The sequence below is a fragment of the Camelus ferus genome, chromosome 4 (assembly GCF_009834535.1).
Source record: "Camelus ferus isolate YT-003-E chromosome 4, BCGSAC_Cfer_1.0, whole genome shotgun sequence".
NCBI classification, from domain to species: domain Eukaryota; kingdom Metazoa; phylum Chordata; class Mammalia; order Artiodactyla; family Camelidae; genus Camelus; species Camelus ferus.
In genome coordinates, this window is record NC_045699.1 from 7,138,820 (window position 1) to 7,210,908 (window position 72,089).

General features: G+C 43.6%; 1 long non-coding RNA gene across 1 annotated transcript; it reads right to left on the reverse strand.

Moving 5' to 3' along the window:
• Positions 1–16,379: 16,379 nt before the first annotated feature.
• On the reverse strand, positions 16,380–28,009 carry LOC116663040. Its single transcript, XR_004319059.1, has 3 exons — positions 27,300–28,009; positions 17,017–25,779; positions 16,380–16,842 (listed from the first exon to the last, which is right to left on the reverse strand). It is a non-coding gene; the product is annotated as an uncharacterized LOC116663040 (long non-coding RNA).
• Between the last annotated feature and the right edge of the window lie 44,080 nt (positions 28,010–72,089).

The following is a 72,089-nucleotide window of genomic DNA, read 5'->3' on the forward strand; positions in this document are numbered from 1 at the left end:
AAGAAGCAAGAATGAAATGCCACATAATTGGCTTCACTGGCTCTGTTGTGATTTGGCCAGGATGGATGGACTCTTGCATGCTCCATCTCCAGGCCCCAGGAGGGGTACCTTGTGAACAGGATTGTCTGGCCAGTGCTGGCCTCTCCCGGCCTAGAGACAGAGGCACTCAGGAGGCGGTTGGCAGATGCCCACTTCAACCCGACCAAGATGGCAGCCTGGCTCAGACAGGCATCCCACCATCCACTTACCTGAGAGTGCCTTGGCTCATAACACGCCACAAAGGAAGGTGCACTTTCATCACCTTTTATTATAGATACGCACACGCTCGGGCAGAGAGCCAAAACCGACTACATTTTTCCGCTAAATTACCAAAGGAAATGGGACCAGACCAAGGACTGTTTGACTTTGGATCCCACCCCCTTATACAGAGCCTGGCATATTAACAGATGCTGGCCAACGTTTCTGCGTGCTAGGGTGAGCAGCTTGTCCTGGTTTGCCAAAACTTCCTTGGTTTTAGCGGTGAAATTCCAACGTCCAGGACACACGCAGATGGTTGGTCACTGTGTTCAGAATGCCAGAGGGCTGCTCACCGACTTGCAGAATTGGTGAATTAAGGTCCTGTCTACCTCTTTCAAATCTGTGTACCATCAGCTTCATCAACCTAGGGGCACAGGGTTTGCAAAAAGCAAACAAACAAAGGGTTTTCTATTAAAAAAGTCAATATATTTGGGTGACTGTTTGGAAAATTCTTTGTTTCATTTTTCAAATACCTGTCAGAAAAATCAGTTAGCATGAAAAACTAAAAGGCTGTGAGTAGAAAAGAACAAACTCAAATAAGAAGCATGACAAATGATTTTGGTTACAAGGCTCATATATTCCTTGCCCTCCCCCAAATTATTTGCCAAGGGACTTACTGCAGACATACTGTTCAGTACAAAGGAGTCAGGGTTGTAGGTTGGATAGCTGGATATGAAAAGAAAATTTTAAAAGAAATAAATGTCAGGAAAAAAAGATCATCAAAAATTTTCTCATACTTCCTTTCAAAAATAAGAATCAAATAGAGATTTGACAAAAGAAATATCCCACCGTGTAGTGGTTCTGTTTAAAATACATTTTGCATTTTCAGAATTTCCCCAGATGGAATACCGCAGAGAAGAATGCACATTTTACAGTCCTAAACATATTTAATATACTGTTTTTACAACAGCTGTTGCTTTCACAGAACTTTAACCCTGCTGTGTAAATGCATCACCAGGAAAATCCTCAGGTTGTCATGGAGACAACCTTAACCAGGGCCCTTTGCTCTGCTGAACTGGTGTCAGCTTTCAGCCTCCCTGCATTCCAGTCTGACATCAACCCGGGGCTACAACTCAGACTTCATTAGAGGCCCTGATGAAGGACAGCGCAGGAATCCGAGGCAATTACTAGAACTGTATGACCGCTTTCCATCAACACACCTGATGGTAGACCTGAAAATTAATTCCAGAGGGAACGATGGTATTAATCAAGATTCTCCGGCATCTTCCTTGAAGAACGCCTGCTCGACCCAGCTGTCTTTTGCCAGCTAATTTTAGGCCCATCCATTGTCTTAGCAGGGAGAGATAACATTACAGCTGACATTTGGAAGATTATTTAAAGTATCATGTGACAAGTGATGCAAGTGTGAGGCCAAATTGTCAGCGATGCTCAGAGTTGGTGAAATTTCTATCACCCCTTGAAGAAAATATAGACCCAGAGTTGCACTAAATTCTGCTTGCTGATTACCCATGATGGCATCTTCTAAAACACGCCCAATACTGTGTTAGACTTGAAACAAAACTGAGCTCCAAGGGGTCATGCAAAAAAAAAAAAAAAAAAAACTGAATGAAAAAGCAAAATGGATGGTCATGTGGTCCTTCTCTCGAAGCGTTGCAAAAGAGAAGAAAAGGAAGTTGTAGCTTGGCTAAACACTTCAGAGAGCAAATTAAAACAAATTTTTTCTCAAACAGCTAGGGTTCATCATCTTGCAGGCATGCATATATACGTGCACACCCACCCCCACGTTACATTATGTTTCTGTTGTCCCTGAAAAGTCCCAAATGGGTTTATTTTATAAAACTTTTACATGTATGTGATTTAAGCAAATCAAAGCACCTCATTGGCCATAAAGGACGCTTCCCAAAATTGTTGTCAGTCAACTGACCCAAAACTAAAACACAAAATGAATTTAGTGTTTTGCTCAATCTAACATCAAAACGGCCTTATGTGGTGGTGATTCCAGCAGACTAAGGGGACAAACAGTGGACACGTGCAAAGCGAAGTTCACGAGGGATCATCTTTAGAAATCTGACCTAATCGGGCTCCTATTTTGATTGCAGACACGTGTGCATAAATAAACCGGAAACGTGTGACAATTGCCGTGTTTAATAAACTCATGAAGGGGTGAGGAAGAGATGGAGTCAACTTTGATCTGTTTTCTTATCCCTTCTTGAAAGATCAGCTGGAATCCACACTCTTATAAGAAACTCACTGGGGAGTCCAGCCAGAAGTGCCCTCCCCTGCCACTCACATCCTCAAGGTCCTCACGGATGTGTTCACTGGACAGCAGTTCAGGGAGCACATCCCTTGTGCTGGCCACTGCGCCTGGCGGGGTAACGGTGAGCCGGCAGGTGTGACACTGCCCTCAGGGAGCTTCCATTCTTCTGAGCTGTTCCTCTGTCACTGTACTATTTGCTCATATTGTGGTACGTTTGCCTCTGTGTTGCTGTATTTACAAATGTCTCAAAGGGCAGAAGGTATGCGGCAAAAATAAGCTGTTTTTTAGTAAAGTGTTTTTTTTTTTTTTAATGAACTCGTCATCGTAAGGAATTCACCGAGCATTCAAGAAATACGACTTTTTCCTATTTTGATTCATTTTTTAACTGGTAGCTTTCTGTCCCATCAGAGTCACTCCCTTTTTTCACTTAATTTAGCCTGAGAAGGTCAGCATTGGAAGGACTTATTGACAAAAATCAATGTCAAAGGAGAGCGGCGTGTCACAATGAAGGCTGCCTTATGTAATGGGCCATAGGTGTAATTCCAAACAAGAAGTTTCAGAAGTCAGCGGCGGCGTCATAACTGTGACATAGTTAGCAAGGCGCTATCTGTCCTCTGCTCAAATAGCTCAGTTACAGCTGTGTGCTCACGGCCTCCAGGAAGACACGTGTCCGCACTGAAGCAGAGAACAAAGGTTGTTTTCCTGGCTTTGGCTTCCAAAATCCTGATCCCTGAGGGAAATACGGAGGACTCCAGTGAAGAGAAGTTGCTCGGGGAAAACACGACTATGAGCAGAGCTTCCTGCCTCACCTGAGACTTCTAAGAGTTTCCCAGGTTGAAGCAGGGAGCGGGCACGTGGGTAGGTGATGAGGGCAGAGAGGTGGGTTGGGCTTTAATGGGGACTGAGAGGAGAGGGACAGGGACCGTCTCAACAAAAGGTCACCATGAGAGGCTTGGTTTAGTGTCCATGCACAGGCTGGGACTCAGAGACCTGGGAACCAGATTATTACCCCAGCATCACTTAGCAGAAGAAGCAGCTTGGTGAGTACCCCAATTTTCCCTCCCCTGGTCCAACATCCCGGTCGGCATAGCCTTAGTCACGCCACCCAAAACCCACGGGAGCTTTGCGTCTTGCTGATAGTGCTCGCCGTGGGCACTGGCTGAGCTCTCTGCCCGCCCCCGACCTCTGTCCCCTCTAAGAGAACCCGGGGCCACATACCAGTCACTACCTGGGCCCAGGGCAGAGGCAAACAGACTGTGACAAGGCTTGCAATGACCCACAAAACTTCTCTCCTGATACGACACATGTAACTTGCACTCACACGTCTTTGGCCAACACAAATCACGTGCTAAGCCTGCTTTCAACGGTGTACCCAGGCGAAGGAAGCGGAGAGCAAGGACTGATCACATCGCCTACCGCATGCGCTCTGTGCGGCCAGCAAGCCCTCTGCAGTGTGGTAAGACGCAGCGTGTGCTGGGGCTCGGACACCTGGCAGCTATACCTGTACAGGTGAGTTTGTGTGATGGGTGGGATGGTGGCAGGTGCATCCATGTCTGCAGGTGAACAGGGCCAGCCTGAGATGCAACCAGAACCCGACCAGGGCTTCCCTGGCTCCTGGTACCAACACGCGATGATGGCCTCGTTAGGAACAAGCAGACATGCTTCCTGGAGCGAAGACACAATCATTTTGGTTTTTCTTTTCCTGTTCACTCAGTTGAATTGGTTCAAATAAGCCAGAGAATATAATTAAGGTTCTTATCCAAGAAGTGACAAAAATCAAAGTTGCCTTAAATGGACATATTGCCTTGAACTAATTATTATTTATCACAATGCCTGCTTCTTTATTAATGAATGCGTTTACTAGAAACATAGTTTTGAGAAACATCTAAACAAGTGTATTATTCTTAGTCATAAAGCATTTAATTAATTACTTAATTAATTTTTTACTTAGAAAGATTGAGAAATACGAATTTAATCAATATGACTTTTGGGATAATGGCCCCTGTTGCAGACTCTCACCGATACTGTTTTGAACATGGACTACATTGATTTCAGCATTTGTATTTTTAGGGGGGAATAATAAAAGCCAGAAGATAAGTATTTTCCACTTGTTTAAATTTGAGGTTTACCCGTTGAATCTAGGAAGACACCTTCGGCAGCTCACCTAGCCTCACTCATTTCTGCCACCCAGTCCGGCTGATTGTTTTTCTGAACCATCCATCTGCCCCGTCCTTTTTTAAAATGCTGCTCTCATCGCTCCTGAGGCAAGTTACAGGAGTACGGAGAACACTATGGATTCCTACTGCAAACAGTGATGGTTGAAAGGAAACAGTCTGCTCAAATCTTAAGATGGTTGTTCTCACATTGCGGACTGCATCAGACTGTCCTGTTGTTGTTTTCTTTTTGAATGGAGGTACTGGGGATTGAACCCAGGACCTCGCCCATGCTAAGCACATGCTCTGCCACTGAGCTACACACTCCCCACACTCCCTTCCCTGAGATTGTCCTGCTTTTGAATCATCCCTCGTCATTGGCTTGAAATGCATTCTATCCTCCCCTGGAGTCTTGCTCTATGAACCACTCATCCTTTCCAAGTGAGCTGTTTCTTTTCCTCTAGAAGTGTTTCCCAACCACCCTCTCCACCCGTTAGGCTGCGCTCTTTTTTTTTTTTTTTTTAAGTAATTACCTAATAAAGGCAGAGTAGAGGTGCCACGTAATTTAAAAAAATCAAGATTGATCATGCTGTTCCTATTATTCTGTTATTTTTTTCTTCTCTTAATAAAATAAGATGAAAAGATTTTTAAGCTATTAAGCATTTTTATATGACTTTATCTGTTGTGACATTAATTAGTTTTATTGGATTATGATTACTGAACATTCGAGGTTCCAAGTTTTTAAAATTCTAAACAATGCTATAATGAACAATTTTATTTATATACCTTTGAGCCTCATCCCTGATAATTTGATAGGCATAAATTCTCAAAAGTGACGCTTGGGATCAAAAGGCATTCTCACTGTCACATATTGATAAATTGTCTTCCAGAGAGATAAATCAGTTTACAGTCCCCTCATGCCCCTCAGTAATGCTTTGAGGCTCATCTTCCCACACCCTAACTAGCACTACTTTCTTCTAAGGGTCTCTGGAGCTAGGCTGCTGTGTTTCAGTCCTGGGTCCTCTGTTGGTTGGGGATGTGACCCAGGCATGTGACCTCGGGTACATCACTCAAACTCGCCAGCTTCCAGTGCCCTCCTCGGTGAAGTGGGGATGAAGTACTCCTATCACATCCTCCTCTTCACTATGTACCAAGCCTTCAGATGCTTTCCATAACCTACCCGGCTGCCCCATCAGAACATAATGCAGCGTGCAACGTGCCTTCCGCCTTTGGTCCATTATGTATCCGACGGCTACTTACTCAGTGTTACTTGAGAGCCTTTGCAGAACAACTGGCCAAAAATCTCTCCTGCTGAAATTTCATGCAACTTAAAACTCTAAGGTTACAAATGATGGTGAACATTGTCCTTTGTTAAAACACACAGCACAGTATTCCAAGGCTCATAAAGAGCTTCAGGAGCAGAATTTTCACAGGGAAGACGAAAAGTTTAAAGTAGAACTCATTTAAAGTTTTGTAACCAGGTATTGGAGATCAGATAATTGTGAAACATCAGTTCTGATATGGTAAACTGAGTAAATCAAATTCAGGTTAATATTTAAAAAAAAATCTTAAGTATTCAAGATTCAAGCATTTCTAGACACATAGAGTGGTCCAAAAGGTGAGTATTTTCCATCATTCTGAGTCTTAAATCAGACAAACTGTGGACATTTGGGTGGAGGGACACACTGAAAAAACTAAAGTGCCTCTTACCAAACATTTTTATCTGCAAAAAAATAAAATAAAAATTTTAAAATATGCTTAAAACTGTAGAGGATTGAGATCTTGAAAATCTTCTGTCTTCCTTGTTTTATTTTAGTAAACACAGGCATATTATAAAGCTTTGTGTATGTTTATTCATAACTTTAGTAATCTTAACCTTATTTGCCCCCTAGAGAGTCTTCAGATTTTGAGTATAAAATTCTCCTATTCTAGAGCTTTCAAAACCCATGGTTTCCCCAGTTGGAAAATGCCAGACAATCATTCTCCTAGCCTCTCTTGCTGGCAGAGCATGCTCCAGTATCCAGGGCTTGGTGACAATGACAGCAGTGTCCCTGTCGAAACCTGCTCTCCTTTGGGAAGTAGAGTCTTCTTTGTTCAGACAGGCTGAGCCTTGTTCTCCAGCCCTCATGGAGCATCTGATTTCTGTTTCGCTTTAACATTTTATTATAGAGGATTTTAAGCACACATGCGTGTGCATGTGTACACACACACACACACACTTACACTGAGAACAGTAAAATAAATCCCTCATGTGTTCATAGCAATAGCTAACATTTTGTCCAATTCTGTTTCTTCTACATTCCTCTGCTTCCTCTCTACCCCATGACTTCTTTCCCTGGAGTTTTTTTCCAATGCAAATCTCAGATATTACGTTATTTCACTTGTAAATACCTTAGAATATCAACCTTTGTTAAGACTTCTGGAAGAATCATAACCTTCAGGACAACAGCACACCTAACAAAATTCGCTGTTAACTCCTTCCTGTCCTCTCATAACCCAGCTGTAGTGTAATTTCCCCAGTTGCCTTTTTAAGGCCGGTTTGCTTGAGCCAGGATCCAAACAAAGCCCACCAGGTGCATTTGGTTGTTACGCCTCTTATGTCTTCTCTTTCATTCAACAGCAGCATTCTTACACTTTTTTTCATAACATTGATTGGTTGGTGGAACAGTTCATTTTTGCTCCAACACCCAATATCCTGGTAATAATGCCTTTTCTGTTCCATTCAGCCAGGATGGACTTCAGTTGAATAGAACTAAGAATTGTGACTGCCATTTGCAGCAACATGGATGGACCTAGAGATGGTCATACTAAGTGAAGTTAGCCAGACAGAGAAAGACAAATGTCATGTGCTATCACTTCTATGTGGAATCTAAAAAATGATACAAATGAACGTATTTATAAAACAGAAACAGACTCACAGACATAGAAAACAAACTGATGGTTACGAAAGGGGGCAGGGCGTAGGGAAGGATAAATTGGGAGCATGGGATTAGCAGATACAAACCACTGTATATAAAATAGATAAACAGCAAGATCCTACTGTACAGCACAGGGAGCTATACTCAATGTCTTGTAATAACCTATAATGAAGAAGAATACATATGCGTATAACTGAATCATTATGCTGTACACCAGAAACTAACACAACATTGTAAATCAACTGTACTTCAATTTAAAAAATTAAACTAAGTTAAAAAAAAAAAAAAAAGAACTATGACTGAAACACAAGTCCCGTAAGAATCTCAGCTGGACAGGGGAGGAAACTGAGATTCACCCGGTTTAAGTGAACTTGCTAAGTTTTCAAAGTAGTGAGTGTCGCAGCGGTAACTGGAATTCAAAGCCCTCACTCAGTGTCTATGTGAGATCGTCAAGCTTTCTCCCAGCTCCCTTCCGCACTAGCAGTCTGTCTGAATCTCTCGTGCTGCTGTCCTCAATGCCACGTTCATTTCAGCCAGCAGCACGCCCCGGGAATCTAGAACACATGGGTTCTCACCGCCAGCATCGATCTCTGCTCAGCTCAACGAGACCATCCCACTTCCTGCCAGAACACAGGCACAGACGTGGGTAAATATACATGTATTCGATGTACGTATCTTGATTCTAAGTGCATGCAGCCAGTAGTTCCCAAAGCGCAGTCCTGGGACCAGCAGTAGCACCGTCAACCGGGAACTCTTTAGAAGCCCCTCTGTAGGACTTCTGACTGAATCAGCAAGTCTGGAGCTGGAGCCCAGGTATCTGTGTTTTAGCAAGTCTTCTAGGTGCTTCTGATGCCTGTTCAGGTTGAAAACCCTACATCAAGCTTTCCCATCTGTGTACTCCCAGAACATCACGTTAATGTAAAAAGGTCCAAAATGGCTTCACTTGTAGCACCTCTGAGACTGCATGTAGAATGCCCTGTCTTCGGTGACCACGCATTTTTATTTACCACTAAGTTTGCCAGTGAACTCCTCAGTATTTAGGGAAATGTTAACTGCTTTTTAAATATCATAATTTAATCTCTTATTCATATGAATGAAATCACAGTATGAAATGAAACCTCACATTTCAGATGCTACACCCTTGTTCTTACCAGTGTGAGAACCGCAGCTAAACAGCTTGCTTCTGGGCAAATGACTTAAAACTACCTTCAAACCTGCACAAGCCCCCAGAGGCTGAGTGGCTTCAAAAGCCCCTGGCTGGGCTGGTGGGCTGCCTGCGCCTGGCGTGGTCTCTGGTTCCGTTTGTCTCTACAGGTTGATGAACGGTTCAGAAAACTTGAAGAGACAATGAGGACAGTAGAGAGAAGCCTTTAAACTTGAGCCAGTCCTTGGAAATCATTCATGAAAAATTTCGGGTCCTATTCTTGGCGCTCTGTGCTGAGCCCTGCTTGCCCTGTCTGGTTCTATCCCTATTTCCTTACACTTAATCATTCAGCTAAAATTCCTATCCTTGGGTTCTGGCCATCTCACTTGCGATGGATAAGAGCAGGCATTTGGCTGACCATCCCCACCAGCCTCTGATGCGTGTTCCTGGCAGGGCAGCATCTGATCCCCAACCTGCCCCCTGGCATCACCGGGCATCAGCCTCCAGGGCTCCTGACACGCCCCGGCCATCAGCTGTCGCTCACTCCCTGCTCAGCCTGAACCCCACATCCACAGTTTAAGCCCTACTGGGAGACAAAGAGGTGCCAGACCAATCTTAGCAAGGCGCCATCTGTTTTTTCTCTCCTGTACTGGCTTTTTTTTCTCTCCTAATCTTCATTCTTTCTAAGACAGAGTGATACTTCAAGAATTATTTACATATAATGGAAAAGAATCTGAAAAGAAAAAATATATATGGATGTATACATATAACTGAATCACTTTGCTGTACACCTGGAACTAACACTGTAAATCAATTGCACTTCAATAAAACCTTTAAAAAAATATATTAATTCTTCCCCCCAAAATAATTATTTAGCACTTTCTTTCTCAATCTATTTATTCACAGAGTCACCCCTCCCCCTCAACTTTCTGGGACAGACTGAATTTTCCACCAGTGAAAAATAGGCTGATTCTACGAGATTATGTCAAATTACAGCTGTGCTGTACACAAAACACACACACACACACACACACACACACACACTCATGCAGGGGTTTGCCTCTCTATTCCATAGTGTTTTCCCTTCAGAAATTTAACGAAATATCCCCACAGCAACCAAAACCACCAACACTGGTTTTACACAGTAACAAATTGGAAATTTTTGGAAAGAGTTTGCCCTGTGATGTTTGGTCTTCGTATTTCTAGTTTGTGTCAGGTCGCGTCTTATCCAAGACATCACTCCCCTTCGTTAAGTGAAAAGTAAATACGTCTCTAGTGTTACCAAAACAAGCTGCTGTTTACCCAGAGCCGGGTGTCTGAACCCAGCCCCTCTCTCTCGGAGCCTGCAGAGGGGGACTGGCCTGAGACCACAGTCTTTACAAAGTGAACAGGCGGTGAGTCACGGGCCAGCGTGCCTGGCCTCAGACAGCAATCAAAGAAAACTCTTTTACCCGCCACCCTCCCGGGGTTTCTCTGTTTCTCTAGGGCTGCCATGGGCTCTTCACATGATATAAGAAGGTGCCTGAGATCACTTACTTCTCTTGGCATGGGAATATTTCAGGGCTTTACGCTCTCCCATCAATCTCTCCTTCCTCTTGGCTTTTTCTCACCAGGCTCCAGATGAAAACCGAGAAGGCTCCAATCTCGCATATTAAACCATAACTAATGATTATTAGATCAGTTTTCACTTTTTCCCAGCCCAAATGTCAAAGGCAAAGGTCTTAATTTACTGGCTCCAAGAGACCTGAAGCTGGGGTACAAAGGAGGGTGGGAGGTTCCGGGGATTGACTAACTTCAACTGGCTTAAAAGCTTTGTAAGTCAAAACGCTTTTAGGCCATTGGAAGTTGTGGACTTCAGTCTTCTCACGGGAATCGCCCCTCAGATGCAGTATATGTGGCTGATGTTGTCTGAACCAAGGGAAAAAAATGCCCGTGGGGTGGCTGGAGTCTCTCTAAATTCAGATACGAGGCCACGTAAAAGCCAGGCACCAAGAGGGTGGAGCACCCGATGTCACATCTGGAAGAGACCCTGAGGTCACCTGTGAGCGCCACAAACTTCAAATCCTGGGTGAGGAAACCAACTCGGTAATGTGCAAGGCCACGCCGCCGCCACCGCGGCCCCCTCTCCCCTCCGCGATCTGGTGATGGTGGCCACCACTTTGTCATCCCGGGGCAGGAAGAGGACAAGCGAAGGATGGACTCCAGAGAGCCGAACCCCCACTTCCGTGTCTGGGGGCTCAGAAAAAAATCCAAGATGACCCAAATCAGTATATTAAGTTCTTCCAAGAAGCATGGAAAGTCTCAGAGTCAGAGCAGATTCCCAGACACTGGGGGTTTTGAGCCTGGGGTCTGAGATGGGACCGCCCAGGACTGAGGGGGTCCCCACCTTACCCTTCACAAATGTTAACCTTGGGAAACCACGCTACCTCCACGGGCTGCTTCCCAGAGATCACAGCACCTCACTTGTGGAATTTCTGTGAGAACTGAAAATGTCTGAAATAGTTCCTTAGTTCCTAGCATGTAACAAGCCTCATAAACTGTAGATAGTGTTATTATTATTATTACTTCAAGGGAGTGAAGAATTAGAATTTCCTGGAGGACAACAGCAGTAATCCTATCATAGTGGCATTCTGTCATCCTGAAAGCAAAAAAAGCAAACAGTACCACTGTCCTATCTAAACGGGCTCATAATTCCAAGACATTAGCTGTTCTTCGTGGTCTGTCCACCTTACCCCTAGGTTTTTGGACCCTTTCTTCTTAATTCCATGACACAACATGCCTTAATCATCCTTTACCTAAGATTTTGTTAAGCTGCAACTGTTGGACAATGCTTTCTGAGTTATGACTTCAGAGAACATACTTTCCCCCCGCTTTATTATAATTCTTTATTCTTTAGGAACATAATTATTTAAAATAGATGCCAAAGACTATTAGTTAGTAAAAGAACAGCTCACTTCTCCAGATGCCGTTTTCTTTGCAGCTCAACTATTTGAGAATCTTGAAAGAATTGGTAATAATCAGGCCATGAGCAGTTTAAATAATGTCACAGAATATATTTACTGTTACCTGTCCTGTAATTATAATAAACTTCATAGAGTTACTCAGGCACATGTCAAACCTAGGATTGAAAGTGAATTCCCACCTCACTACATAACAGCAATGAAGACGACAAGAAAGCAGAAGTGAGCCCAAGGATTTGGAAAACACGGCAGTCTTGAGTTCTGATCTCATCCACCACCATGTCTTTAAAGGGCAACGCAACACAGTGAGACTGTAGTTTACAATGAAGCTCTCCAACAGTTACATTCCATAATTTTTAAAATGTTACCCCGTGGAAGAACAGCAAAAATGTGCAAAGTACCTAGGATAGAGTTTAACGAAAGATGTGCAAGCCTTAAAGGAGAAAATGATGCAACTATGCTGAAAGGCATTAAACAAAGTCTACTCTTTGGGAAGCGTTGAGGCTCCAGTCTGGGAGGGGCACACAGGGGGCTTCAGAGGAACTGGTAGCATGCTGTTTCTTAAGCTTAGTCGTATATCTATGAGTTTTCATTTTATTATTGTATAGCTTTTATGCAGTATATATATATATATATATATATATATATATATATATATTACTTTCTTTGTGTATGTAAGAAATATTTCATAGTAAGTATCTTTGCCAATTTCCAGGGATTATTTCGCATAAGGATCACCGTAAATTGGTTGAATAATAATAACTTTTAGAGCAGGTGAGTAAGACAGACAAGATTTGTTGTTACCAACCGGGAATCTCCAAAATGAATGGACTATTCACAGAGAGGACTGGGTTGAGAGCATCACTTCTGGAGATTACAAAAATATTCCTCACCCCTTTTTAAAAAATGTGTATTTGTTCTATTAATTAAAAAAATGCATATTCCCTAGCACCGCACTTAGAAGTCACTCAATAAATATTTGTTGAACGAGTGAGCAAATGGATGGAAATAAGCAAATTCTCCCATGTTTTAAAGTTATTTTTGTACATGTTGTCTGTTACCACCCAGCCCAGGCCAACTCATAGATCTGCTATAAAATCCTGCTACCCGGGTGCTGAATCCTACCCAATTCCTGAGTCAATGGCAGCCTGGATGTTTGGGTGGAATGGAAAATTGCCTCTCCACGGATGACTCAGTGTCTAGCCGATGTCTGATGTCTTGAGCTGGTGTCCGGTGTGCCTGGGGTGAACTTAGCTTCAGGACACAGCACCCGATATGCCCAGCATTTCCTCCTGCAGAACACACTCCCTTTGTGGAGACCCAGGGTTGCCCAGAGGTGTGAAAGGGGTAGACCTATGGGCCAGGCGACGTCATCTATTACAGGGGTCCTGTATATCCATTGCAGGTCAGGGTGGTGGGCCCCCGACCCAACTGGGCACGACTGCGACTGCAGGGCACTGTGGGGGGCTGGCCGAGCAGAGGATGTGGGCTGGGGAGGAGAGATTGGATTTCCATTTTAAGGCATCTGTGATGGGCCATTTGCATAATAAAATGAGATAGACCTACAGAGAGAGAAGAATGAACAAGGAACAGAGTTAAAAATATAGAGAGAATTTTTCTAATGACTCTTGCCTTATGTGAAGCTAGATGATTCAGTAAGCCCTGTGACAACCATAACAGAAAGGAATAGTAACAAGAGAAAATTAATGCTAGCGGCAATACTCACGTAGTGTTTCCCCTGTGTCAGCACTTTAAACATAATTCATCAAATTCTTGCCTGTGAGTTAGATATCCCCATTCTACAGCTGAGACAACTGAGGCATCAATGTTTTAGCTGACTTGCTCAAGCCAAGTGTGGAGCAATGACCTGAATCCAGGCAGTTTTGCTCCAGGGGTCATGCCCTTAGTCTTGGAAGTCTCCTCTCTTTACAAGGGTCTTCAGGTGAGTTTGGGAACTTGCAGACACTCCCTGACTAGCAGGAATAAAACAAATCCTTTAGAGAAAGCTGTTCTGTTGCCCTGCTCTGTGAGCTCCACCCATCGGACCTCTTTTTGTGGTCTGGGGACTTGAACTTTCAAGGCCAATAGCCCAGTTCCCGGAGACTTGATCCCTCAGCCTAGACCCAGTTCACCGCCATCATTATCGCTCCTGTGTCTGCTTTTCCGAGGAAATAACTATGAAACTCGAAGCTCTGAAGTCTTTCCAAACGTGTTATTCAGAATACGAAGTTCTGAAAGATGCTAACTGCTCTGCCGAACAAACAAATGAGCAAACAAAACAACTTTTTTTAAAAAAAATGAGCAACATGCCATGCCAATCAGCTTGTCTACCCATGCCCAGCACAGAGCCCTCTAGACCAGGGCTTGGCAAACCCCAGTCTCCTGTCTCATTGGTACAGTGACTGCATTTCCAGCACTACATACTAACACGTGTGGCTTTTGCTCCCAAGGATGCCATGTTAATAAGCAGTTTTGCCCCAGAATGGTTCCTCGTAAGTTTCCCTACCCTAGAGGCATTGTTTCCTTTATGAAAAGCATTGCAATAAATGGAAAAATTTGCTGCACTATCTCTGAACCAGTATGCATTATTTTATTTTATTTTATTTTATTTTATTTTATTATCAGAAAGATTTTTTTTTTTCCTGCAAGTTATTCAGATTCCTTTCTGGTTGCTACAATTCACATCATCTAATAGAATTTAAGTGAACCTGGCCAAATACAGAAAGAGAGGAGAAATCACACTGAGTGCTTCAAGAGGCAGATATTATTCTTCCTATTTTTCAGAAGAAGAATCTGAGAGATTAACTAAAATGCCTTAAAATTATAGAGGTGGAAACACAGCAGATGTTCTGAGAAGTTCTTGAGTAAAGAAACCTGGTTAGGCTTTTTTTTTTTTTTTTAACTCATTGTGCCCCAAACAGATCAAAAAAAAAAAAAAAAAAAAAAAAGATTCCTTATAAGGTCCCCGGAGTGGGTGCTCTGAGGAAATACACTTGGGAAAATGCTTGTCGACAGTGGCGATGTCCTGAGTGGTCACAGAGCCAAAACATGCCCGCGACTGAAGACACGTGTGACTTTGTGGATCCCTTGAGGTTTGGTGGGAAGGGCCCCGATGCTGGCATGACAGATACCAGCTCCCCACCAGGAAAGGATTTTAAACAGCCCAAAGCCCTGCTCCCTCCTCTATAAGCCCTGGGGAGTTACAGAGTCAGTTACATGAGATCATCTATTTCAGCCTAAACTGAATGACATAGAAAAGGAACTCAGAAAAGGGAGATAATATATTTTGTGGGTACAGGTGGAAAAGCAGGGAATGGAAATGCATCAGAAGCTCTACTGAAAGAAGAATGAGCCTCCTGGGCCTGATTCTCCATCTCATCCGCCCTTCTCCCCGACCCCCGACCTAAGCCCACCACCCCACCTACGGCAGACAGAGCCGCCGCCGCAGGGGGAAACGTGGCACAGGGCGTGCAGCATATTGTATCACATGCCTCTGAATTAGAAACCAAACCAGCCCTAGAGCATTGCATTGTTCCCTTCACCACATGTCTCCTCAGCCTCTAAGCTGGGACGTTTTGCCCTTTCTAATTCTAAGGACAGCCCATCTGTCAAGAGACTACTTTTTCCTGGGTTGGAGGAGGCGAAGGAAGGGACGAGCAATACTGCCCTCTCATTTTGGCAAAGGTCTTGTGAGGACCCACCTCCAGCGCCCCGCTGTAGGAGGAGGGAGCTGCCTGTCAGCCTGGAGGCGGGACTCCAGCCTCCTTTTCGCCAATCAGAAGGACTGAGACGCTCAGGATCTAAAGGACTAGCCTTTTATTGCAGGTCAGTTTCTAAGCTTCCTCTACTGGGCTAACAAACCGGAGCCCTGTGGGGTTCTCCTTTGTCCAGGAGTCTCCTAGGGTTCTGGAAAGACAGCTCTCGTGGGATGGAATAAGCCCTTGATCTAGGACAGGGGTTGGCAAACATTTTCTGTAAAGGGCCGGAGAGTAAATAGTTCAGGCTTTGCCCGCCGTATGGTCTCTGTCTAGCTTCTCAGCTCTGCCCCGTAGCAAGAAAGCAGCCCTAGTTAGTATGTAAACGTGGTTGTGGTCCAAGAAAGCTTCATCTGTGGATGCTGAAATTGAATGTTATAATTTTCTTAAGTTAAAAAAAAATCTTTTCCCTGCCTAACCATTGAAAACTGTAAAATTCATTCTTATCTTGTATGCCGTACCAGACACACAGTGGGTGGGATTTGGGCCACGGCTACCATTTGCTGAGCCCTGATCTAGGAGGTCCTGGAATGTTCTGGATGCGGGACTTTGGACAGGCCTTTTGCTTTCCGAGAACTTCAGTCGGAGAACGTACCAACCAGCAGTGGGATAAAATGAGATAATGTCTGTGAAAGCTGCTCTGATGACTAGAAAGTGTTTTTATAAATTAACGTTAATATTACTGAGGTAAGTCTTCAAGCAGCAATGTTGGTTCCAATGTAAAGAGACCTGTAAATTGTCCAGGGATCATTTTGAAAAGAATTTCAACCTCCGTGGGGAAAATATAGTTCAAGTGATCTTTTCCAAGTGTTTTGTATTTTGTAGGGAATGAAAAACCACAACCGAAATGTGACTTGTGGTTTTGGATGTTGGAGAGTTTTTACCACCACTTACATTATTTTAAAAGTCATAAAAAAATCAACCACGAAATATCTAATTTCTCAAATGATTATTTATTACCATTTAATTAATTACACCGTTGGTTGAAGCTTTTCTTCCACAATTTCCCCCTTTGCTGTGGTTTTTTTCCCTTCCACTAACAACACCTGAAACAGGACAGGAGCCCCAGTGTCAGGGGAAACAGAAGCAAATGCAGCGCTTAGAGGACAGAATGATCCCCTGGCCTCCGGCTGACACATGTTTTGGGGTCTGCGGGAAAGTCAGTAGAAGAGGGGGGGTCTCAGGCAGGAACCTTCACGTCTCATGTTCCCCTGAGCTTTCTTCCCGGAGTGGAGCCACAGTCACACTGGCTGCAGGGAAACCTTCGGTGCTGGGGGAACAGGGCTTTAATGAGTGTTGACTGAGGAGTGTTTCTGGCCCCGATGCAGGAGTTTCTTTCCAAGGTCGTTTTCCACTGGGTACTCAGGGCCCGTGGCTTCACAACCACATTAACAACCCTGATGAAGTGGAGACCAGGTGTGGGTGACGGATGTTGCCGGGCAGAGAGAAAGGAGGGAGCCAGGCAGGAGGGAAGGCAAGGTTAAGGAAATGTGGGTGTGTTTCGTTTTATTTTATTTTATTAAAAATTTTTAAAATTGTTCTTTTTTTTTTTAACTTTGTACTTTACTTACTCATTTCTGTTTCGTTTTATAAAATGAGAAATGTAGAAGTTGACTCGCGAATGACTGGGGAGAAGATCCCATCTGGAGGAATTTCCTGGGGTCGCATCATTAATGTAGGAGTTCAAAATCAACCAGAGCTGCAGAGGAAAGGGGGAGGGTGAGGGGCCGGGGGAGGAGAGAGAGGGAGGAAAGGAGCGGGGAGAGGAAGGACGTGGAGGAAGAGAAGGAAGGAGAGAGAAAATAATTGAAAGAGAGCAGACCCTCCTTCAGGAGAGGACAGCTCGGGGGTGAGGGCTGTGTCTGCCTTCTACACCTTCTGTAGCTCCTTCCCCAGATGTGGGCATCTCCCACCTAGCACTTATAGATGCACGTTTCCCATCTCCCAGATGCAAGTCAACTACTGAACTTAGCTAGCCAGGAAAGAACTGAAATAGGCAAGACAGAGCATCCCATCTGCCCCTGGCCTCCACACTTACCCTCTCTCTCCATTCCTTCTTTTTCTTCTATGTCCCCTCCCCGTGAACCTTGACTAGCTGCTAAACTCAAGGTCTGCGCTGACAGTTCTCGCGGGTTATCTGGATTGCAGCAATGACCCCAAGCAAGAGGCGTGGGTCTCAAGTTTACTTGGTGAAAAGAAATGGGGATACAAACATTTACCTCTTGAAGGGAATACTTTATTTCTTTCCCCTTCTCTTTTTAACCTCTGTCCACTTGAGTTCCACTAAACGAAAGAAATGCAGATCTCCTGGGAGCACAACATAGTGCAGTATCTCCCCTCCAGCATCCATTTCAGAAAAGGGGAAAAATGCACCCAGGAGAGGGACACTCAGTAATTAGGGTGTGCTCATCAGAGACCATCTCAGACAAATTTGCCTCTTTTTCATTTTTTTTTTCTTTTTAATATGCTGTATTTTTAAGGCAGTTTTAGATTTACAGAAAAATTGAGATGATAGTATCAAGAATTCTCATGTGCTTCATGCCCAGTTTACCCTATTATTAACATCTTATACGTGTATGATACATCTGTTATAAAGAATGAATCGATATCAACACATTCTTATTAACTCAAGTTCCAATTTGATTATTTCCCCGGTTTTCCCTGGTGTCCTTTTTCTGTTCTGGAATCCCATCCAGGACGCCACAGTACATTTAGTTGTCGGGTCTACTTGAGGTTCCTCTTGGCCATGGCAGTTTCCCAGACTTTGCTTGTTTCTGATGACCTTAACTGTTCTCAGGAGCACCTGGTCAGGTATTTCGTAGCACGTCCCACTGCTGGAATTTGTCTAGTGTTTTTCTCATGATAAAACCATGGTTCTGGGTTATTGGGAGGAAGACCTCAGAGATAAAGGGTCATTCCTGTCACATCACATCAAGGCACACTGTGGACATGACTTATCACTGTTCGTGGTGGCCTTGACGACCTGGCTGAGGGAACATCGGTCAGCTCTCTCCACGGTAGAGCGACTCCTCCCCCTTGTGCACTGCACACTTTGGAAGGAAGTCGGAGAGAACCAGTGAACATGGTTCCACGTAGCAGCCTCTAGGTTTCCCCTCCCCCAGTCTGCCAGGCCAGCTTCCCTTCAAGGTATGAACTGCATTTCTGTGGGAAATGGGACTTCCTCTATTTCTCTTGCAAGTTTAGCAACTTTCAAAGATTTCTAAATATTCTCAAGCTGTCTTTTATTTCACCCAAGTCATGAATTTTCCTGCTTTCAGGAAAGCCTGACCTTTCCTCCTGACCTCACACAGTGAAATGTTGGGTGATCGTACATCCACAACCACACTCTTGATGGTGCCAACACTCCTGGCTGCCGCATCCACTCAATCCCAAACCAATGGACAAAACGGGGAGGGTAGAGCTCAGTGGTGGAGTGTGTGCTTACCATGCACGAGGTCCTGGGTTCCATTCTCAGGACCTCCATTAATTAATTAATTAATTAACCTGATTATCCCCCCCACCCCAAAGTTACCAAATCAGTTGACATGGACCGACAGGAGAATGGACTGCAGTTTCCTAGCCCAAGCTTCCTTCCCGGCAGTGATGCCACTGTGGAGACGGGGCAAGACAGTGTGGGTTGGCAGCCAACGGAGGTGAATGAACCAGACTAGGCTAGGCGTGTGCTGCTGTAACGAACAACCCCCAAACTGCAGTGACTTAAGATACAGTGTTTCTTTCTCACTCACGCGAAGTCCTGCTGTAGGTCTGCTGACTCTCAAGGTTAATGCACCTTGATCAGAGACAGAATGACCCAGGCTTCTTGAATTCCACGTCCCCTGACTCATCTCCCGGCTCCGTGACGCCCCTCAGAAGAGGAAGAGACAGCTGAGATGTCACGTGGTATCTTTTGGCCTCGCCTTGCTACTTGTGCTTATGGTCCATTGGCCAGAACACACCACGCGGCCCCACCTTTCTGCAAGTGGGCTATATCCTGAATTCTTGGACTGTAGGCTCAAGCCCCCCCTTTTGTACATAAATCATGTTGTTCCTTTTGGGATCCAATTCTGTGCCTGACACAAAGCCTTCCCAAACTTCTTCCCAGATTTTCCCCCCAAAGTGCACGGAGCTAAGTAAGCCAAATATTGCTATATCTCAATAACCTCAAAGTTCACTTTACATTGATTTTTCTCCCACAGTATAATGGAACCCATTGCTGTAAAGGTCAGAAATGGGTCATGTCCAGTATGACAGGACAAGTCTTAACCGTACTTGGTTAAATGCCCACCTTATTCTTGGCTCACCTCACTTTTTTAGTTGTAAAAGGACAAAACATTCTAGTTTTTTTTTTTTTTTTCTGGTTTTGTTTGTTTCTCCATAAGCGTGCATTAAAGTATCATTTTCTCTAAATTTGCAAATTGAACTCCTTTTATTTTGACTTACAACTTGATGTTTTGTCTCCTCTTATTAACTCCTTCCCTGCCTCATCCTGAAATCCCCCTCTGCCCCCTCAACATGAGAATACCTAGATTGTTATCCCTTCACCAGCCTGGACCTCACTTTCTTCATCTGTAATATGGGAAGTTACAGTGAGCTGCGTCCTTCCTGTTCCAGTGGTCTCGCAGTGTGTGCAGAACGTTTTCTGTTGTCTTTTTTTCGCATCTGCCGGATCAAGATGTTTACCCTTTTAAATCACGGGATGTGCTAATGAGGCAATTAAAACCTGACATATTTTAAAATAGGAAATAAATGAGCCCTATGAATGAAACCTTGGATTTGAAATATCTCCTGTGATTTAGAAATTTCACCTTTCTTTAATCTTCTCAAACAGTTCTCCATGAATTGAATCATTTGAAATCATTCTTTAATTTACATAACTCATTATACAGTTTACTGTTGAATTTAAACAGGCTTGTGAGTCATAAAGAGTGAAAATATAAAATTCTCCTGAAAAGAATAAAGGAGTTTGTCCCTGTGTATTTTCCCTCCACGGTGTTCCAAGGACTTGGTTACCTGAAACCAGCACTACATAGAGTGATCGACTTAATTTTGAAGTTAATGGCTACCTACCTTGATGAGATAATTACATAGAAAATTAATCTTTCACTTGTACATACTGAATTTCTTGTTTATTTTAAAACATAACAATAATATAAAGAAATTTTTTTTTCAGGAAATGGGAGATCAATCCTAACTCCATCCCCTTAACAGAGTGTTTTGTGTTCAAGATTGGACATTGAAGGAAAAAATGGATTTTTTCCTCGGTTGTTATGGTTTTTTATTAAGTAGCATCAACCTTTTAAACCATTTAGCCAAATGTAAGGTTTAGATCAATGGTGATGAATGCAGTGACTTTCCTCCCAAAGTGGAGAACACATACATCCAAGGACACTTGTTAGCAAATGGCTGCTGGTCCAGTTGTCCCCCTAGCCAGGAGCACACGAGAGCTGTTGGTGAGCCTTAGTTATAATGAAGACCACTGACAGTGAACTCCACAGTGGTCTGGGCTTTCCAAAGATGGCGAACGGAGAGAGGACGGCAGGTAGACGTGAAATGTGTGGATACGCGGGAGACCCTTGGCCCAACAACTGCCCTCTTCTACCTTTTTTTTTTTTGCTGTTGTGGTCGTTCTGAGTTCTGCTGCTGGTGCTGAAACGCAGAGAAAGTGCCTCAGCTGCTGGAGAGAGCTGCCTGTCAGCCAGCGTTCCCCATTCCATATTATCTGCATCATTGAGCTCCAATTAGTGCATGATTTCCACTTTGGTGCTGATTGAAGTTTTTGGAGTCGTTTAAAACAGAATTCCAGGCTTTCCGCTGCGGGAGTTTACTCTAACCCTGTGGTTTCACTGCAGAGTTTCCCTCTGTCTCGAGGAGACAGGTCTGCTGGGGGGGGGGGGGGGGAGGCAAAGAGCCCTGAACCTGGAGTCCTAGCCCAGGAACTGACTTCTGACTGTCATTTCCCAGTTTGTGACCTGGGGGAAATCATTTAGCATTACTATTTTATGAGGCGATGGAGGGGCTGGATGCTACTGTTTCGAATCTTGCTGAGTGGGTGTCAAAGACTTGAAAGAAAGCCCTAAAGCCCGTGGCAGAGCCCTCTTCGTGAAACACTGCATCACCAGTGCCCCTCTTTTGATGGCTCAGAGCACGAGCCTGTGGCCAGAAAAAACACGGACATTGACAGCTTTGAGTTGAAATAACTGTTCAGACGAGCACACGCCATATGTGAAGAAGCTTAAGACATCGACTAATTTGTTTCTACTCCTCTTCTTCTGTGAGCACAAGAATGATATAAGGCGGTAATCCCTATCTGAGTAAGTCCAAAAGAGCTCTTTCAATAAGTATTAAGCAAATCCAAGTGATCTGAAAGTGTTGTGTTACATTTGAATAGGGACCATATGTTCTGTCTTTCTTAGTAGTATATGAAATACGGTGCATCTTACCATCATTAGAATAAAATAGGCACGAGGAGGGTATAGCTTAGTGGTAGAGCACAAACTTAGCATGCATGAGGTCCTGGGTTCAATTGCCAGTGCCTCCATTAAACAAACAAACAAACAAACCAAACTACCTACCCCCCTGCCGCCAAAAATTCTATTAAAAATGAAATGAAACGAAATTCTGATTATCTTTAAAATAAAATAAAATAAAATAAAATGGGCACAAACAGGACTGCTCCTGTGGAACCCCTTCCAGAGCAGGGCTGGTCCGTGCAGAGTCAACAGAAGGCAGCAAAAGGAAAGGAAGCCACTTCTGAGAGTTGGTTACAAACGAGTGTGACTTCCATCTTGGGCTCTCTTTTCTGGAACCTTGACTTTAAGGAAAGCCAGATGCCACATCTTGAAGACACCCAGGCAACCTGTGAAGGGGCCCATGTGGTGGGGAACTGACATCTTCAGCCAACAGCTGTGAGGAATGGAACCCTTCCCACAACCTCAGGAGTGGACTTGAAAGCAGCTCAGCTCCTACCTGGGTACCTACAGCCTCATGAGAGACCCTGGGCTGGAACCATCCAGTGATGCTGCCCTCAGAAACTGTGACATTATACATGTGTGTTGTATAAGCTGCTGGGTTTGGGGGTCATTTGTTACACAGCAGTAGATAACTAGTACACTATTTTTGCATAATTATTCCCTTACCTCATTCTAGAAGTTAGGTGTTGGCTTCGCTGGAGAGAAGATGTACAGAATGTAGAGGAAAGTGACTGGAAAAACAAGAGGGAACGTGAATGTGATCTGATGGCCCCATCTTGCCATCCTCTCTGGACACTCCTTGTGTATCTCGGAGGAAATGTCCTTCTCAGACAGAAGAGGATCATTCTCCAGAGGAAGTGTCATTTCCAGCAGGAGTCTGCCTGGGTAAAAATAAAGAAATAAAATAAAGAAACTCTGTGCAGGATTTTCAAAAAGGTGATGAAATGTTCAATCTGAATAAGATCTACAGATATTCAGGCAAGTAACTACAACCACATACCTATATCCAAGATGAGAATCCCTGAGGACGATGGTTGAAGAGAAATTTAGATGAGAATCTAAGTGATACTTTACCTCAGAGAGCTGCTTTTGAGTAGCCACTTCAAAAATAATTAAAAACAAGCTGCATTTATAATTGCTTTCTCAACAACTAGGGAAAACCACAGTCACGGCTGCGCAGTCTGCAGGCCTGGCTGGCCATCCGTTTCCCACTGAAAATGGAACCCCACTTGGCGAATGTCCCAGAGGAAGGCATGCTCAGAGGCGAGGGGGTCTGGTGGTGAGAATGCCCATCACGGCGCTCCCTGGAGTCTCCTCTATGTCCTCACCTGGCACGTCCCACAGCCCCAGAAACAACTCCCCAGGATGCCACCCAGGGCATCAGAACCCCACCATCCTTGTCCCCATTATCCCTCTCCATCCTCCATCCCTCAAGGCTCACACCCCGGCACCATCTTCATCCTCAATCCCAAGGCTGTGTTCTCTGTTCACAATGAATCTTATAGCTGGTAAAACCAAACCCCAAGTCATTAGCTACAGAAAAACTGGTTCACTGTTTCTCAAAAGAAAGGAGAGAGGAAGTGACCTACACCTTCTGAAGCAGTGAAGAAAGGAAAGCCACAAACCCCACCCCCATAATTGACACTGTTAAAACACTAAACGTTTACATCCTTCTACTGATAAATTATCTCATTTAATTTTTCAAAACAGCCCCAGGAAGCAGTATTAGTCTTTTTTTTTTTTTTTTCCAGCAGGTAAAATCGATGCTGAGAGAAGGGGAGTGATTTGCCCAAAGTGACACAGCAGAAATGACACAGTGGTAGGCGGGTGGCTGGGACGGAAAGCGGAGGCTGACAGTCTTCACCCCTAGTCTATCCACCCCCATCTGATTCTCATCCAAGTTCCCGCGTGAAAAAGTTCATTTCAAACACTGTATGAGAGAAATATTCCAGGTACCAAGGCTTAGAAAAACATTATTCGTTTGCGGATCAATTTTTCCTGGCAACTTTCTTGAGGGAACCAGACGTCTCTCTCGTTGGATGGCAGAGCGCTATTATCTCAAAAAGGAGAGAGGCTTGGGCACAGCTGGGGGTCTGCTGTCTGCCGTGTGTCCTTGCCTGGCGTCCTCGGACAACAAACTCCCCCTGCTGCTTCGGATGCTGCCCGTAGGTCGGGAAGAGACACTCAGGGTTTCCTTTGCTGATGACGATTTACCCGCTCCCTTTTTAAACAGCAGTAAATCTCCTTCAGACGTTCTCAAGTCTCTGTCCTATTCTGAATGTTGGGGCAGCGTCCAGCTTCAGTAGGAGACGAAACGTTGTGTGAGTTTTAGACTGTAACACTCAAACGTCTAGTGTTCTTTATCCAAACCAGGTACTGGGCGGGAGGGAAAGGTGATTTCAACACAAATGGTCTGGGCAGGACATCAGAAAATGTCAATCACAAACAAAATGACAATACTAACAATAGCAATAAAAAAAGCTACCATTCACTATATGTTAACGGCTATTCTACGCATTTTATATGTATTATCTCACCTGCTCTCCAGACAACACTATGGGTTAGATCCTAATAATTATGATCTCATTTTTCAGATGAGGAAACTGGGATGCAAGAGGGTTAAGGAACTTGCCCAAGTTCACAAAACTACTGAGAGTTAGAGTCAAGATTTAAACTCAGGTAGGCTGGATCCACTGAGCTCTTAAGCTTATAGCTGGAAAATGTAATTATTTAATTTGAGGGGACAACCATAGCTCTTATTGGAGGAAATACCCAAACATAACTAACATATTGGTTACTAAAAGGATAATACGTAGCTAGGGAAGGAAGAGTAATTGCTTATAATAGGACAGCTTCTCAGAAAGGAGAAATGCCACGCACACATCATGGCTGAGGAGCATCCTGGAGAAAGGTAGAGATGCTGCCAGAGGCAGCTTACCTCAGATTCTTCAGCTTGGGAAGAGCACAATGAAAGCAGGAAGTTCAGTGGGTCTCTGGGATGGCATTCAGGGACACTCTTGCCAGTGGCAGGTGTTCTCCAATAACCTTGAAATCTGGTGAAAACTCCACGTAAGTCTGATTTAACTTGTGTTCCTGTAAACCTCATCCCAGACTGCAGTTCCTGCAGGGTCCATGCAGAAATCGGTGCATTGCTCCCCTCTGTGCCAGCCCAGAACGCCTAACAGAAGTCTGGGAAAAGATGGATAACAGTCTTTTTGGGGCGGGGTGGGGGTGGGGGTGAGGGGGATGGGGAGGACAGAATTAGCAATTCAGGCAGGCAAAGGGTCTGCTGTGCCAGTTTGCAAAGTCATTCTGTGTGATGACCACCCCCGCCCCAGCCCACCGCGCTGCCCGTTCGGAATGTGTAGTTTCAGCAGCGTCTTGCTAATGCTTGTGAATTTTCCAGTCTTTTTGAATGTCAGGTTTAAAAATATCATCTCGAAGCGTCCCGGTCCTGTGACTCTGGAGCGGTGAATGCTCCGGCAGAGAAAATGCAGGCAGCTCCGGACTGCTGCTCCGCCGGGCGAGCTGAACCACGGCTTCATAAGCTTGCCATGTGAATCCATGATGTCATCTGTTCCCTTGGCGTTTGGGCTTCGGGGCCCGGACCACCCACGCGGGCGGCTATTCTCTGCCGGCGTCGTCGGGAGGGACCTGCCTTTATAAATGATTCGAGGTCTAAACGGAACGTAGCTTGAATTGTTATACAAAAGTGCTGCCTGCGACAGTGATAAGCATTTGGACATGTCAACGTGGTGATTTTTTTTTTCTTTCTCTTATTGGAACGTTGAAATTCTCTTTAACACACAGTGGAAGGGCTGAGAGAGTGAAGCTGGGAAGGTCTCAGAAACAGACTGGAAAAATCTGTAATAGAAAAGTAAGCAAGAGAGAAAATATTTCAAAATCTGGGAACTCTGGAAATAAGGGGGCAGTGAGTAATTAGATTGCCCGTGATGTTAGATTCACATGTGACTCCCCCTCCAACTCTGATTCCCCCTTGTAAGAGGGAAATTGGAGGGAAGGGGGAATGCCACATTGCTGAGAAGAAAAGAAATGCATTTTTCAAAACCATTTGAAGGAAACCAAGGCACTTGGGGCTTTTGAATACTTTTGACTTTTCCTTAGTTGGGAAGGAGGAAGAGTCTTTTGGGGCCACAGAGTGTGATGGAGCCAGGAAGGCCCATGTCTTCCAGATCCATCTGCCTCTATAATAAGCTTCATTTGACCACTGGGGCCCTGGTCATGTAGCAAGTGCTAAACAATGAAGAGGCCCTCCTTGTCTGGTTTTTTTTTTTTTTTTTTTTTTTTTTTTTTTTTGTCCCCTTTGGTATAGTAAGAGTGCAAAGTACAGGGAGGAAGAATAATCAGATCCTAAATTTACAACACTGAGCACATTGACATTACCAGATAGAAAGGAAAATTAATTTGGAAACTAAAATACCAGTTCTGTGATGTCTCTAGAGAAACAAGTTATCCTAAGGCTGGGGCCTTAATCTTTTCTGAGCCATGAATCCCTCTAGCAGTCTGGGGAAGCCTGTGGATAAATTCTCAGAATAATTTTTTAAACGAATTAAATATATAATATATATATATATGTAAAATACATATATATAATAAATACATAGATATATAAAATAATAAAATACATGATTATCAAAGCCATCAATGATATCAAAATATTTCAGAAAAGTCATTAACATATGAATATGTGTGCTTCTTGATTGACTCTAAAAAACAATGTCCAGTGAATGGTGAGTTTAGTAACTACTATGATTGCCGAGTGCTGGTAAACACAGACAGTAGTTCCAGAAGTCTGCAGCAACTGGAGGTGATGTTTGTAGGTACCCGAGGTTTCCATTGGTGGCAAGGTCACTTACTAGTGCGCTTACAATTGTGGCTGGTTGCTTACATTCATAACTGAAGGAAATGCTGAATTTCAGCGAGATGTTAAAAATAGAGATTATTTTTTCCCATTCAAGTTCACAGGTGCCCCTATTAAAAGCCCCCATCCTAAGGATGGCATTTTCAGGCCGCCAAGTGGGCTCCGCACTGGAGAAGAAAGTCAGTTCTGACTAGTGAGGTGTCTGACCTCAGTCTGTTCCTCAAAGCTCTTCATAAAGAAAATACTGAAAGAATCATTTTCTTAGAGAGTTCCTTGAGACACTGGGGCACAAGAAACTATGCTTTGAGGCCTCTCTGAAGGCTGTGAAAGGAATGCCGACTCTCCTCTTTGGAGCAGAACGCCCTCATGGGGATGGTGGTGGTGTCAGATGGAAGATGATGGGCTGGTGACCTCTGACCTAAGTGTTAGCAGTGCTTGGCCAAGAAGACAGTGTCCAGTGGAGGTAGAATAGGCAGAAGAAAGGAAGAAAGTGGGGGAAAACCTGAGATATCTTCATTTGGCTGATTAGACTGGTCTGTGAACCCACATGAGCATTCTTCTGGGGAAGCTCGGAAATTCATGGGGTGGGGAAGGCTTCACTGGTTGGGGCCTGTATTAGTAGAAACAGGTGACAGTCAGGGAGCAATGTCAGTAGGCTTTATTGCTTGCCTTCCTGGCATCCAGCTTCACCCTTTCCTTTCCTATCAGTACCCAGAACCTCATATTGCCTCCAACTCCTCCCCCAAAGCCCCCGTGATCTCTGCTGGGGAGAAGCTTCAGGAGCAGAGCAGGACCAGCTTACACCCATCACTGTGTTCTCTTCTGGCCACCCTCATTGACTCAGGAGTGGGCATGCCACCTAAACTGATGCAATCCAGGTAACTTTCAGGACTCTTGCTGGGAAGGCTGAGACAGAAGCATTCTCCTTTCCCCTGAATTGACAGGGTAGAAATATGAAGCCTGAATCTGCAATGGTCATTTTGCTACCAAAAGGAAGGCCGGCCTGGGGATAAAGCCAACACAGAGAGCAAGGCATAATTAAGGAAATCTCAGAGAAATGAACCAGGGCCCCTGGATGAAACAGACCCCAAAGCTCAGCCTACAGCTGGATTTCCAGTTAGGAGAGTCAATGAATTCCCCTCTTGTTTACGCCAGTGTGACTTAGCCTTTCTGTTACTTGCAGCCCAAAGCATCCTAAATGACAAAGCAGGCTTCCTGGCATAATTAAGCAGTCATAGAGCACCACGTTCTCCAAGGACCCCCTAACATTTCACCGCAACATCTGCATTCTGTCTGCTCTTCCATGTTGCAGCTTCGCGGGGCTGAAATAGGATGTGTGTCTCAGAGTCCAAACTCCCAAAGTGAACTCTCAACTCCATCACTGATTATCCCATGATCAACAGCAAGACACTTGGCCTCTTTGAGCTTTAATGTCCTCATCTGTAAAATTAGGCCACAGATATAAATGGCTAAAGTAATTGATTCCCAAAGCCTCTTCTATCTAACACAGATCCAAGTGTATCACAAAGAAGACGACTAGTTATAATAGGCTTCCCCGTTTGACTGATGGCTTGGAAAAGTGGTTACCTCTCTATGATACTTTCATAGCTGTGTTAATATTATAGAACTGAGGATTTTAATGTGCCCATGAATGTTAGCAGTCCAGGGAATACAAGACTTTGTATTTAGAGATTTTCAGTCATTCATACAAGAAGTTCTATACACCAGGAATTATAACAGGCAGGAAGGATATAGAAATAAAAGGTAGACACTGTCTTTGTCTTTAAGTGGCTCCCAATGTAGCAAGGAAGACAGCTGGACTGCTGTGTACAGTTACGCAGGCTGTACACTGAACAACTCCGGGGATGCCTTTGATACCAATGTCTATGTGAGCTCAGGGATTAAAAACAAGTAAAAATAATAATTATATAAAGCACCATATGTTGGACAGTATATACTCTACCGTCCCATCTGTGTAAGAAAAGGGTGGTAAGACACGTATCTCTTCTCTATACTTTTAGATAATCTCTGTAAAGAGACACATGAAACTGTTAACTCTGGGAAGTGGGACTGGAGGGAAGTTGGAATGGGGAGGAGGGAAACTTTTACTCTGTCCTTTCTCCTTTTGTCCTATTGTGTTTGGTGAGACAAGTTTGTCATATATCAAGATACAACTTTCAAACTTCAGCAACTGTAACCCAGTTAAATAAGTGCTCAATAGGGATGTCCCTGATCTGCAACATCACAGAGGCAAGTCCAAGCCTGCCTGGGGTGGTGTTTAGTTGCGCACGTCAATCTGTCTGAACTAAAGGATGCCCATATGGCTGGGAAAACATGATTTCTGGGTGCATCTGTAGGGGTGCTTCTGGAAGAGATTCAGCCTGTACACCAAGTTAAAGGAGATAGACCCTCGCCAAGGCAGGTGAGCACCGTACAATCTGTTGAGGGCCTGAGTGGAACCAAAAGGCAGAGAAAAAGAGAATTTGCTCTCTCTGCTTGAGCGGGGACATCATCTTCGGCCCTCAGGCATCAATGCCCCTGGTTCAGGCCTTCAGACTCACACGGGGACTTACATCATCAACTCCTCTGGTTCTCAGGCCTTTGGACTCAGACTGGATCACACCACCAGCTTTCCTGTTTCTCCAGCTTGCATAATCTCAACATCTATAATATATAAATAAATATAATATATGAATAAATATAAATATATAAATAAATAAGGGTTCTGTTTCTCTGGAGAACCCTAATACATCCTGGATGCCAACCAAAAGATTGACCCTTAGAAGATAAACAGGAGCCATTCAAGTGATGGGGGAAGAGAAGAGCATTTCAGACTGAGAGAATCATGTGTGCCAGGTACAGAGGCGAGGGAGGCGGTTGCTTGTTCAGAAACTGAGGACTTGGCATAGGTGAGGCGCGGAGGGTCTGTGGGAAAGTGACAAGGGTCGAGACGGCAGAGATTATGCAGGGCTCAGGATTTAATCCTACTAAGGCAGGTGGTGTGGATCCACAGCAGAATTTCAAATAGGGGAGTGACAAGTTTATATTTGGGTCCTAGCTCATTCTCAGGGGAATAAGGAGGCTAAAATGGAGACAGACCACACATGTGGCATCCGTGCACACACGCATGTATGTATATGCACACGTAACACATGCAGGACCCACATCAGGAATGTTAGGGAAACTGTCATCTATCCTGCCCTATTTTTTCCTTCCTTTGCTTCACTTTTCTTTTTAATATGCAAATCTTCCATCTGCCTAGAACTGATGTTTGTTTACAGTGGTAAGTAGCTGTGCTTTGCTTCCAAAATGTTAAACCAGTTGTCACAATGCCATCACTTGAATTGTTTATTCCTCTTTTTCACTTAGCTGAAAAGCCATCTTCATCATATATTAAATCCCTGTAGCCATCAGAGACAGCTTCTGAACACTTTCTTTTCAAGTAAGTGGTCTATTTTGTGTCATGCTTTTCAAAACACTGTAACTTTATATTTGCTGACATCTAATAATTCAAACATTCCTTTATTATCTTCTTTCCCCAAATTGTCTCGACTAATTTCATAAGTTTATTCTCCCCAGATTAACTTTACAATCAATTTGCCAAGTTAAAAAGAAAGAAATCTCTGGGATTCTTTTATTTTTGAAATTGTATTCAATAGGTAAATTCATCTGGGCAGAATTCAGCACTTTTATCATGATAAAGTCTTACACTCATTAAATCTGAGATAGTAAATGAGTCTACCCCTCACTTTTTAAAAGGAAATAATAATTTTTAAAAGTGGGTTAAGCAAAAAGCACAGAAGTAACTTAAGTATCTGGTGCCCTCCCCGCCCCGCACAACCAAAGTCTTAAATGACCCTTTAGCCTAGAGGTTCAGTGTGAAAAACCCCAGTCCTTTGTGAAGTAACAGGCACAGAGCAGTGATAATTCCATGACCACCACGACACATGACCCATTTCTTCATAAAGCCTTCCCGGAGTTGGCAAGACAGCTCCCGGAATCATCTCAATTACTTCTGTAGCAAACAGCTCCCCAGTAAAGCAACGCCACCCTCTTCAACTTTCAGGTAAGAGTCGTTCTTTTTGTCTTGTTTTTTGCTTTTCAAGGGCAGTCCCTCTGTGGAACTCCAAAATAGTGTCTCCTATGAATTGGGAAGTCTTAGCAGCCTGGGGACAGAAACACCCCGTATGTTAAGGAATCTTATTACAGTTTTGTTTAATGCTGGCGACTCTCTCTACGAGATGGTAAGACAACCTCAATCCCTGCAGCAAGTCCGAGGGAGAGAGAGTTCTCTTGAGGACGTTAACTGAATGTAGTGACATCTGCCAAACGAATGTTAGGAAAAACACACTGAAGGTCTGTGGCCAAATTCCATGGCAACAGCTGGGGAATCACAGGTGTTGTCAGGAAAGCCTCCAGCCCCGCTTAAATGTTCCGGAGAGTTCTTTATTATTTTAAACACCACGTTTGGGGAGTGCTTAATTTGCTCGAATTCAAAACATTCCTCATGGGCAAAGTGCAATGTAAACAGTGTTCCAGGAGAAAGTCATGTCAACCTAATTTGTTATTTGCAAACAGGGTGGCGAAAAACATGGTGCTTAAGCATTTTCTGACAGTGATGTTGCCGCTTAGGCATTTAGGAAGGTTATGCAGGAAAAATATTCTCCTGGTTCACCCGACCATAATGTGAGATCTTTGACATTAGCTGCGGGGGTGGGAGGGGAATGGAGACTTCTAGACAAATGCAGTGCACCCGCCTTTGCAGGCAGGACGGACGAGATACCCAGTTCGAGGCCGTAGGATGGCGTCCCACTTTCAAGGGGCAGGAGCATTTTGAAGGTATTCACATCTGCCTCATGAGCACTCGTCCCAATCTCCAGTGTGGCTTATGGTTCAGAAAGTGGAAAAAAAATAAAATCACCCAGAAAGGCAGAGCCCATAGATACTAACTAAAGCCCGCTTCACACAAGAACATACCTGAGGCCGTGTGTGTTGTCACTGTGCCCAAGCTGGGCTTTCTTTTCTGATTTAATCTGGCGACAGGAAGGGATATAGCACATGCTGAGTGTGCACAGGTCCAGGGCTCAATCCCCAGTCCCTCTATTAAAAAAGAGAGAGAGAAAAAATCTGGCCTCTATTGTCACCCATGAGTTTATTCATTTATTCTTTTATTTTTTAAGCATTTGGTGGAGACTTTCTGAATTCCAGACGCTGCACTAAAGCAAAGACACACAATGGGAACCAGGTATCGTCCTCATCCTTGAGGGGCTGTGGGTAATCAGTCACAGCACAGAGGAGGGAGTGCTTCCAGGAGACAAAACTGGGAAGGATGGTCCGGGTCACAGATTTCTCCATTAGTCCGTGGCCCTCACTGCACCTCCAGGAAGAGCCCAGCTGCACGATCTCAGTGATTAGCCTATGTCATCCTAAAAGAATGGTGCCAAGTCCCTGAGACGAGCAAAGATAGAGCAGAGACACAGGCTCCTGGCAGCAGCGAGGCTCGGGGCTGGCTCCACCTGGCCCTCTCTGTGGTTTGAACATTTGATTCAATAAACCTCCTTCAACTTTCATTTCATTTGCTGGGGCTAATTTGAACTGGGACTCTGTCCCTTGTCACCAAGCCAGTGCCATTTATTCCATGTACCAAAATAAGGGTACAAGTAGGGGCTAGGTGAGCACAAGGGTGGGAAGTGGTACCCAAACTGACGGAACTAACCACTGCAGGGTGCCTGCTACTCTGCTCCACTGTTTTGTTCCCCTTTATAAGGTGAACAAACAGCTCCTTTTCTTTCTATTTCTCCTTTGAGAAGAAGTGTGTTTTACACACACACACACATACACACACACTCCATGGGACCCTGGAGGGGTGGGTGGGCAGAGTCCTGGTGTGAGCATCCAGCATTGTTCTCTGGAGACAGGAGTGAGCTGCCTAAGGAGCAGAAGTGCGGAAGGAGGATGCCTCCGGGCTCAAGGCGATGCACTTTTGCATTGTCAGGATGCAACAGGGAAGAACAAATCTGACTTCATATTGGATCTGTTTCTTTTACTTTAGCCTTTGCATTCTATTGCTTTTGCTACAAATTAATCACTAAAGGGATGTTGCCTGTCAGCTTAAATTACATATAATGGCCCATCTCTGGGAACCCTGTCTCCTAGGTAATGAACACTAAGCTAAAGTACCTTTGTTTAGCTCCCAGGAAGCATCCTGTCCAGGCCCACTTGTGAATGACTGCAGGCGGGAAGAAATGAACGCCTCCCCTCTGGAGATTGACTGGAAACAGGGCGTGTTCGACTTTACGTCCTCCTCTTCTAGTATAAAGCAAGCCTGAATTCTAACTAAGGCAAGACGCTTCTTTGGACCCTAGTCCACCATCCTTTCGGTCTGCTGGCTTTCCGAAGAAAGTCACGATGCCTTGTCCCAACAGCTCATCTCTCAGTTTACTGGCCTGTTGTGTGGACAGCGAGCTGCTGTCCCCGTAAGCAGATGGGGGGCGACCCCCTAGCCCCGCAGCGGTCACCAGCCTAGCCCTTCCCTCCTACAGACCATGCTGCCCGTGCTTGCCCCCACTTCCTCTACCAAACACCTCCATCATCCCCTGGGAAAACGGGGGGGCCCTTCCTGAATGTTCAGGGGCCCAGCAGCTGGACAAGGCGGGGAAGGGCATTTCACCAGAGGGGGTCGGGGATGCAAAGGCACGGGAGTACAAAATGGCACGTTGTATCCAGAGACCTCCACGCGCTGCCACCAGTGGCTGGATGTAAGCCATCAGCATCACTGTATGTACACGACCTTGGAAGGACGCATCGGGGAAAGCGCTTGCGGCTGTAAACTGCTCCACAAACTCTACTTTCTATTATGACACATACTGCAGGGCTGGTTTGCGACCCAAATGAGATCACAGTCCCGTACAGTGGCCCTGAAGGCTGGGAACATGCGGCGTGCGTGCCAGCTAACGGGGTTTAGGGCAAGGCTGGGGGACGCTTCAGACCACAGAGGAAAAATAAAAACTGAACTAACAGCGAATTTCTCTCCAATCCACAGTCTTAAGTGTGTTTGTTGTAAACAGAGTAGTTTATTTAAAATACTTCCTATCACCTCTTTACAGATAAATGATTTCATTGTCTATTAAAAATAATTTCCTGCTAACAATTACTTAGACTACCAAGCTTCTGGCTTTGAGCCTGAGAGTTGTTTTTATTGATCCACCACATCATCAAAACCACTCAATATGACATCTAAAATATATACTCAAGCATGTGTGTGTGTATGTGTGGGCAAATATTTTTTTGTTATCAAATCAGTGTCCATTATCTTAGGACATCATTACTTTGCTCTGAAAATGCTGCCCAGGGGTCTTAGCGGCTCACTCTGTCTCTAGCCTCTTACCCGTCCGCTCTCAAATCCAGCATTCCCAACCAGTGTTCAGAAACTTAACAGCATCTTAATCATTCCACTTGCTTTGGCTGTACGTGGCTTCTTTCATTGTAAAAATGCATAAAATAGAACTTAGAAGTATGATTATTTACCTAGACACCCAAGAGAATTAGCTCAACCATCACTGGCATGCATAGGAAAATCTGGTAACACTGCTGGCTGTCCAATAAAAACCAAAAGGACTGATGTTTCCCCACCTACTTGTAAAGACCAGGCAGAACACATTATGGGTGTGTTTGGGGTATTGCTGAGGTGCTGAATGTTGTCCCTTTGGGCTCCATAGAATTATGATTGTGCCCACGGCCTCACAAAGTCTTCCGTGGAAGCAGTTCCCCGGTTTCTAGTCTCTCTTCCCTAACCACGGAGGCCCTGCCCAGCTCCGAGGTCAAGGTGAGACAAAGACACCTTTCTCATTGTGACACCTCTTCAAAAGCAACCTAAAAATAAAAGTAGCGTACAGAGAGGCTGCCCTGCCCTCTTCCTAGAAATACCTTCTTTCTCACTCACAAAGCAATACTACCACCGTAGACAGCATCTCCACAGCACATGCAGACCTTGGTCCTATACACATCTACACAGTGTCCCCTTGGGATGGTTTTTCCTGGACAAAAGGACAGTCTGCCTTCCAGGAGAAATTAAGTCTCTACCTCCTGCCAGACAAGAACATCTGCAGTTTTGTGTCCCCAGCCTCTGCCCACCAGATGCCAGTGCTTCCCCCATGGAGACAACCAGACATGCCTCCAGACAAGGCTCCATGTCCCCTGGGGGACAAAAATCACCCCCAATTGAGAACCTTTGCTCTGAGGTCAGGCACCACCCCTACCCCACGAATAAATGCCGATCCTCCCCTCTTCCCCAAATAAAATAGGTGATTTTTAAAAACAAAACAAAACAAACAAACAAACATCTGCAATTTTAAACAAAAGACTGTTTTCAATTTCTACCCACTAGGTTCACAAAAATGTAAGGTACCTGCACCCCCCAATATTGCAGGAGGGGCTTCCTCAAGGTTCAAGGCCTCCTACCTGGCTCGAAGCTCATTTAAGCTCAGACCTCGAGGGCAGGCAGGAGGAGAGGATGGAGGGTGGTCCTGGCAGAGAACACAGTTGGTCGAGGGGGACACAGCAGGAGGCGGGGAGAGAACTTGCTAGCTGGGAGTGTTGCCGACACACAGAGACTGGGACCTGCTGACTTAAAGTGACAAGGGGCAGATCCGAGTCGTAGGTCCTGACCACAACGATTAAGAAGACACTAAATTTTCACTTGTCTTCATCAGACTTGCGTCCTGTACGTCTGTTGTTGATTTACAGGAAGTCATCTGTGAGAAAATGCTCTTTTTCTGTCCGAGTTCTAATTTGCATGAGGTCCTTCTTGTCTCTCATTTCCCCCAAAGGGGACATGGGTAATGATGGTGGCAGCTACTGAGAAACCAGACAAAATCCCGTCCACCACAAACCCCATTCTTCAAATCCTACAATTCACAGCTCTTGCTGTTTTAACAGAGCTAGAACAGTGGCCCAAGTCAGAAAGCTGGGCCTGGGTTAGTGAGTCCTCCTCCCTTGCAGGGACTTGGGTGGGGTTTTGTGGCTCCTCCTAAGAATACAGACTTTTCTCTCCAAGAGCTTGCCTTCAAGGAAGCCCATAAGCTACGGCCACTGATAGAGCTAGACCACCCAGGTTCCAGCTGACAATGGGCACCAAGACCTTTGACACATTAATCAATTCTGTTAAATAGAAATTTTAATATGAGGTGTTCATTGCAGCAATATACAAACATGTTTTTAAAAAGAAGCCATCTAAAATGTCAGATGGCAGGCAGGTTTTTTTGTTTGTTTGTTTGCCTGTTTGTTTTAACCTTTCCAGGGAGTGCCACAAAATGGGAAATTAAACATCTTGTGCTGGGATAGTATTTAACTATTCAGTATATACGGTGCAGTTCTCAAAATATATCAAGCAGTAAACGAATTATGATTTCCATTTTATGATACATGACCTATGAAGATATAAAACTTGGAAGGCAATTCTCTCAAATATTAACATTCATTTTCCCTGAAAGTACAGCTTTGGGTGGGCTGCTTTTCTTGTCATTCTTTTCTATGTTTTCCAAGTGTTAAAAAAATGTGATATTGTTACAGTCAGAAAAAGACAAAAAAAAAAAAAAATTGAGAAGAGCTGATGTTTCACATGGCAGAGTGCTGTCCTGTCTGGGTGTGTATCTGAATCACACAGCAGTCTTTGCGCAAATAAAGAAAGGTCTGGTTTCTAGAATCTTCCAGAAAAATGAAACGTTTCTGTGAGAATTGTCTGTTCATGTCTTTGCTTGAGCAAGAAAACACAGACACAAATACACATTTTTTTTTTTTTTCTGTTGTGCTTGCCCTCGAAGCTTGGCTCAGAGTCCAGAATTCCAGTTGCCTTCTCCAAATCCGGGATCCTCTTGCGTCTGTGAAACGCGAGCTGCAGCTCCCGGCGGGGAGAGGACACTGCTCAGCTTCCTGCCTCGTCGCAGAGAAAACTGCCCTTGTGTGCACAGGCCTCACCACCGGGGCAGCAAATGAGAACTGCTTGGAAAAACAGCAAGAGGCCTGCCATAGCTTGTTTGGTGTCTCAGAAAATAAAATCCATCTTTCTTCACCAGAGGAGCGTCGTGGCTTTCAGATGATCTGGAGGGGGACTCATTCTCTGCTCTGAAACTGGAAAGCTGGCGAGGTTTCCAGAACTGTCTTTTCATGGACGGGATGGATGGAGAACTTTATGAGAAAATGAGAAAACCGATTGCAGGGGAATAGATTTTTATAGGATTTTGACCTTCTGCAGATTTTCCCAGATATTGGTGAGATCTGTTTAATCAGGATCTTCAGGGACGGGGCTCTGGCACCCACATTTTAATAAGATTTACAGATGATTGCAATGCAGAGCAAAGTTTGAGAATGACTGTTTCGGCGATACACCAAGCGGGGGACTCAAGTAGGAAAACAGCGGTGGTTAAAGCACAGGTAGCATTTGCAGTCGTGATATTTAAATGCAGACTTAAAAATTATCTTTTTAAAAAGCCGGTCTCCTTTGCTAGAAAGTGTTGCACGCCATTATTTCACTTCATTCACGGATTCCTCTCACAGCCTGAATAGGCACAATAAAGCAACCCGAAAGCACACGCACTCCCAGCCATAGGATGCCACATAAATCAGCGCGGGGCTCGCCGGACCAAGCGGGCTGAGTGCTGCCCGGGCGAAACAGCGTCTGGTGACCAAACGCTGTTTGCCTGTTAACTGCATGTGTTGACTTTGTGTGTGGACCTGGAGAGTCCAGTCACCACAAACCCAAGGGTCAACAGCCACTTGGCAGCCTCTTTGCACCGAGCAAGTGTGGAATTAAATAAAACCAGGGTTTGAACAGCTCAGGATCCTCCTAAAAGTATGATAACTCACAGAGAGAAAAAAAAAAAAAAAAGTGACAATGAGTGTGTATATGTCCATGAATAACTGAAAAATTGTGCTGAACACTGGAATTTGAAACAACATTGTAAAATGATTATAAATCAATAAAAAATGTTAAAAAAAATAAAAAATAAATAAAAGTTCCTCTCCGACATTGCATGAACACAGGCCCTTATTTAGAAACAGGGTGTGAGCCCATGAGCCAGGTGTAATTATTAATAGCATCCTTTTCACTTTCAGACTTATCTCAGTTTGTGGATAAATCATATATGGTCACCTAACTTTAAGGTCAAGGTGATGGCACGTTGGCGAAGGGAGCTTTGGGAAGGAGAATGGTTAGTAACTCCCCCAAACGGCCATGAATTTGTCAAGCAGCAAACACAACGGCTTCGGAGACTTCCCTCCATCCTTTCTCCCTGCCCCCTCCAGTCACTGTATATATATATTTTTAACTCTTTCATTTTCTTTAACATCCATCGTGGTCTGAGCGGTACAGGGCAGTAACTATGTCAATTTTCACTTTGCAGCATGCACGCTTTATTCCTGAATTACCCCAGTAACCCAAATAAGAAAGGAGAAAACGCACAAAGAATTACTGTGGCCATCTGGAATGCATAACGTGGAAAGATCTGCAATACATTACATGGTCTGGAAAGTGGCTGGTCGAGTTCCAGAGAGCTAAGACAGACTTCAAAGTCTGGCCGTACATCAGTGAAACTGCTGATCGGCTCCGATATTTAAAGTGGGTGTAGATGAATGAATTTATTACAGTTTTTATCTTCTAAGCTCAGATGGGGAAATGGGATCGTAGTCAGGTTCTCCTTTCATTTCATGCTGAATTTTTTTCTTCGATTTTATTTTTCTCCTCCATAATGTTGTCCCATGTCTTGATTTTCCTTTTTGGACTGAAACACCCCTTCCTAATCTCTGCTGTGATCCTGAAAACTGACTTATTTGTAGGAATAACTTAACTCCAGAGACTGGTGACCTGATCACGAGATATTGAAAAAATATATATAACTTCGTAGTCTTTCTGCTTTCTCTCTCTGATGCAGCAAATCAATAGTTTAGATGTGATCTCAACTGCCTGGGAATTATTTCTAAAACTGAATGTGAGTGAGATCTAGTTGTATTTCCTGATTAGAAATATTTTATGAGTAAAACGTGGACTCAATAAACATTTGGAAACACTTGATTTGAAGGCGGCTGTCAGAAACTCCCTTTAGGAAACAATGAGAGAGCAGTTCTCTGGTCAACAGCCCGAAAATCCCCTTGAGAAACAAGCACCTTCTCATCTCTGCCAACTGGGTTGCTTTTATCTTCATACGAGTGTATCTTGACCCTTAAAAGAACCTCAACAGATTGAATCCTAAGCCAACGCCATTGCAAAAGTCTGCACGTCTCCATCCTCAAGAGCTCTTAGGGTTACATTTCCAAACTCTAAACACAACTCGTTAGCTATGAGGAAGTATCGCTCTGGATCCCCTTGGGGGCTGAGAAGAAAAGAATGATATTTCACACACACGCAGAGCAGGAGGCACGCCAAGAAGGAAAGGTTGATAGTCTTCTAATAACCTACAATGACTGCTCTCCTTCTTTATGATGGCCAATATGCATCGAAAGTTTCTTGGGTTTCTACAGTAATTAGATTATTAAAACAGAACTGAAGTTCCTCTAAAATGTTCAGCACTAGCCCAGGGCAAGATGGTGGAACAAGGCTGAGTTTCATTTCCGGGTTCCCTCTCAAGTTCAGGGCCTCACTTTCCATTTTCAGGGGCTCTTTTTCCACCTCCCTCCCCCGGGAATCAGAGAACAAAGATACTAAGTCTTCAACGAGTTGCCCCACCTCAAGAACCTTCTGCACTTTAAAAGGGGGTTGGCACATGGACCATGTTTAATCCAAAGGGATGAATTTCTCCTGGCAGGACATGAAAAAAGAAAACTGTAGGGGCACAGGGGGTCTCTGACACCCTTCAAACCATATCATGATAGTCTAGCCTATACTCAAAGGATGACGTTAGCTAGGGTTCTGGAGGTTAGTGAGCTATTTGGATGCTTTTGGAAGAAAAACATAATTGAATGTGTTTTCGTCCCATGTGCTGTATTTCCAACTCAGTTAATAAGACTTTTTCCAAAAATAGCTAGCAGGTGTTCTTTATTGGTTTCCTAAGACTGTCATAACAAAGTGCCATAAACTGGATGGCTTAAAGCAACAGAAATTAGTTACCTCACGGTTCTGGAGGCCAGAAGTCTGAATTCAGGGTGTGGGCAGGGCCCTCCAAAGCCTTACTGGGAAAGATTCTTCTTGCTTCTTCCAGCCCTGGGCTTCCCTTGGCTCACGGGAATAACTCCAGTCTCTGCCTCTGTCATCACACGGCTGCCTTCGTGCCGCAAATCTCTGCATCATCTTCCCTCTGTGTGTGACTCTGTGTACAAGTTTCCCCTTTGCTCAAAGATGCCAGTAATTGTGGAAGTAGGGTACACGCTAATGATCTCAGCTGAACTTCAGGATCTGCAGGGAATTGGTTCCAGGAGCCCCGCAGATCCCCACATCTGAGGATGCTCAAGTCCTTCACAGTCAGTCTCCTCTATCTGCAGGATCTGCATCCTTGGATTCGACCATGCACACCCAGTGTAGTATTTTTCCATCCCCATTTGGTTGAATGCACAGATGTGGAGCCCATGGATAAGGAGGGCCGACTATGTTTGCAAAGATCCTATTTTTAAATGAAGTCACAGTCCCAGATACTAGGGGGGTAAGGACTTCAACATATCTTTTGACAGGGACCCAGTTCAACCTATAACATGCTCCTAGACCAGAACAACTGAAGAAGAGCAAAGACCGAGATCATCTCCTACAGGGCAGCCCTTAATGCCTCCTTCTTGGAAAGATGTAATTCAACCGTGAAAAGCCAAGAACATACGCCTTGATAATTCTAGAGACTCTAGATTGCTCTAGAGTAGTGAGAAGACAGATCATTTCATGTCTTCCATATCTTGGTGCCTCAGTCTTCACATGGGTAGATCAGGGACAATAAAACTCATCTGTCTTTCCACAGAGCTAAATATATGGGAGTCATTACAACTGTGACTTATTTCTAGAACATCCTCAGACAGGCTGGAAGAGCTGGGACCCCAGGTTGTATTTTGGATGATTTCAACCAAACTTGGTTTTGGTTAAAAATCAGAGATAAAATTCTGCTTCATGTTATTAACAGAAAAGTATTCTTTTTAGATACCACAGCTAGAAACCATCTGTATAGATTCAAAGATGCAGGTATGTGTTCCTTGAAGGCAGATGTCATGTTAAACTCATCTTAATAGTCCCATTGCCTAGCCAAGACATGTTTATTGACAGATAACTGGACAAGAAGATGTGCTATATATACAATGGAATATTACTCAGCCTTAAAAAAGAATGAAATAATGCCATTTGCAGCAACATAGATAGACTTAGATATTATCACACTAAGTCAGAGAAAGAGAAATAGTATATGATGTTGCTTATATATGGAATCTAAAAAAAAAAAATACGAATTTTGTTTACAAGCCAGAAATTGACTCACAGACATAGAAAACAAACTGTGGTTACTGGAGGAAGGTTGGGAAGGGATAGATTAGGAGTTTGGGATTAATAGATACACATTACTATACATAAAATAGATAAACAACAAGGACCAACTGTATAGTACAGGGAACTTTATTCAATTTCTTATAATGAGCCATAATGAAAAGGAAACTATATATATATGTATGTATATATATAACTGAATCCTTTTTTGTACACCTGAAACTAACATTGCAAATCAATTACAGTTCAATAAAAAAAATTTTTTTAAGTAAATAAATATCCCATTTCTACACACTAAAAAAAGCCCCATTGCCTGCCAGACACTCAAGAAAAGCTGAATTAACAAATAAAGGCCCCCTTTTGCAGAGAAACTAGGGTTTATGGATATTAAGTCACTTGCCAAGAGGCACAACTGGGAACTTGAATTCAGGTCTTCTGGATCCAAACTGGGAAGTCTTTGCACCACACCAGCACCCTCCATGAGGACCCCCTGGTGGGCTTGTGAAAACACAGATTGTTGAGCCCACCTCCTGGAGTGCCTGATTCAATGGGACTGGGACAGGGCTCATGGTTATCATCTCTAACAAAGTTTTCAGGTGATGCCAGCACTGTCCATCGAAGGACATACTTGGAGGACCCCTGCACACTAGCTGCATATTAGAGTCACCTGGGCAACTTTCAGATGTCACTGGTCTGGGATGGGGCTTGGCCCGTGGTCGGTTCAGAATGTGCAACCAGCGTTGGAGACCGCATTCACTCCTCGGCTCCCTGACAGCCAGACTCATTGACCCCTCGCTCCACTTGTAAAGAGAACTGTTTAGTACCCTGCAAAACCAGTGTGTCCCAGCTGCAACCATTTGGCTACTCTCCACGCCATACCTCCCCAGTCACTTCCACTTCGTCCTTCAACTGTTCTCTTAAGAGAAGAGACAGAGACCCCAACGAGTATGTATTTGGATTCTGCAGGGGAATGAGAAGGGATCCAGAAAGTAACAAAGAATACCTGTTTCTCCCCTGACCTGACCCACAGAGATATGCTGATTCCTCATCTAATTCAACACTTCCTCCTGTCTAAATTCATAAAGTACCTTTCCTTACACTCTTGTTATTGACAAATCTCCTTCCATCGTATCCTGATATTTACTCCACTATTTGTACGTCCTAAAAATTATTGAGCATAGCAGATACCTAATATAATATGATTTTAGGACTAAATCCTAAAATATGCACCCAGTTTCCTTCTGAAAAATTCTCCCCAGTTTACTGACTCTTAAGCCTGAAATTGCCATGGAGGAGAAACCATCCCACGCAGCTCGGGTACTCACTGTGGTGCCCTGTGGCACCGAAACAAAGCTTCTGCCTGATACTCACAACCCTCGGTTTCATCATCCCTACGTGACCTTCCGTCACTGTCCTTACATCATCTCATACTGTTGCATGCTGGTACCACGGATTACTCATCTTCCCTATTCCACACACATTTGCCCCTTTCTTTTACTAAATGCTACTCAGGTTGTTCCGTTTGCCTGGAATAGCTTTACATACATATCTGAATTCTGCGTTTTTTTTTTTTTTTGTTTTGTTTTGTTTTTTTTTGCTTAAAACAACACACATTTATTGTCTTACAGTTTCCATGGGTCAGACAGACCTGAGAATAGCTCTGTAATCTCTGCTCAGTGTTTCATAAGGCTGAAATGAAGGTGTCAGCAGGGCTGCATTCTCCTCTGGAGCTCAGGATCCTATTTCAAGCTCATTTGTGTTGTTAGCAGAATTCAGTTACTTATGGTTGTAGGACCGAGGCCTCCACTTTCTTGTGGGTTCTCAGCTGAGGACTTCTCTCCGCTTGTAGAGACTTCCCTCGGGTCCACATCGTGTGGTCCCCTCCATAGTCAGTCCACAAAAAGGCTTTTGCTTTTTTTTTAAGTATGTTACAATGCATCAGTTACAATGTGTCGATTTCTAGTGTACAGCATAATATTTCAGCCATACATCTATTTCATTTTCATATTAGTTTTCATTGTTTACTACAAGATATTGAATATAGTTCCTCGTGCTATACTAAATTCTGCATGTTTAAACCCTAAGTAACCTTTAAGGTACACTCAGATTACCCTTCCCACCCTCCCAGGTGGAATTCATTTGTTCCAACAATCACTCAGAGCATTTGGTTCTAACTTAACATGTTCTGTCTTGCTAGAGTAATTTATACTTACCTACCATCCCTTAATACTCCAAAATCCTACCAAATGGGCCCCTCAATTTCTCCATCTTAGCATCTTCCCAATAAGCCATACCTCAAGGCTTGTACATAATATATGCTCATAAATACTTTAGTCCAGTTCTGAATAAGACTCAGCTCAGGCTTTGATCTTGGTTCCTAACATAAACTATGCCAAGTTATCGACATTTTATTAATCATTTATACTTTAGCATAAATGTGCTTCCAACCCTTTTAAGAGACTGTTGTAAATATCTCAAAACATGTGTGCATGATGAACAGGGTGGGAAGGTGGAATTGACATGATAACAGGTTCTGTTGGTAAAATTTCCCTTCCACTCTCTTAGGAGACATCAACTTTGCTGAGGTGTGTGTCTTTCTGTTGCCTATGAACTTGAGACCAAGGTGGATTCAAAACCAAAAGTTCCCATAAGAAATAATTTTTTTAGTAATTACATTTTGGTGTCCTTCATTAGGTCCTTGAATCACCCTCCTTCTCGTTGGCAAATTATTACTCAAGTAGCTCTCACCCAGCAAGTGGTTCCTTCTCACTTGAGAAGTTGCATGGACTGTGAAGATGTTCACATGGCAAAGAGAAGCCTGGAATTCAGTGCTCCTGCAATCTGGCCCCCATGGCCTGACCAGCCTCATCTCCTACTGAGTCCTCCATGTTAACCCTTCCTACACTGCTGGTGAAGTGGTTCTACTGCTGTCCTCCAGACATGCCTGGGCCATCCTTTCCTTGACTGCTTCTCCAAGAGTGTGAACCCTGGGCTATTTATTTCCTTTGGGAAATCTCCCCAATCATCCAAACCAAAGTGAACATCTCTTTCTCTGATTCTGCACCTCTCCTTTGGTACTGAGCATGCACGGACTTGCATCATTGGCTGCCATTTTGGAAAGACATAAAACTAAACAGAAGAACAACCAAGGCACCACCACCACCAAAACCAGTCCTTGGAGCCTATAAGCTCCTGGAATACAAGGTCTGTGTCTTGATTCTCTTCAGGATCCTCATCAGGGTCTGCTTTTCAAAGACCTGCTCTCCAAGGGCTGACTGATTTGGTTAATCCTCCTCTTAAAAACTATGCCTTTATGAAAAAAAGTGCAGTATTTTCTCCTCAACTGGAAGGTAATGTACTTGAAAAGAGAATTAAAAGTTGAATAAGTCAGGGGTGTGTGGAAAAATGGGGTTTGTAAGACCAGTGTCACTAGTGATCCTTATAAATATTTTTATGTCCATTAAACTAAAGCAATAAAGATAAGACACTCAGTAAAGATAATGTCAACAGTACTTTATGTGTCCTAAAATAATCATAATGAACACTGTTTGGTTAATTACAATTTACCACTGCTTCTTTTCCAGAATCTTTTTGGGATCTCTTTCTGCAGGAGTTTTAATGCATTGCTTATAAATTTGGCATTCTTTGTTTATAAACACTGAGCATGATAATAACTACTATTTCTTGAATATCTATTCTATTTCCAGCTGTGCAGACTTTAAGCTCATTTTTCTCCTCACAACCCTCTAGGCTATACAGTTGAATCCCCATTTTATAGCTGAGGAAACAGAGGGTCAAAAGCAATAAAGTCACTTCCTCAGGGCCATCAGCTAGTGATCAGCAAAGCAAACTTGGTTACAAACCAGGTTTGTCTGAGTCCCAAATCCAAACCTTTTCCACCATCCACTTCTGTGAAGGAGTTTCCTAGTGTGTCTGATCCTCCAAGCAAATGTCTATTTGATATTATGACACTGAACATCTAAGTCATAAAGAGAAGTGGCCTACAATTTACATAAATTGATGATTCTCAAATGCACACACACTTTTAGACCTCTCAGTGATTATAAATGAATTGCTCTGGGCATCATATAGCTTGAAAAGCTTTCAGGTGATTCCAATGTGCAGCCGGGGTTGAGAACCACTGGCACAGACTCGGAACAGGTGCCCAGATACAGGTCTACATAGGCTGGAATGGGAAGGGATTTGTATAATAAAGTTGCCCTCAGCCCCTTTTTCCCTAAATAAAGTCTCTGTAAGAATAAGTTTGCCATCTTCTTTATTCCACTATGTTTACTAATTTTCCCTCACCTTTCTCCAGCTTCTTTTTGCCTTTGGAACACAAATATCCAAACAGGAACTAAACACCCTGTTAAGAGTCTGAGAAACACAGAGCATCATAGCAGCGATATTTGCAGGGCTGCCTTGAGCAGGGTGTGCTGGCTGCTGTCACCAACCACCCCAAGCCTCGGTGGCTTAACAGGATAGAAGTTTGTTTCTCACTCTCATAACAGTTCAGCAGGCAGCCTTCCACGAAGTGACTCAGGGACCCAGGCTCTCTATGTCTTGTGACTCTGCCAACCCCTACAGCCTCTGACCTGTCTGCAGCATCCTTACGAATCTGGCAGGGGGTTGGGGAAGAGAAGTCTTATATAGGAGGATTTTACAGACCAAGCCTGGAGAATTGCATGTCCTTTCTGCCAATATTGCTGTTGAACTCAACTCAAGGTCACTTACGACCTTCAGATACTTCCTGGTAACTTCTACCTGAGTTGTCTTACCTATTCTAAATGGGAATTAATATATGTATCGAGTGCCCACTATGTTGCAGGCACCAGCCAGTTATGTCACTTATGTTATCTTATTACATCATCAAAATAATCCTGTAGGGATGTGTCATTATCCCCATTTTACAGAGAACACCGAAGCTAATGGAATTGAAGTGACCTGACCATACTTAGATACCAGAGCTCAGATCGGATCCTAGGTCTTCCACTACTTTCGGCTGGAGTGTTTGGGGTGATTCTTTTTTTAATTTAAGTTTTTTCCTTTATTCCCCCCTTAACGGAGGCACTAGGGATTGTATCCAGGACCTCATGCACGCCAAGCATGCACTCTACCACTGAGCTATACCTTCCCCACTGGAGTGTTTGGTTTTGATTTTTAAGAGCATCATATAGAAAGCTGCTTGCGACGTAATCTAATCAGGTTATAAGAGAGTAGACCCACCCTCCCACCTTGCTTCCTGAAACTGTGCAGAGTCCTCTGGGTCTCTGCACCCGTGTGCGGGGTCACCTCTGTCAGATGGCATCCAAATGTCTTACTCTTTGTTATTCTCTAGCATTCATTTGAAAAGAAGAACGAAAGGCTTTTGATATCAAAATCCAGTTTGTTCATTGTTAATTATTAATTTTCATTTGATCAAATGCCGATAAGAAAGGTAGGGTTAAGGTGGATTGTCTCAGAGTCTTTAACCCTCTAAGAAATCGGGGTGACATGTTGGCCCCACTGACAAGACGCTGCTTCGTTGCCAGAGTGGGGAGCTTCTGTATTTCGCCTGCCAGCAGGAAAGCTCGAGCCTGAGAACATTTGCCTACATACTCAACAAGTTTCTCACTTCAGATCTCTTCCTACTCAGTTCTTAAATATCCAGACATTGAATCCAGCCTATAGAGCCTCCCAGGTCTGCTTCTGTACTTCCTAAAAAAGATGCGGTTAGAACTTTCAGTCACTCATTCAACCCATTTGAGTCGAAGGCCCACTTGGAGCCAGGTGCAGAACTAGATGCTGGAAAGGATATGGTGATGGAAAAGGCCCCCTGGGGAGCAGGATATAGCTCAGTGGTAGAGTGTGTGCTTAGCATGCACGAGGTCTTGGGTTCAATTCCCAGCACCTCCATTAAAAATAATAGTAATAAAATTAAATTAAAAAAAGAAAAGATCCCCAAATATTGCCTTCAATGAGCTCACAATTTATCGTAGGGGAGGAATACACAACCGGCCGTGATATCCGGTGATATTCACTCAAGGGAAGAGGTGTGCTGAGAGTTACAGGGACACAGAGGAGAGAGAAACTCATTCTGCTGGAGAAGAAAGAAAGGAAGTTGCCTTAGGAGTGACATTTGAAGTGCATTAAGGGGAGTGGGAGCTTTGAAAGCCGAGAATGAGAGGAAGGGCATTCCAGGCCAAAGGAATGGCACACTTACAGGTCAGAAGCACATGGCCTGGGTGAGACTCAGATCCGGTGCTCTGGGAGGAGAGAGGCCGAGATTTTGCTCGTGGAAGCAGTGGGGAGTCATGACAGTGACCTGCTGCTGTTGTTAGTTTCTTGTTACTATTGCTTTTGATATTTGGTTTCAAAGAATAAGTAGAAAAAGAGCACCTGGAGCGAGGAGGACCAAGGAGGAAACCATGGCAACAATTCTGAAGAGGAAATGATAAAAGACTGAGTGAGATCTTTGGGGCCAGGGAGGAGTGACAAGATATAAAAGTCATTGCAGAGATGGGATTGAGAAGACTTGGTGTCTCTGTGGGATGGTGGGAAGGGGGCAGCAAGCACTGCCTGCCTCCCCCATCCTGGGACGGGGCGCTGGCAATGTGGGCGCACCCTTAACCAGCAGAGCCAATGTTGGGGGTGGTCAGGGAGGGAGAGGAATGAGATCAGTGAAGACAGGACTGGGGATGTAACAGAAGACAGTGTCTGAAACAGCCACCCAGAGTTTCTGGGTGGTGCCCAGTGGACAAGAGCCCTGTTGTAACAGATACCTGAATATGCTGACTGTGCCCTTTGCTGATGACAGAGTGATGAGACAGGCAGTGGCATTTGGTTTTAAGACCAGAAATCTGATGACTGGCCCTAGATCTGATCTGCCACTACCTGTACGATCATGAGACAGGCCACTTGATTTCTGTGTTTCAGAATATTCACCTTAAACTAACACTTGTAATAGACAACCTCTACGGCGTGGTTCTAAAATCCTCATGACGAAAGATCCACAGAGAAATGGGGCAAATTAGCACAGTATCATATAAATGTTTAGGCAGACACACAACAACTTGATAACTAGATGGATGAGTGGATGGGCGGATGGAGAGAGAGAGAGAGACAGACAGAGAGAGAGAGAAGACCTGCAAGGTTGAAACTGCAATTTCCATTTTCTTAAAAGGATTTTCCTTTATTCCAAGGATATATTCTTCCTTCATTTTTGGTGTTAAAGATGTTCTTTTCTTGTGTTAAGCAGTGGTGAGAGTAAATAGCAGTTGTTTTAAACTTTTAATTTTCAAATGTTGAGGCTTTGAAACCCGAAAACATTCCAGACTTCTGTAGTTCTCTCCCTCTCTCTCTTTTTCATTTAAAAATTTTTCTTCATCTGTAAAACTGAATAGTCTGGGAGCCAGTTTTTTCACGTTTCTGCCAGTCGTAGAGGCAGGGCGGGGCTGCAAGGGGCAGAACTCCGCTTTCCTCTTACAGACCCTGCCCACCGACTCCCCGTGTGAGTGGCGGTTGTTAGCCAGCACCACTGGCCCGCTGGTCAGGGCGATGTGATCCCATCCCGACCCAGAAATTAGGGGGTTTGCTTCGGGGGACCTTCAAAGACAATCCACCTTTCTTCTTCTGTCTTTTCTTCCTTTACTCCTTTTATTCTCTCTCACACACCAAAAGCGAAAAAGAAAAGAACAAGGAAGGCAAGACAATCAGTGGGAGGACAGAAAATTTGTTCTCTGGATGATATTTCTATTCATCCTGGGATCCTTTATACCCCCCAACCTCCCAAGCCACCCTTCCCGCCTCCCCTCGGAGCTGAACCTGAGGTCTCCTGTTACACGGCCATAGAACAGTCGGCCAGGACACATTTCTTTCTTCCAAACAGTGGTTTTCAGTTGGAAGGTATAGAGATTGGTTATGCTAAAGCTTCAGTACATGATCAGATAATGAAAATTAAGTTGATGTATGACTGGATCTCAGCCTATAGGGCAATTATGGGGTACCTCAACTGACACCACTGAAGAAACAACCATTTTCCTCCTTCAGGGAGACTGAAGACAACATCACAAAGTTCCACGCTGGTCGTAACCCTATTGTGTACTGAACAGTCATTAACAGACATGCTAGTTAATAACAGCTATTATTTTTCAGGCATTTACTGGGGACCCAACACTCTTACACCAGCCTCTAAAGTAGAAATTATTTCTCTCTCACTTTACAAATGAGAAAGCTGAGACTCAGGGACATTAGCTCCTTGCCCAAATTACACAATTAGCCAGTAATGGAGGTGGGGTCTGAATCCAGATGTGTCCAGTCACAAGCCCTAATTGTTGGACAATTTCGAGTGAGCTCCCCCACTGCCCCAAGGTCTGGAACCATTGCCCAAGCATCAAAAGACACAACCTGACAGAGGAGCTAGACCTGTAAACCCCGATTAGACGACAGGGCTCATTCAGAGGAGGCCTATGATGCTGTGGTGAGCACTTGTCCCCTCTGAGAAGCCTTCCGTCTCAATTGGTATTGGAGGATCACATGCTATGGACTCTGGGGCGACTCAGAGTTCCTCGGAACAATGATGCCAGGATTACTATTTCACAAAGAAGATGGTCAATGTCATGTTCGAAGGCAGAATTCAGCTTTTTCTTTTATGATCCCAGGCTATCAGTCTTCCATAGAGAATGAAGTCACCTTTTGCCAGGAGAGCTTGATTCTGAGGCAGTCAGGGAGGAAGCCACGCGCAGCTCTCAGTACCGGTGACTGCTGCCTCTGGGCACCGCCATAAAGCTCAGTAAGCAGCATAGCGTCTACCCTGCAGCTTCAAAGATGACACAGCATGGTCAAGGGTGGGTTTCCTTTGAAGGGGCTAAGGGGCCCTGAAGAGGGGCAAGGGGAGAACTGGTGATGAACGGGGTGCTGGGTTGAGAGCCCAGGGTTTCTGATGAGGACAAGCAGCAGGATGAGGGAACAGCATTACAACAAAGCAGGACCAGAAAACCCAGGGGAGAGAACCCAGTGTGGTTGGGAAAGTCTGGCTGTGCAGACCAAACAAGAGTGCCGGATGGAGGTGAATGAGGTGAAAGGAGGATTCCTTGGTCAAAGACGAGAGAAGAGAGTGAGTTTACAGGCTGCTGGGAGCAGCGAGGGAAGCGCTGAAGGTGCAGGAGAGAGGAGAGCGAGCTGACGCCGTGGGGTGGTAGGGTGGCTCGGGGGCACGGGTGGAGGGACGGACCGTGGCAGAGGAGAGATGGATGGCACTGTGGACACGGTGCTGGTGAATTTCATGTGCTGCTGGAAAACTGAGCTCGACTCATGCCTTTTCCTTTCTCTGGGAAGAAGGACTCGGGGCCAGCTGTTGACGGGTAGGGTTTGAAGGATGTCCAGAACATCTGAAGTAACTGCCACAAAGGGTGGGAGAGCACCATGGCATGAATAACACGGGGACAGGCTGAGCTGTGCCGAGGCCCCAGCTGAGCCTGTGGTGGAGACAGTGTGACCTGTGGCTTCACAGCTGAAGTCCTCTGCCAGCCCTCTGCTGTGGGGGCCAGGAGCCCAGGAGAAGAGGCTGGGGTCCCACTAGATGGGGAGATGAGATGATCAACCCAAAGGATTAGGAAATGAGGGAGGAAGTGACGTCAGAGGGCGTCGCATATTGCAAGAACATGGTCCTGCAGCCTCTTGGGCTTTGGCAATCTTCTGAAAGTGTGTTAGAACACTGCACTCAGTTGTGGGGATCCAGGGCTTTCCGATGGCTTCAGAGACACCAATTGACCCTAAACCAATGTCTCCTCCAGTCTTTCCTGTGCACTGGTTGGTCTGTCCCTGATTGGGTACACAGCCTTTCCAACCTTCCCGTATCCCCAGGATTACCTTGGCCTTTATCTGGGGTCCTTGGGAGTGAGAAGTACAGGTGTCTGTGATCTGGAGACAACTGGGTGTGATTTAAATTCCTGGAATTTACCAGAGAGATTCCTGAGAACCTTGGAATGTGTATGCATTGCTTTGTTTTCATAGAAGGAACATGTGCATTTTTAATTTTTAAATTATGAATTAGTGCCTGAACACAAGATTTATGTACATTTGATAAATTTAGAAGAGTATATAGAATTTTATAAAGTAGAAGTACCCTTTTACCCACAGCTCGCACCCACTTCTCCCTTGCCAGTAGGTTATAACAACTTGGTGATTCGTCATTCAGACCTTATTCTGTGCGTTTACAACTTTATATGTACATTTATATGTATATGTATATATTCATGTTTTTCATAAATTGTATCAGACAATACATATTTTGCTGCCATCAGTTTTTCCATGTCCTGTAAGTCCCTTTTTCTTTTTAAAAGCTTATTATGGAGGATTTAAAAAACAGAGAAAATAGAGGATTGAATATAACAATAACCTATATACTTGCCACCTGGACTTATGTGACTGTTAATATTCTCCCTACATCACCAGATTTTTTTGAAGAAATGAAACTTTGTAGCTAGAGCTTAACTACCCTTCCTCGTTCACCCTGGTCCTACTCCCTTCCCTAGCTTCCCAGAAGAAGCCACAACCCTGAGACATTGTTGGGTATATTTTTTATACAATTTTGTTTAAACCACATGTGTATGTTTCCATAAACTAATTACAGCATTGTTCTGAGAGTTTTAAAAATGCAGAAATGGTCTCATACTGCACATGCCTTTTGGTGACTTACTTTTCTTCCTTATTAATTTTCTAGATATATCTAGAGTTTTCAAAATTAGCTAGATGTATCTAGATATTATTTAATTTATTATTTATCTAGACATATCTAGATAATTTTCTAGATGTATCTCTATTGATACATGAGAGCTGATTCACTTATTTTAATTGTTGGTTTTCTTTGTTTGATTTTATGAAACTGCTTTAGCTATTCTTCTTCGGGTGGATATTTAAGTTGTTTCCATTTTTGTTGTAACAAACTCTGCTGCTGGTGAACATGGTCCGTGGTCCCTTGAGCAGAAGTGTGACAGTTTCTTTTGGACACATGCCTGTCATTTGCAAGACTTTTCAGAACTGGTATTAATAATGACTATTAGTCAATTGTTAATTTTACTGAAGAAGGGACAGCAAGCATGTTCAGTGGAAGAGTTCAGAGTATTTCTATAAACTGTTAAGTTGCTTTCTTTGCAAGTGCTGGGGGTTTTCGTGAGTCCCCAGTTTCCAAGAAATTGGAAGTGAGGATATAATATCATCTCCTGAGATTAAAGACTGTCACAGATACACACAGTGTATCACAGGAAGGATGCTCACAGTCCCATGAGAGAATGACTTCCAAGCCAGGCAGGATTTAACTGTAACCTGAATGAAATATTAATGTTCTGAAGAAAGCACATGGCAATCAAAAAGGGCTTTATCTTCTGGAGAAACAGAAAATGGGAAGCCCCAGGGGGAAATTCAACAATGCTCGTCCAAGCATTGTATAAATATAAGCAGAAGTATAAATATGAACTACAGATTCCTAAGCCAAATCTGCAGAGAGATGATGGGTACGTGGTGTTATTCCTTATTCAGCCTTGATATTCCGTTTTTCCTCCTTGATTGTCAAGCACAGATGACATTGGCCATTAGGGCTTTCCATGTTTCTAGTTATGTGCTATGCTTTTTAAAATATAAAGTAATAAATCGGCATTCTGATACTATAACTCAGTCTCATGCACACTGTACTTGTGAGTCCATCACTATGAACTGGGTCCCTTCTCTGAATGCTGATCACATCAGGTATGGAACTGAAACCCCGAGATCCAGACCTGACCCGTAGTAAACAGAGGTACCACTAGGGTGCCACCAAGGTGGGTGCTTAGTCACAGCACCCTGGCTCTCGTTTCCTGGGTCTACAGCACAAGTGACTTCTATTGTGACTGTGTGCATGTGAATTCTACAATTTGCACCTTCTAGGTTCCGGAAACCCTGAAGAACACCAGTATCATGTATTTTTCTTTCCCTGGCAAACAGAAGTCATGGCGGCCCCAAACCCCAACAATTCTAAGAAGGCAACATGTCAGCTAAATGGGTGACTCTAAGCCCATATGCCTCAGCCTAAAAGAAGTTCATGCACCTCAGGGATATTAAAGTGACTTAACCCTTCACTGAATTATAATTTTTCTGGATACCTTTATGTAGTTTTTCATGTATCATATATTTATAGCATCTCAATGATGAACAATGGTTGAGAAAAAACACAAGCTCCACATATTGAGGGTTATTTGTATGTGGCTTAATTGATGTTCCAAACATCAGGAAAAAGAACACGTCACTGGACATAAGGAAAAGCTACGCTTTTGGTTTATGAAGTGAGAGCATTCAGCGACCCAATTTGCAGAATGTTGGCTGCAGTAGGATGGTGATTAGAGCAAAGAAAACGCAACTGTGGTTCTTTTTCACCCGACGACCACTTTCCCAGCAAGTAATAACAGTTGTGATAATGAGTGGTTTGGCTGAGGAAGAATTTGCATCTTTAAATATGTGAAAATCACCGGCAATGCCTGCTGTTGTTTCTGATGTTTTGGCATCGCATTAAAAAAAGTTCCAGACTTTTAATGAAGGTCAGATTCCTTCATAACAGGAAAACATCTGTCACAAACACTGTACAAATATTTACAGGGCCAGGCTGGGCAGTATGCAGCCTCCTGGCTCCCCTTCCTAATCGGAACTAAATGTACAAGGGCAAACACAACAAGCAAACAGCAAACAGAGCTGGTCATGGGGCGCTGCTGTGGGGGGCGCTGGCATCCTCAGCATGGAAGTCCTCCCAGTCGGGCAAAGCAAGCCGGCTGTGGGAAGCTCCCAGCTCTCGGAGGCTCTCTGGTAGGCTCTTTGGCACAACGACAGACTCTCTTCCCTTGTTCTTTTCATCGAGGATGTCCTCTTTTCCCCAGGAGGGATGCCTGAGCCCCAGACGTGTTCTTTTTCCTTGACAAACCCCTCCACACCTCTCTTCTGTCTGATTTAACTCAACATAGCATTTCCATTTTACCCCACGTTGAGATGAGATTTACACCTGGCCTGCAATAGCTGCATCACTGATGCCAAAGGAAAGGGGAGACTGGAAAGATTGATCAACCTCTCAGTAAAAAGACAATAGAAACATCAGAGCCTTAAGGAAGAGGAGCAGTCTGGCTTCCAACCTCCGTTCCTCGGCCCCACCATCACCACCATCACACAGAGTGAGTCCCCACATGTGGGTCACTGCCCTCTACCCGTTCTCTGTAAGTCAGTGGGTGAGAGTCAGGGCTCTGCTCTTGATGCTGTATTCAACCACAGTGACTTACATGAACTCTGAATGAATGATCATTTCTATTAGTTTTGGCTCTGAGGTGTGCAGATCCACAGAAAGCTCAGAGTCTCGGTGTTACAATGCTTTACTTAGGAATCAGTATCAAAGCTCACCCTAGAGAAGACTGTGAGGCAAGAGTGCTTGATGTTACATGCTCTCCCAATATTCTGATCTGCTACCTCTCACCCCAGATATGGGGAGGAGATAAGATAGTGTGAGTTTTGGAGACTAGCAGATATGGGGTCCAGTTCCAAATCTGGCACTCCTTGTGTAAGCTGAGCTCATTAGTAGATTACTTTGCCACCAGTTTTCCGTATCTAATCAATGGAGGTTTTGCACTGGTTGAGTGAGTGTTGTAATAGCACTTAGCCCCATGTTTTAAGCCCGAGAAGCACCCAATAAAGAATATTTCCTTTTCTGCAACTCTATTCCCTCTCCTTCCATTTGCCTTTACATTTTAATCCAAACGTGTAAATAACTCACAGGTGAAAAACAAAGTTAAAAGGGAAATTAGAAAATATTTGAACTGGATGAAAATTTGCAAGATGCCACTAACATAGTACACACATAGAAGGAAATGTATGGCACTAAAGTAGGAAAGAAGAAAGTTCTCAAATAAAGTTTGAGTTTCCACCTTAAGTCTCTAGAGAAAGAAGAGCATATTAAACCCAAAATAATCAGAAGAAAAGAAATAATGAAAGGTAAAGTACAAATGAATAAAATGGAAAACAGTAAAACAATTAAGAAAATCAGTAAAACTAAAACCTAGTTCCTTGAAAATATCAATAAAATTGATAAATCTCTAGTCAATCTGACCAGGAAAAAAGTGAGAAAAGACACAAAGTACCAATATCAAGAATGAAGGCAATGGTATCACTACAAATTTTACAGATGCTAAAATAATAATAATGAAATATTATGAACAACTTCAAGCTAATAAAGTCAAGAACCTATATGAAATGTACAAATTTCTTGAAAGACACAATTACCAAAGCTAATTCAAGATGAAACAGATAACTTGAAGGTGATAAAAATATATTTATTGAAAAAAACTGAATTTGCAGTTAAATTCTTCCAACAAACCACATTACAGGCCCAGATGACTTTAGCAGCAAATTCTACCAACCATTTAAAAAAGAAAGAATACCAATTTAAGACCAGTTGAAGAGAAAGGAACGCTTCACAACTTATTCTATGAAGTCATCATTATAAAGACACCTAAGCCAAACAAACACATTACAAGAAAAGAAAACTACAGATCAATGTCCTTCATGAATACACATGCAGATGTTCTAGACAAATTTCAGCAAATTGAATCCAACAACATATAAAAAAGGATAATATGTCATGACAGGAATAGGAATGCAAAGTTGGTTTAATATTAGAAAATCAATCAATGCAACTCTACAATCATCTCAATCAATGCAGAAAAAAAAATTTGACAAAATCCAACATCAAATTCTGACTAAAAATTCACAACAAACTAGGCATATAAAGCAACATCCTTAACTGACAAAGACACTTACAAAAACCTACAGTTAATGTCATACTTAACGGTGAAAAAGTCTATGCTTTCTCCCTAAGGCCAGGAACAGGACAAAGAAGTCCACTCTTGTTATTTTCAGCCAACATTGTCATGAAGGTTTTAGCCAATCTAACAGGGTTAGAAAGTGGGGAAAGATGTTCGGATTGGAAAGAAAGAAGTAAAACTGTCCTTACGGAATCCACTAAAAAAACTACTAAAATTAATGAGAAAATTTACCAAGTTTATAGGATTCAAGATCTGTATATAAAAATCAATTGCATTTCTAAATAATTTTTAAATATAATTAATAAAACATCAAACATGAACTATGTAGGAATAAATCTGACAAAAGACACGAAACTAAAAAATATTGCCGAAAGCAATTAAAGAAGCCCTAAATAAATGAAGAGATACACCTTGTTCATGGGTCAGAAGATTCAATGCTTTTAAAATGTCAGTTCTCCTTAAGTTCATCTCTTGATTCAGTGTAATCCCAATATTTTTTGGAAGTTGATAGGCTGAGTAAAATTCATATGGAGATGTAAGGGACCTCAAAGAACCAAAACAATTTTGAAAAAAAAGAAAAAAATTTGAAGTATTTACAGTTTGACTTTAAGACTTATTATAAAGTCATGAGAATCAAGAAATGTGATATTGGTTCTAAAATAGACAAATGATACTTACGGAACAAAATAGAAAGTCCAGAAATGTACCCACACATACAGGATCAACTGATCCTAACACAGGCAGAAAGGCAATCCAACTGAGAAAGGATAGTCTTTTTAACAAATAATGCTGGAATAATTAGTTAGCCACTTGCAAAAAAAAAAAAAAAGAAAAAAAAAAAAAACCTTAAACTAAAGTTTCACACCATATATAAAAATTACTCAAAATAGATTGTGGTCCTAAATGTAAAACTTAAAACCATAAAAATTCTAGAAAGAATTATGACTTTCATTTAAGTAAAGATTACTTAGATACAATACAAAAAGTACAGTCTATAAAAGAAAAAACGGATATATTGAGCCTTATCAAAATAAAGAACTTCTGCTCTTTGAAAGGCATTATTAAGAGAATAAAACAAGCCACAGAAGATCGGAAGGAAATATTTGCAAATCACACACCCAATAAGGGAATTTTTACACAGAATATTAAAAAAAGACACTGAAAGTTCAATAATTAATAAGAAAATAAAGAACCCACATTTTTAAAAATGAGTGAAAGTTTTGAGCACATACTTCACCAAAGAAAACGTAGGCATTGTGAGTAAGCAAACAAAAAGATAGCCAACCTCGTTAGTCACTAGGCAAACGAAAATTAAAACCACGGTGAGATACCACAATATACCTACTAAAATGTCTATAATTAAAAAGACTGACCCTATCAAATGTTAGCAAGGATGAGCAGCAACAATAACACTAACACATACAGGGCAGCTGAGAATGCAAGATGGTACAACCACTTTAGAAAATAGATCATCAGTTTCTTAAGACATTACACATACATCTGAAATTATCCAGCTGTTCCATTCCTAGGTACTTACCATGAGAAAAGAAAACATAAAGATTTACACGCAGGCATTCATTCTAGGTCTATCTGTAATTGCAAAAAACAAAACCAACCAATCAACCAAACAACCAAACAAACAAAAACTACAAACAAACCCAATGGTCATCAACGTGAACAGATAATTTCCATATATCTGTATAATGGAATACTATTCAGCAATAGAAAGAAGTGAGCTATTAACACACACCATGACAAAATGAATCTCAAAATACAATGCTGAGTGCAAGAAGTGAGATGAAAAAGAGTAACTATTGCATGACTCCATTCATATAAAATTTCAGAAAATGCAAATTTATCTACAGCGACAGAAAAGACTTCAGTGGTTGCCTGGGGGAGAGGTGGAGGGAATCACAAAGGGGCAGGAGAAAACTTCTAGGAGTGACTGAATGTCTCCACTGTGTTGCTTTTGGTGATAGTTTCACAGCTGTATAAACTTTATCAAATCATACACTTCAAATACATCCAGTTTTTTTGGTAAGTCAATTATAACTCAATAAAGTTGTTAAAATTCATTAATAAAAAATAATCCAAATATCACTTAAAAATAAATATCTTAAATTAAAAAGCCATTTAAAAGTGTGCCTTGAGGAGTCAGTCAGTGGGGACTCACTTCCTCCTGCCCTCCCAGTTTGGGCCTCACTCTTGTTTCTTTGTGTTTGGCCGCAGTTGCTCCAGTCACTCTATTCCTCTGCCAGTTGGTTGTGTGTCTCTAGTTGGGGAGGTGGGTAGAGGACCTCATGTGGTCCCACAGATTCTTCATACTCATGAAACTAGGTTCCCTCACCCATCTTCCCATCGCCACTTTTCAAGAGAATGATGATCATTTTAAATGCCGCCTCTTATTAAGGATTTACTACGAGCCAGGGAGTTGATATGCATTAGTACAAATGCTCACAACAATCCCATGATATAAATTATTTCCCCATTTTTCAGATGTATTAACCTTCCTAAAACTAATATTGCTAGTAAACAACTGGGACCTAGACTTGTTCACCAGAACATAAACTTCCGAATAAATTTCTTGTGGTTGCAGATAAATCCGTATTCTGGTGGCAACGTGAGCACTCTCCTCGATCAAGAAAAGAAACGAACTAGGGAGGGGTGGAGCCCTTGCCTTTGCCCCCCTCTGGGTGTTTTTCCCTTCAGGCTTCAGAACTGGTCTTTAAAAAACATTTAGCCAAGTCCTCAATGTGTTTTACCAAACACTCTTCCCCTTGATTTTTAAACCCATGTGTTATTTCAGGAATAATAGAAACCATATGTCCCTGACATATTTACCCTTAAATCATCAAGATGTTGTTTTGTCAGAACTTTTGATGTCTTCTGAGTTTCTCTCTCTCTCTTTTTTTTTTTTTTTAATGAGACCCTCCTAGAAGCAGCAAGTCCCCATCACAAATAAACAAATTAAAACAAGAAAAAGACTGACTTGGGACCTAGTTTCAGGCTGGCCGTGTGGGACAAATTTGAGACGCGACAAACTGCATCATTCTTTCCTTGCCATGCGAGGGGCTGAGAACAGAGTTTTGTGCCTGATGGTCATTTTGGAGTTTAATTCTGTTTCTAGCTTCAGATGAAACCATGAAAACTTGAGTTTCAGAGAGAAACACTATTGATCTGCTGAAATTGCAAAACCTGTTTTTAGAATCTCAGAAAACCAAACGCAAATGACAAGAGGCAAATCAATGTACCAGTTTATGAGATCTGACAAAGCTTCAAGCTTAGAGTGAAAGACCCTTGAAAAACGACCCTTTCGGGGAAGATGCAATCGAAATTGCTCAGACAAGCTGCCCCACATTGTCTTTACCAGGTGTCCCAGCAAGCTAACAAGAAAGAGTCTTCCTTCTTGTTAGGGATACAGTGCTGAGCTCACCCGTACTTCACGCAGCCTGGCCCCTTAGAATCCTTCTGAAGGCAAAGACAGGTTAGTGCTGCCAAAAGTCCTTTTCATAGGGTCAAGTACATGGAGGAGAAGACAAGTAAATTTAGAGTCAAGGTGTCGTTTTCAGGGCAGCCCACTCAGCATCACCAGGATGGAGCTGGTGATGAGAGGACAGAAGCAGGCACAGGTTTCAGATCCCAGCCCGGCTACTTACCAGCGGCGTGACCATGGCAAGCTCGCTAACCTGTCCTCAGCTCCTTCCTCACTAGAAGGGAAGTAAGAATGCCACTCCGATGGGTTGGTAGTAGAGATAATGACTCCGAGAGGTTTGTCATAAATTGAAATTGTCATTCGGACACCTGAAAGAATGGGGAGAAAAACCTTTAAATGTTGATGCAAAGGAACAGCACTTTGTGCTTCAACGTCTTGCTAATACATTTCACAAGACACTTCATAAAAATATAAAAGTTGTCAAGTTTGAGGGATGACATCATCGCCCAAGGTGGTGCCTTCCCCGATCAGTTGCCTCATGGGTTTTCAGCCCACTAAGAAGTGTCTGTTTATCATGTAAGGCACTACTAGGTCCTTATCCAAAGAGCATAGAGATATCCATATCTGTTTTGAAATCTTCTGTGTTATTAAGAATTTTAGAGCCGGGCTGCGGTCCAGTTTGATAGGTGAGGAGGAAGCTGAAGTTGGCAACGCTGAGGGACTTGTGCAAGGTCACCATGCTGTTCATCAGCACTCTGGGATGAACTCAGAGGCCAGTATTCTCCCCACATCACTCCAGTTTCCAATCTGCAGGACCCTCTGTGTTTGCTCTGCTCTTCTTTCTTTTAACCACATTACTGTATTTAAAACATAACCCAGAATCAATGCACTGTATTTAAAAAAAAAAAAAATACCCTTGTCAACTCAACAGTTGTACCTGGCCTCTCGGTCTAGGCTCGTGGCCAGAGCGTGCGGAAAGCTTTGTCCGCGGGGACCACTCCAAGCGTGGGGCCGGCGGAATGCTAGGACACCGCAGCCCGCCGACACATGGGGCCGCCTGCTTGTGATTACCAGAAAGCTCGGGGGAACTGATGGGTTTGGGAAACATTTTTGTAGGATTTTGCTAACAGAAAAAAGAAAAAGAAAAAAAGACACAGAGAGAGAATCTGGTCTATGTTAACTGACAGATTACTCCAGAAGAGTATCCAAAAAAAATATGATATATAAATTGGCCAGTTCAAGAATGTCTGAAACGTGGAACCGTGCGGAGATGCTCATGTGCGTTGAGGAAAGTGGTGATATCGCATTCGAGCCAGACTCCACTGAGTCCCAGTTTCCTCGCTGCATCCATTCCCACCCGGGTTCTCATCTGCTTTTCTGACGTAGGTTTCCTAAGCCCAGTTGCGGCTGGGGCTGGGGTCCACATGATCTTGATTCCTGTCAGCCTGGGTTAAACTGACGCACACGTGTGCCCGTCGCCACCTCACCGGCCGCGTGACGACGTGGTGACGGAGGCGCCCAGAGGCCCCCGCCGCTGTGCAGCGGGAGAACTCCAAGCAAAATAAGAAAGGGCTGAGGTGGCCTGGAGCTGAGACTCACAGATGCTCCCCAGGGAGGAAATGGGCATCAACACGCTCAGCAAAGGGGAGAAGCGGCCTCCAGGAAAGGGCGAGGACGCAAGGAGCATGCTCGGAGGACTCCCACTGCGCCCAGCCAGGCAGGGCTCACGTGGCATCGGGAGCGCGGGTCCTGGCGCCTCACCCAAGGCGCGCCTTGGTCGTGCCACAGCTCTCCAGACAGCTTAGCTGGGGATGCAGCCCAGCTGTTCCCGGCTGTGAGAGCCGGGCACAGAGCAGGAAAATGTGGGAGGCCCGTGAGGATGTCAGCTGGCCACGCCCCACAAGGATGTGTCTGTAAACTTGTCCCTTTTTTTCTGTCTCTTGGCCCATGGTTGTAGGTACCTAGATTTTAGGACCTGAGGCTATTTAACCTTTACCACTGAAGGATAAGGGATGCCTTGGTGCCCTACCCTTAACCATTGGCACTCACAGATCAGTGACTTGGTTTCTTACTGTAGCCACCAAGGACCCTGTGGAGGGTCTGCTCCAGCCACATGAACATGGACTGCTCTGTGTCAGGAAATTTGCTGGCCCAGGGGCAGCCCACACCCAGTGAAATATGGGCGAACAGTCCAGATGGAACAACTCCAAGCGGTGTCCTACAAAGTGTACCAGCAGGACTGAGCACCAACTGCCCTCGGGGGTAAACAGCTCTCTAGCCCACACTGTGCTGGCAGCTCCCCATCTTCCCTCTCTCCTTCCCGACACCCTCCAGTGCTCCTGGGGACCATTGCCCAAGTACATGACTCACTCAAGAATACTTGGTTTAGGGTCTGCTTCTGTGGGGACTGGACATAAACTACTAGGTGTCTGTTATCCCTTATTGATCACTGATGCACCAAGCATCGTGCTTGGCACCAGGACTGCGGAGAAGGAAGGACAGACGGTGGAACAAGACACACTCAGTCCCAGTCCTCTGTCTGCACTTGGGTGTTTTTCAGAGGGGACAAAGGCAGATACAACATATATCAAGTGCAAAAAGGGAAACGTTCCATGAAAGAAGAAGAGAAAAGAATAGTTTGGAAATTCAGGGAGGAAACACGGACATGGCTGAGGGCTGAGAAGGGGGCTAGGAAGGCGCAGGGGGAGGCAGATTAGAGGTCAACCTGAAGGCAGAGGAGTTACTTGGAAGGTAGACACGAGTGAAGAATGTGAAGAATATGAAGAGCTGACCACATGATGGCACCACTCTGTTCCCACTGGCAGATCCTGGTGAGGCTCGAACCCTCAGGTGGGGCAGTCAGCTATGGGACAGGTGCTTCAGGGGCTCAGCTCAGGAGCAAATGGGCTTCACTGGACAATTCTGGTACTTTGACATCTGAGTCTTGTCGATTTTGGAGGCCCTGCCCCTCCCCCAGTCAGCCAGTTCCTAGAGATAGAAAACAATTGCCCACAAGCACGCTTCTCAAATACAACCACCTCCTTTATGGGGCTCTCCCTCTCTGGGCCACTATCTGCCTGCCCTACCACCCCAGGGCCAGGTACCGGACAACTGAGGCCAGCTCCTCTGCCCTCAAGCCTGCTGAAGTCATACAAACCAGCCAATCCTGGTTTACCCTGCCCCACCCTCTCCTTCTCATAGAAACCACAATAAAGGCTCTTGCCCACATTTCTTCCCTCTCCCTGCACCTGCTGACCAACCTGGTGCTTCCCCGTGTGGCCCCTCATATCATGGCCTGCCCCTTCCCTTGGGCTCTGTGAGTAACAAACTGTCTTCTCAGCGGCACTCATCTCCTGGTCTGTTGGCTTTACCGTAACTCCAATTTTCTATTAATACACTACATTTTAAAACAGAGATTCACAGAGCAAAGTCAGTGAGAAGAAGCCATGAGGTAGAGAGAGAAAGAAGGTACTGGGAAGACAGTGGGGTGGACAGTATGTGGAGAAATAGAGAGGCAGAATGGCTGGGCCACAGTCCTGCAGTGTGTTAGGGCAGGGAGCGTGGACACAGGGAGGCTCCAGGATCGTCTGGTCACAAGTGCAGGGTTGTACCTGGAATGCTGTCCCAGTTCCTGGACAATGTTCCTAGTTCCTTGATGCTGGGCTCAGGGTGGCTGGGTCTGCGTGCTGTCCTCCTTCAGTCCCCCTCTGTCCCGGCACACAGCCTCCTACAGCCGTGCAGCATGAGTGTGTCTCTTTATTCCTGTAAGCACAACGAGCAGCCTGAGCAGAAGGAACACTTGAAAAAGCTACAGAGAGTCACTGAATCACGGAACTTGGGCACTGGTAGGGACACTGAAAATATTCTAACCTAGGGACACATAAAGTGCTGACCATTAAGGAAAAGACTGACAGACTGGTCTGCATTAAGAACACACGTTCAGCAAGATACTGTTAAGATAGGTAACAGGCAAGCCACAGAGTGGGAGATACACTTACAGTACATCTGTGACCAAAATAACGTGAATCCAGAATGTATAAATAATTCCCACAAGTCAATAGGGAAGACAGGCTATCCAAATTTTTTAAATGTGCTCAAGAATTGAGTAGGCACATCATAAGAGAATGTCAAAATGGCAAATAAGCATATGAAAAGATGCTTGATACATGATAATGGCAACAGCTGGCAAGGATGTAGAGGAACTGGAACGCAGACTGCTGATGGGAACGTAAATGGATTGATACAGCCACTCTGGAAGATGGTCTGGCGACATCAGCTGACGCTGAACAAATGCATACACCGTAACCCAAATAGAATTCTTTAGATCTCTCCAAAGCAATTAAGACTACATCTCCAATATAAATTTCTATACATTATATAAATAAATAAAATCTGTCACAAATACACATAAATTACTATTGGAGAGGTTAGGCAAAGAATTTGTAACGGCTAGAGTTTGGGTGAGTAAGAAAACGGCTTTTGAAAGATTTCAGAACTCACAATGAAAAATTCACTCATGAATAACTGAAATTCAAAAAAATTTCCCCAAAGATGTGATAGAAAAGATAATTATAAATACTGAGAGTGTGAAAGAGCGCCTCTCAGCCTTGGGGAGGCCTGAACACGGACACGTGGCAGCCACCGCCATCTTCTTCCTAACTCACTGTAATCACATGCTACTGGCGGGCAGGGCCTCCGCCTCATTTCACTGTAGCTTGTGTATGACAGGAGAAATGGAGTCCCTGTTTGTGGAGAAAAAGGAACAAAGAGAGGGACGGGGGGGAGAGAGAAACGGTTTTGAAGGGACATTTATTATAATTTTCTCCCATCTCAATTGAGATGTAATTGACGTATACCATCGTGTAAGTCTAAGATGCACATTGTGTTGGTCTGATACACTTACATGCTGCAAAATACTTACCACCATAACCTTAGCCAACGCCTCTATCCCATCACATAATTACTGTTGTTTTTTTTTGTATGTGTGTGGTGAGAGGGGCCATTTCTTGAACACCTGCTCTATGGAAGACACTATAAAGTTGCACAAGGACAAAGTTGTACAAAGATAAGAACAAACACACATACGCACTCAGCTCTGTCCTCAGCACAACATATATTACCTCACTTTAATCCTCACCTTAGGATGTAAGTACTAGGATCAGCATTGCCATTTTCCGGATGCAGTAACTGAGGCAGTGGGAGTTGAAGTAACTTGTCCGAGGTCACACAGCTAGAAAGTGGCAAGGCTGGGTTTGGCCTTTGTAGTTTGTGCTGCAGAATTTTTGTCCTCTGGGTAGCCGGTGATCAACCTCAGGGCATGTGACCACTCAGTGAGTCGTTCCATTGAAAGGTCAGCTGAAAAATAGGAGACCAAAAAAATCTATGTTGCTACTTGGCAAGAAAATTACATAAAAGGAAGCCTTCAGATTAGTGTTGCACTCTGCCTTTCCATGGTAAGCCTACCCCGATTATCTTTGATCGGTGCCCTCATTACCATGTCAAATGAAGAGCTGACATGGCTCTCCTCTGCTCCCACTTTGCCACTTTGCCCCGAGCCCTGCTCCCTCATTCAGCCAGGTTAAACCGTCTTCCTTAATTACCAGTAGGAGCTCAGTCTTGCGCAAGGAGAGCCCGGGTGATAAATTAAAACAAAGGACCTTTGTTTGGGGCATGCATTTGGCCAACACCATCACCTTCATTATGCAATGATGTCACCGGCGGCCAAGGGGAAGTCCTAAGGGCTTAATCACTGGGAGGCCCGGGGGGCCATGAGGAATGAGGAATGGGCATTGTTGCCTGGGTGCGCTTCCTCTCCTGGGCAGAACCAGCTGCACATGGGCGCGGGGGCAGGGAGTCAGCATGGCCCTCTTTCCACTAGGGAAGCAGCGTAGTGCAGTGGACCAGACCATGGCCTCGGGGATCGGATTGGTTTGTGTTTGAATCCTGGCCTGAGTGTGGCCTGTGGGGCCTTGGAGAAGTTTCCTAGTTGCTCAAGTCAGTGAGGTCATAATATCTAACTCGTAGGACTGTGAGAAGCAAATGACAGTGTGTTTCAGTGACGGTTGCTGTTCCTGGATGAAATAAGCACTCAGGATTTGTGTCACAAGAGAAGAGAAACCCCTTGACCATTAAGAATCTCTCCATACTTCCCAAGAAGAGTGGCACCAGGACCTTTTGTTACTTGCCCAGCTGTGTCGCCAAAGACATGGGTCTGTGATCCAGCTGTGTGATCTTGAACAAGTTGCTTCACATTTCTGAGCCTCAGTTCCCCTTTTGTCAAATGGACCTCAGATCTGTCAGGCTCAACTGAGATCAGGGATGTCAGAGAACCCCACCCCGTGCCCTCATTGTTTCTAAATTGGGATGGGAAACAAAATGTTCGGAAAGCACAGAGAATGAGGCCCACGGTTCCTTCTCAACCATGAGAAAGTTTTATTATAACCAGCTTCCAGGCAGAGGCTTTCCTAACCGCTCTGCAGAGCTCCTCTTCTGTCACAGAGAAGTGCCATTTTCAGACTCTTCCTGTTTCCTCTTGCATCAGCTGCTGGGGCTGAATACTCACGTTGGCCTCTTACCATCTCCTCTCTGCCTCTGGTTGGCCTCACAGGCCACAAGCAGGAGGCAGGAATCTGAAGATGAACCTCGACTTCTTCCTTCCTCAGCAACCTCCACCGGTCCCCGCACACCACTTGTTTCCACTGTGCTCCTGGTCACCCACAGGGTAAATCCCCAACCTGCCGTCTTCTCCGCATCCTTACTGCCCCTCCTCCAAGTTTTCAGTCTTTCCTCTGCTTGGGGGATGAGTGAGAACTCCCACAGCACACATATGAAATGCAGCCGGGCTCTGTGCTTTTAGAACTCCCACTGGTTTGAGACTTCTGACATACACACACACATTTACGCACTCTCACACAAATACATTCACGCACAAACATAAACACACACACACACACACACACACACCCTCCGCCATCCACAGAGGAGACAGGATTTCTCATGCATGGCGCACCCCCAGTGGACAAGAGCCCCTAGCCTCTTGTGCAAGTTTCTGGAGATGATTTCAGATGAGTTTTGAAGAGTGAGGGAAAAGGCTTGGCAGAAGAGCAGCTGTGAGCCATGGTGCAGTGATGACTTGGCAGCTTCATTGGATCCAGAGTCAGCCCCAGTGGTGTGTGCTTCTGGGAAATATCTCTGCCACGAAGACAAGGCCACCCATGCATGCTGCTGCCTTCTTGCCTAGCCATGTCCTATTTATAGCATCAGTCCTGTGAAACAAATGTTTCAACCATACATCTGCAAGCGCTTCTGGCATGTAAGCGCGTTCCTTCTTGGTCTCAGTGTGCACCACCCGAAGTTCCCTACTAGGGTATTGCTGAGGGTGTCGAGGGGAATGCACTGATGCACTCTCACCTGCAAAAGAAACTCTGCTGAACCAGCAGCAGAATCCAGGTGGGTAGAAAGTCAAGGCCACTTGTGGCACTCAAAGAAAAGGTATGGGTCCTGTCCCCTCCCGGGCCACCAGAAGACCTGCTAGGCCGTGCTGGCTGGTGGAGCCTCGTTTCCCACTGGAACTGAAGCGGATGGGATGAGACAGAACATGCCCATGGTGGTGCCAGTTCTTCTTACTCAAGAGCCACACGCTTTATCATGTCAAATGATGAAAATATTTTGTTTCCTTCCTAGCTTGGGGATTACATGGATGCCAAAGCAAGCCGCCTGCTAGGAATGTGAGCAAACTGGCTGAGAATGGAGCCCTCAAGATCCAACAAGCTGCTGCATTTTGAATACAGGGAGTCACCTCCCACAGTCTCTTCCTCTGGCGACTTCGCAGGGGCTGCCACCTCCCCTCTTGTGAATTGGATACTAAAAGTCGATGTTTCCTAGAGCTCTGTCTCTGACATGAATGCATCAGTTTTTTTAGAAGATCTCTCTAAATCGTGAATTTGTTTCTCCAGATAAAAAGATCAGGAGAAAAACAAGATGCTCCCCCTTCTGTCCCACCCCTCCCCCGTCCCCACTGCGCTAACCCAGCCCTGCCCTGTCGTCGGCCTCTGGCCTCTGCTCACGCTGCTCCCCTCCCTAGAGCAGCCTCCTTCCCTCTCCATTTCCTTTAAGGTGCGAGACAGGAGCCATCGTTCTCAGGAAGCTTCCTTCAACCATCCCAGGAAAAATAAAATGATCCTCCTTTGAGTTTCTTGTGGCTGCCGTGACAAATTACCACACACCGGATAGAAAGTTAAACAATAGAAAGTAATTTTTCTCACAGTTCTGGAAGGCAGAAGTCTGCAATTAAGGTGTGGCTAGGGCTGTGCTCCCTACAGAGGATCGAGGGGAGAAACTGATTCTTGCCTCTTCTGGCTTCTGGTGGCTCCAGCCATTCCTTGGCTTGTGACTCCATCATCAGATCAGTCCCTGCCTCCCTCTTCCCATCACCTTCTCTGTGTGTCTCAACTCTCTCCCTGCTTTTTTCTTATAAGGACTCATGTCATTGGATTTAGGGCCCACCTGGGTCACCCTCGATGATGCCATCCCAATGCCCTTAATTACATCTGCAAAGACCCCTTTTCAACTGAGGTCACATTCATAGGTCCCAGGGAGTTGGACACAGATAGATCTTTTTAGTGACCACCCTTCAATCCATGTGCCCACTAACCAACCAAAATCCCACTACACACCCTACTGCATACTGTAGCCCCCCCCAAATATATCTATCACTGTGTAATAGCACTGAGTCATAAATGCCCCCCCCCACCCCCATCGTCAGGTCTTTGAACTGCATAAACTCTACCGGCTTTTGCTTTCAGATTACAAAATCACGATGTGCTTGCTACAGTAGACCAGTAACAAAGAGAGAGTCTCCCATGGTCACCCTAATCCAGCTGCACAGTCATGCCTCTGCTCCTTCAAGGTGGCCAGGGTTGGCAGTTTGGTTTGTGTTCCCCCCTCAATGTTTTTAACATGCAAACTGTATATTTTATATATGTTTATATATATTCTATACAAACAGGCAAAATATGTATTTATACATACCTACCCATACACATCCACTAGGGCCTTTGTTCTCCCTTTCAAAAAATTTTTGTAAACCTCTTTCAGTACTTGAGATTATATCATGGACTTCCCTCTCAGAGACAGAACATAACCTTTTCATAGTTGCATAATATTCCACTACTTGGATGCACCATGGTTTAATTACTCAGTCCTGTACAGATAGATATCAGATTGTTTATCTGTATTTTACCTCTAAAAATACATAGACTTTCTCTTATTAATATAGTTGGTACATTTCTGATGATGATTTTCTTTTTTACATTTAAGGCTTTAGTACATCTAAACCAGTGGTTCTCAACCAGGAGCAGTTTCCTTCCCCTGCAACCCCATGATGACATCTGGACACATTTTTGTTTGTCACAACTGTGGAGGGGAGGATGCAGCTGGCATCTGGTGGGTAGAAGGCAAAGATGCTGCCAAACATCCTACAATTAATTCACAGGTCGGCTCCCCATGACAGAGAATTACCCAGCCCTAAATGCCAGTAGTGCCAGGGTGGAGAATCTCTGCTTAAAATGCAGTTTTGTAAGCAGGGTGAGGCATAGGTCTGTCTTTGTTTCATTTATAGCAATTGTTAATTATGTCCATATTCACTATTTAGTAATCATTCTTTCCCACTGAAATAAAATGTTATTTGATGCCATATTTAGTTCACAAATATCTTTATTTCTCAACTCTGCTTTCAGTGCCTCTGATCTTTCCACTGAACTGTTTTTCTATTCTTGTGCCAATGTTATACTATTTTGCTTAACCTAAGTAATCTTTTATTACAGTAGGCAAATATCTACTAGGTATAAACTCCTTATTCTTACAGCTCTACAACTATCAAATTAAATCTGCTTTACAAATGAAATAGAAATAGAATTACAAAGCCAGTACACTTCAAATTAACACAAATTAACACTGTGTTGCACTAACAAAGCTGCCGATCAAAAGTGAACAGGGTATTCAGTCTTACGGGGCAGGTCCTCTGGAGTTGGGTGTCCCAAGAATATTTGTCATGTGAAGGGATAAGCTGGGGGTTTGAAATTTGCAGATATTAATGTATCTAAAATAGATACACAAGTTCAAGCTGCAGCACTGTGCTGTACACCAGAAATTGACACAGGATTGTAAACTGGCTATACTTCAATCAATCAATCAATCAATCAATCAGTTTATTTTTGAAAAGACCTTTATGCTTTCTTGTTGTTCGAACTGATGTCAACTATTGTTGTCACTGAGCCTCACTGGTATTGGGCATTCAACACGAACACACCGTCTATGTTTTAAATCTGCCTCTATTCTTATTAGCACAAGACTATTAAATCAGTGACACCGATCACCAGCACAATGATAAATGCACTGTAACTGTAAATACAAATTAAACAGGGAGATTTTGTGCCAGTCCTTAGTTGTCAGTAGCCATTAGATGACCCAGAATAGGACAATGTTTATTTTTTGCCATTGTAATTAAAATAGAACACATTTGAGGTTTGCAGAGAGAATTGTCAGATCCCAACAAATAGCCACAGACGCCAGTTTGAAAAACACTCTGTATGTCTTTTTCCTGTCATTTAAGTTTTCCTGCAGAGCTGCCCCCTCTCAGGAGCATAAGGGCTCCTGGAGCGTTTTTCTGCCCTCGTTTCAGAGCCATACTGTTTTGATTCCAGAAGTTTTATGGTATCTGGCTCAGCAAGTCACCTCTGCCACTCCTCAGTATTTTCCTTTTCCAAATTTTTATTAGAAATTCTTACACATTTGTACTTCCATATATATTCCAAATAAAGAGGTACGATTCCTAATGCCCCACAGAAAAAGAAGAGGGATTCTGACAGGAAGTCCTTTCGTGTAGCCAGTGATTTTGTGAGGGTCCAGATTTAAGACGTTAAGCGTTTCCTCAAAGAACATGGTATGTTTCCCTATTTGCTTTCCACCTTGTTTTAAGTCCTTCAGTAAAGTTTATAGCATCATTTGTTCTTATTAAATTTATCACTGGGTATTTTATAGTGTTTGTATGTTTTGTAAATAGGATTTTCCCCTTTCCTTTGACTAGTTCTTGCTGTATCAGAAGAAAGGACTATTGATTTTGTATATACATATTTATATGTATATACAAAATGCCTTATCAGAATCTCATGAATTCTAAATGGTTTTTTAATAGTCTTTCAAGTTTTTTAGGAATACATTAATATTTTCTGAAAACAAAGATTATTTGGGGGGATTTTTAATTTTAACAGATAATTTTTGTATAGACTTTCTAATTCCAATATTTATTTATTCTTTCATCTGTGAAGTTATATAGATAAATGTTTCCAAAATTTCAACTAACTAAGCTTTTGGGTAAGATCTTTTTGCTAGAGCTCTTCTCTGTTTGAGGGTGTGGGGATAAGGATATGACCAAAGAATGTGACCTACAAAAGCTCTTACTTAAAATTTATTAGAGTTTTTTTCTAACCAAAGACAAATTCGATCTTCATCCATGAATTATAAGAGAGGATGATATATTCTTTATGCACAGAGATACTATAGTTTTACCATTGTCACGTTACTATTGATTTTCCTAATTTTTGTGGTTGAAGAAACTTTAATATATAAATCAGTTTCTAGTCACAACTCACCCTTTCTATAAGATTCATTAACGAACAAAAATTTCCTGACAATGTTATTTTCCCTGCATGTAAGTCTTCCTTCTGCTTTCATTTATGACTATTTCAAAGTACTTTCTTGAGTTTTTCTTCAGATAAAGATGTTACATTTTCTGAGTAGTTACATACTTGAAAGTCTCCTTTTTTTGGTCCTTAGATAAGAATGACATCCTGGCAGAATAGAGGCATTTTTAAATCACATTTTCTTTTAATAGTTTGTCAATATGCCTCTATTTTCTCTTAACTTCTAGTATTGCGGGTGAGAAATCCAATACTAATCTGAGTCCCCGTACTTTGAAGTGAAGCATTTATATTTGCCTGGAAGTTTATAAGCTTTTACATTGATGCTTACATTTCAGAAATTTCATCAGGAAATATCTAGATCTGAGTTGCTCTGCGTGATACTGACTAACCACACATGACTATTTGAATGTATATGTTAATTAATTCAAATGAATATAATTTAAAAGTGAGTTCATCAACACCCATGTGGCTAGCAGCTACCGTTTTAAACAGCACAGAACATCCCATCATTGCAGGAAGTTCTCCTGGCCAGCTCCAGTCTGGTCTGTATTATTATGATCATTATCATTAATACAGTTATTAATCCTGCATGACACTTACTGAACCCTTTCTTTTTCAACATTGAAGTTTTCTTTAGTTCAAAATGATGAATCATTTATTTATAACTTCTATATCTATTCCATTTTCCCATTGAAATTCCTCAATATTGCATAAAAAGTCTTAATTCTCCAAGTCTCTTATAATTTCACTCATTGCTTTCTTTTTTCTTTCTTCTTTCCTTCCTTCATTTTGCATTTTTCCTTTATGAAATACTGAATTTAGTCATCAGCAGTGATTATTTTATCAGTTCTTCTATTAAATATTTTAATTTGCAAAACTTATTTTAGTTAGAAATTCTTTGGGG